The sequence below is a fragment of the Onychomys torridus genome, chromosome 19 (assembly GCF_903995425.1).
Source record: "Onychomys torridus chromosome 19, mOncTor1.1, whole genome shotgun sequence".
NCBI classification, from domain to species: domain Eukaryota; kingdom Metazoa; phylum Chordata; class Mammalia; order Rodentia; family Cricetidae; genus Onychomys; species Onychomys torridus.
The window spans coordinates 64,342,327-64,414,415 of NC_050461.1; the positions used below are offsets into that span (position 1 = coordinate 64,342,327).

A 72,089-nucleotide genomic window follows, 5' to 3' on the forward strand; every position below is an offset into this window, starting at 1 on the left:
TTTTTGTTTTTGCAACAACTCTTTTAAAGTGCGGTTGGCTCGTTCAGCAATGCCTTGACCTTGTGGATTGTATGGTAATCCAGTCTTATGATTTACTTGCATTTGAGAAGTAAATGCTTTAAAGCCTTTGGAAGTATAGGCAGGCCCATTGTCAGTTTTTAGCATTTCTGGCTTTCCTCATGCCGCCCACGCTTCAAAGCAGTGAACCTTTACGTGGGCGGTCTTTTCTCCCGCTAGGGGGGTGGCATGTATAATCCCTGAGTACGTATCTACAGACACATGTACATACTTTGTTTTTCCAAATTCAGAAATATGAGTCACATCCATCTGCCATAGGGCCAGAGATTTTAAGCCTTTAGGATTTACTCCGGTAGATGGAGGGTGATGAAAGATAACACATGCAGGGCACTCTTTAACAATTTGTCTAGCCTGTTCCCTAGAAATATGAAACTTTAACCGTAAAGTATTTGCTGAAAGATGATACAGGGAATGAAAATTCTTAGCTGCAAGCAATGGATCAAGGGCAATCAAAATTTTGGACCGCGTAGCCTTATCAACCAGATCATTCATAGCACTCATGGGTTCTGGAAGAAAAGTATGTGCCCTAATATGTCCAATATAAAAGGGAAGCTGCCTGGATAGAATTAACTGCTGTATTTGTTGTAATATGGGAGCTATCATGCTGCCCAAGTGAATATGAGAAGCAACCTCAAGGTTCTTAACAGCATTAACCACATACTGCGAATCAGAGAACAAATTAAAAGGTTGATCTGCAAATGCTTTAAACACTTCCAGGACAACGAGGCACTCTACCACCTGAGGTGCATTTGGCCTGAACTTCAAAACCACTGGCTTGGATCCCTGAATAGCATAAGCTCCTTGACCAGTCTTTGAGCCATTTGTAAAGATAGTTAAGGAATTATGTACAGGCTCAGGAGAAGTAACTTTTGGAAAATAGACAACATTTCTTTGTACAAAGGACAATAATTTGTCGGCCGGATAATGATTATCAATCATTCCTGAAAAGGCTGTTAAGAAAATAGGCCAAATATCTGTAGTTCCAGCCAAAACTTCTACCTGGGCTTAGGTATAAGGCACAATGACTTTATCTGGTTCCTTAGCAAAATGTGTCATACTAAAATTAATGCCCTGTATTGCTTGATATGCTACAAGATCAGGATAATAATGCAAGGTTTTCGTGCCCAAAGCATGCCCATGTTTCCACCACAGTGGGCTATCCTGCCATAACACCCCCATAGGTGTGGTTAAGGTTGGCAGAATACAGAAGATGAGGTCCTGGCTTGGCTCGAAGCGAGTCAGTTGTGCATCACCGATTGCTTTCTCCACTAACTTCAAAGCCTGGGCACCCTCAGGGGTAAGCTGCCGGGGTGAATTCACATCAGGATCCCCTTCTAGAATTGAGAAAAGTGGTTGTAGATCATGCCTTGTGAGTGGCAAATACCCACGCAGCCAATTAATGTCTCCCAACAATTTTTGGAAGTCATTTAATGTCTTTAGATGTGCAGTTCGAATGCACAATTTTTGAGGTCTTACAGTATTAGATGACATTTGTGCTCCCAAGAATTGTACTATTCCCCTTTTCTGTACTTTCTCTGGGGCAATAAACAGATCTTTAACGGCCAAACTGGAAGAGAGAGCACTAAAAGCATTCTCTAGCTCTTTTTCAGATGCCGGCGCCAGCAGGATGTCATCCATGTAGTGGATGATCCTCACTGAGGGAAAGCTACGGCCAACTGGCTCAAGGGCTTGCCCCACATAAAGCTGACACATAGTAGGGCTATTGGCCATCCCTTGTGGCAACACTTTCCATTGAAATCTAGCATCAGGTTCTTCATGATTGGTTGAGGGGACAGTGAATGCAAACCGCTCTCTATCTCTAGGATGCAGTGGTATGGAAAAGAAACAATCTTTGATGTCTACAATTATCACCTCCCAGTTCCGGGGTATGGCAGTTAACAGAGGCAAGCCCCTTTGTATAGGTCCCATAATTTGCATTTGGTTATTTATGGCTCTCAAGTCATGGAGCAACCTCCACTTTCCTGACTTCTTTTTAATAACAAATATGGGAGAATTCCAAGGTGAGACAGAGGGCTCAATATGTCCCAAGGATAGTTGTTCCTGAACTAGTTCTTTGGCTGCTTTGAGTTTCTCCGAAGAAAGGGGCCACTGAGGCACCCAAACAGCTGACTCAGTTTTCCAAGGAATCTGTATCTGCAGACCCTCAGCGGCCCCTATGAAAAACCCAGTCCTTTTCTGTCAAGTTTTGTTTCAGTGCTTACTGGCTCAGGGCAGCCCTGTAACCGGGCTCCTAAACCTCGTCCTGGCATAAATCCTTGTTGTCTCATAAGGTTTTGACTTGTTTGAGAATAATCATTCGTAAGAATGAGGCTCATTTGTTGCTGTATATCTCTGCCCCACAAGTTTATGGGTAACTCGACCACAAAGGGTTGAAATGTCCCCTTTTGGTCCTCTGCTTCCCATTGAAGTGTTTTTGCACTGATCTCAGGAGTTTGTTGATACCCCAGACCTTGTAATGATTGGGAAGCTTGTTGTAAAGGCCAGTTAGACGGCCAACTCTGCTTACTCATGACACTCCGGTCAGCACCGGTGTCTACCAGTCCTGAAAAAACTTTACCTTCTATTGTTAATTGAAGCATAGGTCGATTATTGAGATCTAAAGACAGGCAGGCAAAATCTACTCCAGTAGAACCAAATCCCTTCTCTCCCCTAATTTGACTTTTAGCAGGGAATCTATCATGATTAGACTTTAACACTAGCAACTGAGCAATGCGATCTCCGGGTGCTATGGAAATGATACCTAGCGGAGAGTGGCACATGGCTTTGATGACCCCTGTATAGTCAGGATCCACTACTCCTGGCAAAACCATCAGACCCCTAAGTGTGCTAGATGAGCGGCCAATTATCAATCCTACTGTTCCCTTATCCAAAGGTCCTTGCATGTCTGTTTCCACTGCCTGTATTCCCATTCTGGTAGTACCAATCCGGAGGTGGCACGGAGGTCCAACCCTGCGGAGCCTGCGGTTGCTCTCCTGATGTTGGGGGAGGCCGCATGTTGGGACCTTGGATTGCCCCATATGCTTTCGGGCCCTGGGGACGGGGGCCCCGCATCCCGTTTTTTGGACCTGCTGTTGCTGTATTTGTTCCAATTGGTTGGCCGTTAATATCTTTAACTGACCTGCATTCATTTGCCCAGTGTTTTCCCTTTTTACATCTGGGACATGTACCAGGCATCCTTGAGGCATTGGCAGCCGGCTTATTGCCTTGTCTACAGTCCTTTTTTAAATGTCCGGTCATGCCACATTTGAAACATGCACCAGGATTTCTTCCACCGCGAGTAGCTGCCAAGACGGCAGCTGCAAGGCCAGCGTTAGTCAACAGTCCACCAATCTCCCTGCATGCTTTCAGCCATGCTTCTAACCCTTTCCCTTTCCATGGGGTGATAGCTCTTCTGCATTCTTTTGTGGCCTGTTCATACACTAGCTGTTGTACAAGCGGCATAGCGGTCTCAGCGTCCCCAAAAATCTTTCCTGCTGCCTCCATCATGCGAGCCACAAAATCGGAAAAAGGCTCATTAGGTCCTTGTATAATCTTAGTTAAATTTCCAGACACCTCTCCTCTTTTAGGGAGCGTCCTCCAAGCTCTTAAATGTATCTGATTTATTTGCGTATAAACCTCCAGTGGAAATGCTGTTTGATTTGCTGTCCACTGTCCCTGTCCTAGTAGCATGTCTGTATTCCAATGAGGTTGTTGATTTTGAGCATTAAGTCTAGCTTGGACCTGGGCGGCATCAGTAACTATAGATTTAAAATCAAGATACTGCCCTGTGCTTAAACAGGCTCGCGCAATTTTTGTCCAATCGGAGGGGGTCATGGCTTGAGCGGTCAGCCGCTGCAATAGAGTCAGAGTGTATGCAGCGTTAGGTCCATAACTTCGAGCTGCTTCTACCAGATCTTTCAACTGCTTATACGGAATTGGCTCATGATATCTTCCCGTTTGTGGGTCTTCAAATACCGGAAATGCTGACGCTAACCGGGACCATGTTTTTCCTTGTATGAAATGGCAGCCATTAGCGGAAGCAACATAAGGAGGAGGAGTCTGTTTTGGAGCTCCTGAACTACTGTACCCTAGTGGGCCATATCTGTCTTGCTCGTATCGAGCTGCTTCCTCCTCTAGGTCTTCCTCATCTATCTCAGAGATCTCTTCCTCTGAAGTCTCTTCCTCTAAGAGCCGCATGGCGGCAAATTCATCCAGCAGCGGATATAGCGGTGCTGAAGGTTCTACATGCTTAGATTTTTCTTCCCCTTTTCTTTCTGGGGATTTCCTTTTATCTTCCTTTTTCCTTTTCATCCTCTGCTTATGACTGTCCTCCTGTTTTTCTTTTATTCCCCCTTCTCCACTTTCAGCCTCTGACATGCTATCTTGGTGATCTGTTAGTGCTCTACGCCCTTGTTTTATGGCTTCCATACCTTCTCCCCCTTGTAGACAAGAGTGGATTAGTCTCCGCCAGAAACAGCAGAGCAACACAATGATCACCAAAAACACAAAAATGACTGCAAGCAAAGGAGGGTTAATTCCACCAATTATATATGTCATACCTGAGGACACTTACCCGACGTCGGCCGCTTTCCGTGTGGAGTTCTGAATCCTTCTTCGGCCCCTCACCGGTGTCTGCTGAATGCGAGAGGTTCCCGGGTTTCGGCATCAGCTGCGGCGAGCCCCGGCCAGCGGGGAAGAAAGCCACGACACAAGGATTCTTCTCCAATCATGGTTTTATTGAAGCGCTGCTTGGTTGAGGGAGAGCTGGAGGTGAGGGGCCCCGACCACGGCGGTTGACGGGCTTATATACAAGATGTGGGCGTGCTCTGCTGGCCTGATACACTAGGCAGCCTTGGATTGGTGCATTGCTGTTGCTGGGTGGATTTGAGCGGGAGAGCCGATGTGGTAAACAACCCAGGGCTCCGCCCTGGGAGGAAGTCAGCGCCATCTTGTAATGGCGGACGGAGTTTCGGGAAACCGGCCGTCACACGCGTGCGCGCGCGCACACACACACACACATGTATATATGTATTTATATACACATATCTATGTAATTGTATATTGGAATAACTGCAAGGGAAAAGACTTGTATGATTAAAAGTTTAAAACATTAAAGGAAGGAATTCATACAGATATCAAAAGATGGAAAGACCTCCTATGTTCATGGCAGATGGGATTAATATAGTAAAAATTGCCATTGTATCCAAAGCAATCAACATATTCAGTGCATAGCCCATCAAAATTCTAACACAGTTCTTCAGAGAAATTGAAAACAAAGGCAATCTTTTTAAAAAAGATTTATTACTTTTATGTTCATTGGTGTTTTGCCTGTATATATTTCCGTGTAAGGATGTCAGATCCCCTAGAATTTTAGTTACAAATAGTTGAGAGCTGCCATGTAGGTGCAGGAACTGAATCCAGGTCCTCCAGAAGAGTAGTCAGTACCCTTAATCAATGAGCCATCCCTCCAGTCCTTCAAAAGCAATCTTAATCTTCATATGGAAATACAAACAAACAAATGCAACACAAATCTTAAAATGTTTTATTAATAAAGTACTCATGGGAGCCAGGTATTGGGGTGAACTCTGAAAGATCAGGGAAACAGAACAAGCCACATCCAACCTCACCTTGCCAACTTCTCAGCTGACCTTGTTTCTTCGGACTGAAAGCCTGAGTCCTCATCAGAATGGATCTCATCTGAACTGCTGCTAAAAAGCCTAAAAGTTTAAAAGACACTAGTTCCTGGTTTTCTCGACTTATATACTTTTCTGCTTCCTGTCATCATTTCCTGGGATTAAAGGTGTGTGTCACCATGTCTTGCTGTTTCCAGTGTAGCCTTGAACTCACAGAGATCTGGATGGATCTCTACCTCCAGAATGCTAGGATTAAAGGTATGTGAGCCACTGCCTAACCTCTGCTTGTAAAGGGGAATTCAGTTTTTTTGTTGTTGTTTGTCTTGTTTTTCCATTGGAGTGGCACTAGATATGTCAACCACTCTAGAGCAAGGCCCCATGCTCAGGAGTATTTGGCCAATAAAAAGCCTACTTTATATATATATATAAATTTTTTTTTGGTGTGTGTACTTTTCATTTGTTTTTCTTTTTTCTTTTTTTTTTTTTTAGGTTTTGTTAAGTCTTACCTGAGTGGGGGGATGCATTCTGCATGTAAGAGCATTATGACATTTGGCACACTAAGAATAGAGGGAAAATGTCCATAATAAAAACGTTCCCAATTTAAGGTGATATTGTTGTTATTTCTTAAGACATAAAGAGTTGCTAACCAACCCCCCCCCCCTTTTTTTGGTCATACTTGTCTTTGTTCTCTCTGATGATCTATTAAGCAAAACCTTCTAATTTCTGGTAAACAGGATTTATGGATAGTATAATATCTTTTGGTGCAATTGCCTTTAATAAACTCTCAGCACTGTGGATACTCTGCATCCTTAGAGCTTCTCAAATGCTATAAGAGTCCTCAGCCTTCTGATCTAAAAATTTGCATTCCAGAATTTGAGTTCTGTTTCATGGACTAAGCTCCCCTATCCACAGCATTTTTTGTTTTGTTTTGTTTTTGTTTTCTCTTTTTTCATGTCTATGGTTGATTTTGGTGTCATTCTGTTTGTGTTTGTGGGTTTTTTGAGAGAGAGAGAGAGAGACAGACAGACAGACAGACAGACATCAGGAAGTTGAGAATAGGACTTGAGGGAGAAAAATATATGAACAAAGTATATTGTGTGAGTAATTTAGAATTAAATAATAATAATAATAATAATAATAATAATAATAATGAAACAAATAAGTTTGAAACCTGTAATAATGGAAGCAGTGGACTGTGTCTTCTAAGAAGCAACTTGTCATCCTCTTAAGCTCTCAAGCAGGACAGATTAAAGGCTTGTTCCACTAGGCATGGTTCAAAAGAAATACATCTTGTTATCTTTTCTGGGAGAAAGTAATACTATACTTCAGACAAGAAATATTTATATAACATTTATATAACACAAAAATCACAACCAATATAAGCATAAAAAGTGGTAAGTTGGACTTCATAATTGACATATTTTCTTATAAAAAATAAGCCATATGCAGGGAAAAATATCTGCAAATCACTGTTCAATAACATGTCTATTCAGCATATGCAAAGTACACTGTAAATCCTATACTAATTGAGAAATGGACAGATTTGAGTAAAGCAATTTGTGGAAAGTAGTTAGGCAGCAAACAAGTACTATCACACACATAGTGTACTGATAGTAGTGAGTGAGCGCAAGATGGAATCGACTGGGATTTCATGCATTGCTGTGGGTAATGGAAATAGAACGCGTACTGGGGGAAAAGCTGCCAGTTTCACATCAAATTCAGCATACACTTACCACAGCTCACTAAACACACTCTTTGATAATTAGCTTTGAAAACTGAAACAGTGAGACAGCACAGAGGCTTTGATCAAGAAAATTCATAACCTTTTTATTTGTTGTAGAGAAAAACTTGAAACGCTAATGTCCTTCAGTGATTTACTTACAAATTGTGTAGTAATTTCCCTTTCCCATATCTGAAAATGAACTGTGATTACATATGCTCACTTTGTGAGTTTCTGAGAATTTGGGAATTTACTTTCATAAAACTCTGAATCTAAATACTTCTCAGAAAAGGAATTTATTTCACAATTATGTTTATTCTGACTGCCTAAACTTGATCTAGCCACACACTGATAAATAGGTCCCAGTATGTCATATTGTTTTAAATACTATAAGCATTTTGGAATAAATAAGAATCAAAGATATACAAGTTAGTAAAATGAAACATGCAAAGACCACACCTACACTACAAATTTTCAAACTTAAACCTCTGGTAGAAGGAACTGCTAACTTAAAATTTCACCAAATTAAAGACAAGGCAAACAAGGTATCCTGCTCCCAAATGCACATTAGGTATATATTTAATTTTTTTTGTTTCTGAGTGTGTGTGTGCCCCTGGAGGCCAGAAGAGCATATCAGATCTTCTGAATCTTGAGGTCCAGGTGGTTATGAGCCTCCTGATTGGGGTGTGGAGGGGGATGCTGGCACTAAACTTGGATTCACTGGAAGAGTAGCAAGTGCTCCATTATAGCCTAAAGATACACTACTTGTCATTTTTCCCAAGGCATCATCATTCCTTCATTAATTTCTCCAATATTTTTCTATGTCATCCACATTAAATACGTTCATAAATGATGTTTCTTGTTTTCAGCTACTAGGGATTAATCTACGATCTCTCCTACACACTGGCTAAATGCTTTACCACTATACTATATCTAAGCACTGATGGATTTTCTGAAAAATGATGAGGCAATATATTACTACAAGCCCTGCTACAGGAGAGGATTGCTTTAGTGTGAATTCTAAATCAATGGAGGCATTAATTTACAAGCTAATACTTTCTTACAATTATATTTTTGTCAATTGGTAGTTGCTCCAAATCTATGATTATTTGACAATGCCATTCTGACTACTGAAGGCTTTGCTAGTCTGTCACATTCATATGTTTTTCTCAACATATATTTTTTAAGATATATAATGTTTTGAAACTGCCCCTCAATACTAACTACATCAGTCATTGTATTATTCCTTTGACAGAAAAAAATAGATCATTTATCTGTAAATACACCATGTAAATTCTATACACATTAATGTTTTTTGTAGATACTAATACTTAAGGACAACAAGAGGTTTGTTGACTAACTATGAATTCTCTTGTGCTTAACAAGGGTTGATAAGTGGGCAAAGGCTTTCCCACAATCACTACATCCATAAGGCCTCTCTCCTGTATGTTTTCTTTGATGAACATTGAGCCAAGACTTTGTGGTGAAGGCTTTCCCACACTCTTTGCACTCATATGGTTTCTCTCCTGTGTGAATTCTCTGATGAGTAATGAGATCATTTTTGCGCAAGAAGCATTTTCCACATTCAGAACATGCAAAGGAAGTCTTTCCTGAGTGAAATCTCTGATGTACTATGAGTGGTGTCCTTTTCTCAAAGACTTTACCACATTCGTTACATTTGTATGGCTTCTCCCCAATATGAGTTTGCTGATGTATACCTAGGGTACTTTTCATTGTGAAGCCCTTCCCACATTCATTGCAAATGTATGGCTTTTCACCATTATGAGCTCGCTGATGTGCAATGAGCATTTTTTTTTCACTTAAGCCTTTACCACATTCACTACATACATAGGGTTTCTCTCCTGTGTGAGTACGTTGATGCACATTGAGTTGACTCTTCTCAGGAAAGCCCTTTTCACATTTGTTGCATTTATAAGGTTTTTCTCCTGTATGGGTCCGTTGATGTATTATCAGTCGTATCTTTGTTGGGAATCCTTTTCCACATTCGTTGCATACATAAGGTTTCTCTCCTGTGTGAGTTCGCTGATGGACAATGAGGCGGTTCTTTAAAGCAAAGCCTTTTCCACACTCACTGCATATATATGGTTTATCTCCGGTATGAGTTTGTTGATGTATCATAAGTTGTACCTTTGTTGGAAAGCCTTTTCCACATTCATTGCATACATAGGGTTTTTCTCCTGTATGAATTCGCTGATGGACAACTAGGTGGCTTTTCAAGGCAAAGCTTTTTCCACACTCATTGCATGGGTATGGTTTCTCCCCAGTGTGAGTTCGCTGATGGGCAATTAGATCACTCTTCATGACAAACTTTTTTTGACAATAAGTACATATAAATGGTTTCTCTTCAGAATGTATTCGCTGATGTGTAATAAGACTATTCTTTAATGTGAAGCCTTTCCCACACTTACTGCATATGAAGGGTTTCTCACCAGTATGAGTTCTATGATGTCCAAGAAGACGTCTCTTCTCAATAAAGCCTTTTCCACATTCACTGCATACATAAGGTTTCTCTATTCTGTGAGTTTTCTGATGTGCCACAAGACTAAACTTCGTAGAGAAGGCTTTTCCACATTCATTGCATATATGCAATTTCTCTCCTGTATGAGTCAGCTGGTGAGTATTAAGACTGTTCTTCAGTGTGAAACCTTTCCCACATTTACTGCATATAAAGGGTTTCTCCCCAGTATGAATTCGATGATGAGCAACAAGACGCCTCTTCTCAATAAAGCCTTTTCCACATTCACTACATATATAAGGTTTCTCTCCGGTATGAGTTTTCTGATGTGCAGTGAGACTGGACTTTGTAGAGAAGGCTTTTCCACATACATCACATCCGTGGGGTTTCTCTCCTGTGTGAGTTCGTTGATGATAAACGAGTAGATATTTTCTAGAGAAAACCTTTTCACATTGAGTACATGTATAATGTTTCTCTCCTATAAGATTTTTCTGATGTACATTAATGGATTGGTCATTTCCACTTAGCTCAGCAGAGTTCTTTATATCACAGTTTCTGCTCTGGTTTTCAAAACTTAAATTTGAGTTCAAAGGTTTTTCACAGAAGTCAAACCCACTGCAGTTTTGTTTTAATGGTGAATGATCTTTACTCTGATTTAAAATATTTCTGAATTTTCTATGTTTGCAGCATTGTTCAGTGCTTTTGTGAATGGTTCTATCTTTCAAGTGGTGTTGCAGAGGATCACCAACTTCTCTGATTTCTAGGAAAGAAGAGAGTACCATATAATTTCACCATCTCCCTTTAAAACAAGAAATGCTTTGGTAAGATCTGGAGAGATGGCTTAGAGGTGTGAAAGCACATATAGCTCTTCCAGAGAATCTGAGTTCAGTCCCAAGCACCCAGGTCAAGAGGCTCACAACCATCTTTAACTGCAGCTTCAGGGGAACAGATACTATTTTCTGGCCTATTTGAGGATCTGCACTCATGAGCATATACACACACAAATTTTAAAAAAAGAAATCTCAATAAGTGGTTTTTTAATGACAACTTTCTATCAATAAAAGAAACTGGATTTTAGTGGGTAGCCATCCCAGCATTGGCCTGGAAGTTCCAACCCCCATTGAGGCTTCAGTAATGATCACGCCCACAAGGCGGGGCAGAGGAAGGAGCGGAGGACCAAGGAGCAGGAGGAGGTGATCTCTTGGTTCCGGGACGCGGGACGCTAGAGGTGGACCGAGCAGAGTTCTCCAGAGAACACCGCCGGACTACCCTATACCTTTGCCTGCAACCTACCTCTTCATTTGTAAGTTACCCCACAAAATAAACCTCCCTTTTAACTACGTGGAGTGGCCTTAATAATTTCACCAATACTGGATTTGTTTGTGTGTGTGTGTGTGTGTGTGTGTGTGTGTGTGTGTGCATTTAGCTCTTGCACATTGGTAAAAGAATCATTTAAACATATAGAAAGAAAAAAGAATTGATGTACTTTTTAAGAACAACATATATAGATTCAGCTATTTTTTAATTTTTTAAAAAATAGACAGTCAAACACAAATATGATATGTGAGGCAGGAAATCTCAGAACTTTGCAGGACTTCAGGTAATAAAACTCAGGGGTTAGAAATGTGCTTCAGTGGTGAGATACCTGCTACTAAATGAATGATCCCAGATCCTAGTCTCCCCATAGAAAAAAAAAAAAAAAAAAAAAAGGAAACAAAGTACTACATAAGATTACATTCAGAAACAAACAGAAAAGGGGAAAGGCGGCAGCATAGGCACAAGAAAGACCTATGTCATTCCAACATGCTGCATTTAGAATATGTTATTCCAATTGAAATGAACCAGTGCTGTAGATGAATTTCTAAATGGTCTTATTAAATAAAACAAAAAACAAAAACATAAAAAAAAAAAACAAAAAACAAAAACAAAAACATGGAGCCAAATATAGGGGTGAAAGCCTTAGAGAGATCAAGGAAATAGGGAGAGCCACCAGCCAACCATACCTCACCAACTCTGCAGCTTCCAAATGCAAGTGCTTCCTGTCTACCCAAGCCTTTATATGCCTTGCTTTTCTGCCCTCTCATTGGCTCTTAGCCCAGATACCTCACTTCCTTGTCACTGCCTGTCTGTACAGACCTCCAGGTCTCCATGGTTGGTACTGGGCTTAAAGGCATGTGTCACCACACTTGGCTCTGTTCCCTAGTGTGGTCTTAAACACACAGAGACCTTGCCTGCTAAGTGACCAGATTAAGGGCGTGTGCTGCCTGACTTTGTTTACTTAAAATGGCTGGCCTTTTCCCCTTGATCTCCAGGCAAGCTTTATTTATCAAAGCACAAATCAAATATCACCACATTTCAGCACAAATAAATAGCACCACAAAGTGCTACTGTGATCAGGTGCATACCTGGAGACCCAGGCAGATGTAACAAATTACCATGACAAGTAAAAAAATGTGTGGCTGCAAAGAATTTAAATGTTTTCATGACAAAGAAAAAGAAAGTACAGATCTAAATGTGTGTGTGTGTGTGTGTGTGCGCGCGCGCACGCGCATGCTTGTTTCTGTGAGTTGCGGTTTTGGGAAGTGATAATGACGGTCCCCAGGGACATGAAAATGCTAAACAAGCGCTTTCACTATTGACCCCTCAGTCTCAAATTGAGATGACAAATGCTATTGTCAAATCTGAAACTAACAGCTGACATGGATCAATCTCTCCTTCATTATTATAAGAAGTGGGGAAGGTCCAAGGTACACAATCAAGTACTGACTCACTGTTATTCATCTTGGTCATTCTATTCCTACATATTCCAAATAAACAGTTACCTTTGACTGGCTATTGGAAGATAAATTCAAGAATCTCTAGAGTTATTTGCTTGATATGTCTTTTTCCATCAAAGGCCTTTGGACATACAAAATCTTTATTTGTAGTAGAGCAGTGTTTGTGTATGCCAGGTTTGTTCCACAGTGTGTCACTTTTATTATGAGGAATGTATCAGTTATTTTTCTATTGCTGTGATAAAATACCCTCACCAAAACCAACTCATAAAAAAAAATATTTAATTTTCCCTACAGTTCCAAAAGCCAAGGCAGGAAGGTATTGCAGGCGTAGGATAAGAAATCACATCTCAATGTCATACCATAAGCAGAGAGAGTAAAGTGGAAGTGGAGCAAGGATATAAACTTTCAAGGCCTGAACCCACTGACAGATTTTCCAACAAGGTTTGACCACCTGAAGGTTCCATAACCTTCCCACAAATTGCTACCAAATTCATGTGCCTACGGTGACAATTTTCATTCAATCCACTACAGGAGGATTAGTGACATCCTGTTTGGAAGAGCTTCCCATGCTGGCAACACTCCAGATGTGTTGTCAAAAATTATTGCAGGTTGAAGGGCAAAGTGTTGTACACCTCGGCACCTGGGAGGCAGAAGGAGGTTCATCCCTGTGAGTTTCAGGCTGTTCTGAACTACCAAACAAGTCCCAAGCCAATGAGGGCCATACAGTAAGACCTTTTTTCAAAGCAAATGGAAAGACTACTACTGGCCTTATTCTGCATTATTTGTGCAACTAGGTTAATAAAATATAACTGAGAGCTTTTACCAAAATTCTCTTAAATATTTAATATGAACCATCCCACATTAAGGTGATTTCAATTTGAGTTTTGTCATTGTTGCCACTATTACTTAAGTACTATACTGAGGACTCCACCCAGACAGGACTGTATACATCCTAAGCAAGTGCTCTGTGATTGACAGGACAACGTGGGTGGGCAGTAGTTTTATTCCTAATGATTTTGATTTGCACCAATTTACTGTCATAAATTGTAACCATGAATAAAAGAGCTTCCTTCCCCTACTCATTAATGTCTACCTTCTTCAGAAAATCATCTTATTATGTCATTTGTGTCTATGCAGGCACAAATGCACATGTACCATAATAAACAAATTTTAATTAAAAATATAAGGCTAAAGAAAAAGGAAAAATGAATGTTTAAAGTAATGATATACCATTCCTCTACTGAAAACTCCCCATCTCTTTCCAAATTTGCTTGGAGTAAAATCAGTGTTTGAATATGCAACCTATGAGTCAGGGTTTCTGTCTATTACCTCACACAACACATATCAGTAGTCACTTTTATTTTGCTTACTATAATCAAGCCAAAAATACTCCCTAGAGGTTTCTCAGACATCCTCCAAATGAATTTTGTGTCACACAGTTGAACTATCTATTTTAATTGTCAACCTGTTGAGAGGCAGCTTAACATTCCAGCCCTACATCTACCCCATCAACTCTCAAACCTATTGTTTCTGATGCTTTAATTTCATAGTACATTTTAGCATAAGACATTATTTGTACATTTACTTTGTAATTCTCACCACTGAAACTGAAAGTCAATGTAAAGAGTACACTAAGGAATATTTTTTTCTTTTGTGTATTATGTTGTTTAAATATATCATTATAAGACAAATTTTAAGGGAATATATTGAGGCAACAATGCTTATGGAACACAGTAACCTGTGTATGTGAGAAAAAACCAAGACTTTCATGAAAAAGATAATGCCATACTACAGATATCACTGATAAAAAGCCTACAATCTCATGACAGGGAATACAAGGACCTGGGAAAGGTACCACCAGAATACAATTGGAAAACACCTCCTCTATATTCTACCACTGAATAACCTGAAACTGCAACTAAAGAAACTTCCTTTAATCATAGAATCAAAAGGAAAAAAAGTGGGGAGTGGGGAGGACGGGAAAGGTTGCTCCATGGTTAAGAACACTTGTACCATTTACAGAGGACCTGGGTTCAGGTCTCAGAACCCACATGGCAGCTAACCACCACCTGTAAATTCATTCCCATCTGATATCTTCTTCCATGTCTTGCAGGCACCAGACAATTACATGGTGCACATATATACATGCAGGCAAAACATACACAGAAAATAAAAACAAATTTTAAAAAAGTTCATTGAAAACATGCATTTTTTGTGTACTGAAAATGTTTCACAATTATGTACAATTTAGGGGTAATTATACAAGTAGGTTATCATACTAGAAAGAGTCAAATGAACTGTACGTGTTAAATGAGTGACTCACATGTCATATAGACTGTACATAAAGAACATCGTGAAAAGAAAATTGATTTGCAAAAAAAAAGAAAGAAAAAAACTTTTAAGTGAGAAGAGAAGCAACATCTAAGATGAACCATAAAAATGCTGAAAATGGAGTAAAGCATGTAGTTAGTTAAGCATTTGTTTGGTTAAGCGTTCAGGCTTTGGAGCAACACAGTTCAGCTGAGATTCATGTGGAGGAGGACTCAGAAGCTTCCAGCCTGAGGAATCAGGATTACCTGAGGAACTAGCAAGAGTGCATACAAGTTAAAGAGACTGCAGCCGAGTTCAAACACTTTCAGAATTGTGGTGAGATAAAGTGTTGATGATGAGCAACTAGGAGTCAGACAAATCCCTGGTAAAACAGATAAGAAAAAGATGCTTGCCACCTGGGAACTCTGGACCAGAGACCCCAGCCACTTCCTGAGACTCAGAGACCAGCCCCCAGCTTCCATCCGCCCCAGAACTCCCATCTGGACCAGAGGTGAGAGCCTGAGTTATAGTCAGAGAGGCAACTGTGCCTGGATCCCACCCCTGGACACAAGCCACTCCAGGAGGACCTGACCAACTTGGCTCCAGTTGCCTGCCAATCAGTGGGCTTTGCAGGAAGGCTCCCCTTTTCCAAGGCTGCAGGCAGACACTGCAGTCTCCACACCCTGCCCCTACACCCATTTGCCGCCACTTCCTGAGACTCAGAGACCAACCCCCAGCTTCCATCCTGCCCTGGAACTCGCATCTGGACCAGAGACCAGAGGAACTCCCATCTGGACAAGAGGAGCTCCCATCTGGACAAAACAAGGAGACATCAGGGACTTCCCAAGACTTAGAGTCCAGCCCCCCAGCTCCTATACAGCCAGCACTCTCATCTGCACCAGCGCTCCCATCTGGCCCAGAGCTTCGATCTGGACCAGAGAGAGGCTCCCTAAATCTGTCAACTCCCTCTGGACCAAGTACACTGATAAGACCAAGAACGAACACAAGAGGAGATGGGCAGACATCAAGGCAGAAGTACATACAACAAAATAAAGAGCAATACACCATCACCAGAACCTAGACCTTCTCCAACAGTTAGACCTGAACATCGTGGAATGGAAGAAGAAGAAGAAAACAACCTTATAAGTTACATAGTGAAGAGGCTAGAGCCTTATATAGAAGAAATCAAAATTAAAGTAGAGGATGAGACAAACAAAAAATAGGAAGAACATTATAAAATCTAGAGGAAAGGACAATTAAAGCAGAAGAAAACAATAAATCCTTGAAAGAAAATCATGAAAAAGCAAGGGAGACAATCCAAGACCTGAAGAGGGAAATAGAAAAAATGAAGAAGACACTACCAGAAGGAATGTTGGAAATAGAAAATCTGAGTAAACAAACAGGAACTTCAGAGGCAAGTATAACCAACAGAATGCAAGAGATGGAAGAGAGGATCTCTGGTGTTGAAGATATGGTAGAATAAAGAGATTCATCAGTCAAAGAGAACACTAAAACCAACAAAGTCATGACCCAAAATGTTGAAGAAATTTGGGACACCATGAAAAGACCAAACCTACAAATAATATGGATAGAGGAAGGAGAAGAATACCAACTCAAAGGCACAGAAAATATATTTAACAAGATCATAGAAGAAAACTTTCCCAACTTAAAGAAGGAAATGCCTATGGAGATACAAGAAGCCTATGAACACCAAACAGACTAGACCCCCCCAAAAAAGTCCCCTCACCACATAATAATTAAACAACTAAACCTACAGAATAAAGAAAGAATATTAAGGGCAGTAAAAGAAAAAAGCCAAGTGACTTATAAAGGCAAACCCATCAGAATAACACCTGATTTCTCCATGGAGACTGTGAAAGCCAGAAGGACCTGGACAGATATAATGCAGACACTAAGAGACCATGGATGCCAGCCTAGACTAATATACCCAGCAAAACTTTCAATCATCATAGATGGAGTGAACTAGACCTTCCAAGACAAAACCAGATTTAAACAATACTTATCCACAAACCCAGCCCTACAGAAAGCACTAGAAGGAAAATTGCAACATAAGGAAGGCAGATACACCCATGAAAACACAGGCAATAGGTAACACCAGAGAAGTAAACCCCAAAGAAGAGAAGTACACACACACTACCACCAAAAAATAAAAATAACAACAGGAACAAACAATCAGTGGTCATTAATATCCCTTAGGATCAATGGACTTAATTCACCTATAAAAAGACACAGACTAACAGAATGGATACGAAAACAGGACCCATCTTTCTGCTGCATACAAGAAACACACATCAAATTCAAAGACAGACACCTCCTAACAATAAAAGGCTGGGAAAAGACTTTCCAATCAAATGGTCTTAAGAAGCAAGCTGGTGTAGCCATCCTAATATCCAGCAAAATAGACTTCAAACTAAAATCAATCAAAAGAGATGATGAAGGACATTACATACTCACTGCAGGAAAGATCCACCAAGATGAAGTTTCAATTCTGAACATTTATGCCCCAAATACAAGGGCACCCACATATGGAAAAGAAACATTACTAAAGCTTAAATCACATATAAAACCCCACACATTAATAGAGGGAGACTTCAACACCCCACTTTCACCTCTGGGCAGACCGGCCAGATTGAAACTTAACAGAGACATAATGGAATTAACTGATGTTATGGCACAAATGGACTTAATCGATATCTACAGAACATTCCACCCAAACAAAAAAGAATATACCTTCTTCTCAGCACCCTATGGAACCTTCTCTAAAATCGACCATATACTTGGCCACAAAGCAAATCTCAACAGATACAAAACAATTGGAATAACCCCCTGTGTTCTATCAGACCACCATGGTTTAAAGTTAGATTTCAACAACAAAAAGAAACTACAGGAATCCTACAATTTCATGGAAACTGAAAAATGCTCAACTGAATCATCAATGGGTTAAGGAAGAAATAAACAAAGAAATTAAAGACTTCCTAGAGGTCAATGAAAATGAATACACCACATACCTACACTTATGGGATACTATGAAAGCAGTGCTAAGAGGGAAATTCATAGCACTGAATGCCCACATAAAGAAGCTGGAGAAATCTCATGCTAGTGACTTGACAGCACACCTGAAAGCCCTTGAACATGAAGAAGCAAAGTCTCCCAGGAGGAGCAGATGCCAGGAAATTATCAAATTGAGAGCTGAAATCAATAAAATAGAAATAAAGAGAACAATACAAAGGATTAATGAAACAAAGAGTTGGTTCTTTGAGAAGATCAACAAGATAGACAAGCCCTTATCCAAACTAACCAAAAGACAGAGAGAGAGCATCCAAATGAACAAAATCAGAAATGAAAACGGGGACATAACAACAGACAATGAGGAAATCCAGAGAATCATCAGGTCATACTTCAAAAACCTCTACTCCACTAAACTGGAAAATCTAAAAGAAATGGATAATTTTCTGGATAGGTACCACATACCTAAGTTAAATCAAGACCAGATAAACCATTTAAATAATCCTATAACCACGAAGGAAATAGAATCAGTCATTAAAAGTCTCCCAACCAAAAAAAGCCATGGACCTGATGGTTTCACTGCAGAATTCTAACAGATCATCAAAGAAGACTTAATAACAATACTCTTTAAATTGTTCCACACAATAGAAGAAGAAGGCATATTACCAAACTCCTATGAGGCTACAATTACCCTGATTCCCAAACCAAACAAAGATGCAACAAAGAAAGAGAACTACAGACCGATCTCCCTCATGAACATTGATGCAAAAATACTCAATAAAATACTCCAAACAGACTCCAAGAACACATCAAAACAATTATCCACCATGATCAAGTAGGCTTCATCCCAGGGTTGCAAGGGTGGTTCAACACATGAAAGTCCATCAATGTAATACACCATATAAACAAACTCAAGGAAAAAAACCACACGATCATCTCACTAGATGCAGAAAAGGCATTTGACAAAATCCAACACCCCTTCATGATAAAGGTCTTGGAGTGATCAGGAATAAAGGGAACATACTTAAAAATAATAAAGGCAATCTACAGCAAGCCAATAGCCAACATCAAATTAAATGGAGAGAAACTCAAAGCAATACCACTAAAATCAGGAACAAGGCAAGGCTGTCCCCTCTCCCCCTACTTATTCAATATAGTACTTGAAGTTCTAGCCGGAACTATAAGACAACCTAAAGAGATCAACGGGATACAAATTGGAAAGGAAGAAGTCAAGCTCTCCCTATTTGCAGATGACATGTTAGTATACATGAGTGACCCCAAAAATTCAACCAAGGAACTGATACAGCTAATAAAATCCTTCAGCAACATAGCAGGATACAAGATCAACTCAAAAAAATCAGTAGCCCGCCTATATACAGTAGACAAACAGGCTGAAAAACAAATCAGAGCTACATCACCCTTTACAATAGCCACAAATGTTATAAAATACCTTGGGGTTACTCCAACTAAGCATGTGAAGGACCTATATGACAAGAACTTTAAGTCCCTTAAAAAAGAAATTGAAGATGTCAGAAGATGGAAAGATCTCCCATGCTCATGGATAGGCAGGATTAACATAGTAAAAATGGTGATCTTACCAAAAGCAATCTACAGATTCAACGCAATTCCCATCAAATTACAAACACAATTCTTCACAGATCTGGAAAGAATAATACTCAACTTCATATGGAAAAACAAAAAACCCAGGATAGCCAAAAGAATCCTGTACAAAAAAACAACGTCTGGAGGCATCACAATCCCCGACCTCAAGCTCTACTATAGAGCTACTGTAATAAAAACAGCTTGATACTGGTATAAAAACCAACATGTGGACCAATGGAATCAAATTGAAGACCCTGACATTAACCCGCACACCTATGAACATATAATTTTTGACAAAGAAGCCAAAAATGTACAATGGAAAAAAGAAAGCATCTTCAACAAATGGTGCTGGCATACCTGGATGTCAATGTGTAGAAGGCTGCAAATAGATCCATATCTGTCACCATGCACAAAACTTAAATCCAAGTGGATCAAAGACCTCAACATAAATCCAGCTACTCTGAACCTGATAGTAGAGAAAGTGGGAAGTACTCTTGAACCCATTGGCACCGGAGATCACTTTCTAAATATAACACCAGTAGCACAGACACTGAGAGAAACCATCAATCAATGGGACCTGTAGAAACTGAGAAGCTTTTATAGAGCAAAGGACATGGTCAACAAGACAAAGCGACAGCCTACAGAATAGGAAAAGGTCTTCACCAACCACACATCTGATATCCAGAATAAATAACTCAAAAAATTAGACATCAAAATGCCCAACAGTCCAATTAAGAAATGTGCTATAGAACTAAACAGAGACTTCTCCACAGAGTAAGTTCAAATGGCTGAAAAACATTTAAGGAATTGCTCAACATCCCTAATTATCCGGGAAATGCAAATCAAAATGACACTGAGATACTACCTTACACCTGTCAGAATGGCTAAGATCAAAAGCACAGAAGACAGCTTATGCTGGAGAGGATGTGTAGCAAGCGGAACTCTCCTCCACTGCTGGTGGGAATGCAAGCTTGTACAGCCACTTTGGAAATCAATATGGCGCTTCCTTAGAAAAGTGGGAATCCATCTCCCCCAAGACCCAGCTATAGCACTCTTGGGAATATACCCAAGGTATACTCAATCATACCACAAGGGCATTTGCTCAGCTATTTTTGTATCAGCTTTGTTTGTAATAGCCAGAACCTGGAAACAACCTAGATGCCCTTCAACTGAAGAATGGATAAAGAAAATATGGTACATATACACAATAGGGTACTACTCAACAGAGAAAAACAATGACATCATGAGGTTTGCAGGCAAATAGACGGATCTAGAAAAAAATCATCCTGAGTGAGGTAACCCAGACTCATAAGGACAAAAAAACGGTATGTTCTCACTCATAGGAGAATACTAGATGTAAAACAAAGATGATTAGAATGCTACACAGCTCCAGGGAGGCTACCTAGAAAATGGGACCCTAGGAAAGACCCAAGGATCACCCAATGACAGAGAAATGGATGAGATCTACATGAACAACCTGGATGACAGTGGGAGTAATGAAGGGCAAGATTTGAGGGAAAGAAAGCTTAGAGGAGCAGGAGATCACAGCTGGATCAAGAACAGAAAGGGAGAATGAGGAATAACAGACCATGATAAATGAAGACCACATGAGACCAGGAATAGGCAGAGTGCTCGAGAGGTCCCCAGAAATCCACAATGATATATCCTCTGTAGTCTGCTGGCAATGATCGAGAGAAAGCCTGATCTGACCTTGTCTGGTGATCAGATGACTAAACACCCTAATAGTCGTCTTGGAACTCTCATCCAATAACTGATGGACGTGGATGCAGAGATCCTCAGTCAGTCCCCAGGTGGAGCTCCAGGTGTCCCACTGTCAAGAAAGAGGAGGGTCTTCAAGAGCGTGAATTGTTGAATCCAAGATTGCAAAAAGCACAGGGACAAATAGCCAAACAAATGGAAGCACATGAATTATGAACCAAGTGCTGTGGAGCCCCCAGCTGGATCAGGCCCTCTGGATAAGTGAGACAATTGAATAGCTTGATCTGTTTGGCAGGCACCCAGTCTGTGGGTCCAGGATCTGTCCTTATTGTATGAGCTGGCTGTTTGAAACCTTGTGCTTACACAGGGACACTTTGCTCAGTCTGGAAGGAGGTGACAGGACCTGCCTGTACTGAATCCACCAGGTTTAAATGAATCCCCAGGGGTGCCTTGATCCTGGAGGACATGGGAATGGAGAGGAGGGGAGGGGGGGAAGGCGGGGTTGGCGGTGGGAGTGGGGAGGACAGGGGAACCCATGGCTGATGTATAAAATTTAAAACACATAATAATAAAGAAAAATTATTTATTAAAAAAAGAAAAAATGTTGAAAATGAGCAAAATTATGAAGAAAGTAAATTTTGGCAGAAGTGTAACTTCTGACCTGCTTTATAGCATAAATGCAAGAGATTATTAATCTTCTCTAATTAAAAGAAAAATGTAGAGAACTTTAAAAAGTGAATTCAGAACAGATTATGGTGGTGCACTCCCAGAATCCCTGCACTGCTGGCTGACTCAAGAAAGCTGAGGTTGACGCCAGGGCAGTGGTGGTGCAGGCCTTTAATCCCAGCACTCGGGAGGCAGAGGCAGGTGGATCTCTGAGTTCGAGGCCAGCCTGGTCTACAAAGCAAGTTCCAGGAAAAGCACAAAGCTACACAGAGAAATCCTGTCTCGAAAAATACAAAAAAAAAAAAAAAAAAAGAAAGAAAGAAAAGAAAACTGAGTTTGAGGCCAGCCTAAGCTACATAGGGACCTTGCCAAATAAACAATAATCAGACAAAAAACAAACAAACAAAAAGAGAAGAAGAAAGCTCAGCAAATAAGGCATATTCAAGGTACTTTCAGAACAGGTAAGTTTCAAGATGTACAGTACTAGAACATACATTTAAATAGGGATACTCAAGGCATGTGTGTGAAATGCCCAAGGTAATGCCACCCTGTACTGACTCCATCTGTGTTTGCTTAGATAGTTCTCAGCCTTCTAGACCCTCCTCGCAACAGTCACTTACATTGGCAACACATTTGAGATTTACATTGCTTTCATCCTGGTCCTGATGTATTAGCCAAAACAACTGGTATGCTCTGCCGGGAATGAACATTTCAAGATTACTATGACCCTCATCTAACTTTGATGTATCTTTGTTGTTTTTGCCTTTAAAACTTCCGACTCCCTCTGTTTGTGCATTAAGAGACTTTTTAGAGACTCAAGCCAGCTCTTGGTCTGGCCATCCAGGAAAAGGACTTAAAACTGTTAACTGATTTAAGCAGCATGGTTGTCCACAACTATCTCATTTGGATCATTACTGGGTGGCACATTAAGTCGTTCCAATTACTCTTGAGGCTGAGGTGGGAAGATTCCCTAAGTCCATGAGTTCAAGACCAGCCTGGCTACATAGTGAGATCTCCTCATGTCAAAAGACATATATAAAACAAGGCTAATCAAAAGTATTTTCCTTAGTGAAAAGATGATTCTCATTTCTTATGTACAAAATTAGAAGTTATGAGAGAGCTGCCAAAACAATGAATAAAATACATAGGAAAAAAGTATAAATTGGATTTTACGGAAGATGTTAACTTAGAAGTATTTTCCAGAGAACAGGAAGAGGCTAATTGGGAGAATGAAGAGAAAATGGAGGAGATTCTTAAGAGTTGATAAAAATGAGGGGGGGGGGGGAGGAGGATAAGAAGGAGGAAAAGTATAGATTCTCAGCTTAAAAAGAGGTAGCAAGTGGTTGTTTTTCTGTTGTGGTGGTAAAATACCATGGCCTGAAATGGTGTATAAGAAGGAAGTTTATTTGGGATTAAGGTAGAGAGGCATAGGAATCCATGATAACAGGAAAGCATGGTAGCAAGCAATAAGCATAATGGCCAGAGCAGGACTCTAAGAGTTCACATCCTCAAACAGAAGCTTTAAGTTCTCAAAGCCCAACCCCAGTGATATAGTTCCATCAGCAGTACTTTTCCCAACAGTGACTATGTTTGGGATATCTATGTTCTATGTCCTCAGATCGGCACAGAGGTTGGTTCTTTGTCTTCAGATCACACATAGTTATTGCCCCACAGTGTGTGCAGAAAATGATTCTGCTGGCTCTCACTCACCTGGACAGATTAGACTGTGGATTTCATCTTCTATTGTCCACGGTACTCCTGGGTCTAATTGGGAGCATATATCTGATTTTCTGGTTAGATACCCTGTTCATGGAAAATGACAGAAAACTATGATGAATCAAAATGGGTTTGTATTGTGGTTCGAATCTGAAATACCATTCATTGCCTCATGATTTGAATACTGGATCCTGGGCTGATTGTAGTGTTTGGGAAGGGTGAGGTAGAACTTCAGTGAAGAAAGAGGGCCACTGGAGGGTATCATTGAGGCTTTATAATCCGTCACTACTTCCTGTGTGGCCTCTGCATCCTGAGTGTGGATGTAAGGTGACCAGGTAGCTTCCAACTCCTATCCAATCCCTTCACTGTCTGCTGCCATGCCTCCCTCACTAAAATGGACTGCAACTCTCTGGAACTGAAAGCCAAAATAAACTCTTTCTCCCTTATGCTGTCTTTAATCACAGAAAGAGAAAAGGAAATAACACAGCGTGGGTATGTCAAAATACCTGTTATGTTTTAGAGATTAAACAGAATTCCTAACCTTAACTTCAGACTTCTCTTGCACCAGAGGAGAGTCGGTCCTCCTTCATGGGTATAACAAGATCTGAAAATCTACAACTTGAAAGTTTAAAAGCTGAGAATAGGAAAAGCTATTGACTGGGTGTCCTCCAACACCACAGCACAGCCACCCTCACCCATTGACACCAGGCTTTTGCAGGTCTCCAGCATCACATCCCAGTACAGGTCCTTCTGAGCATGGCTCAGGAGCTGCCACTCCTCCCAGGAGAATACCACAGCCACATCATCCAAGGCCAGGGATTCCTGTAACAACACCATCCTGCCAATGAAGGGCCTTTCCTTTGGTGATATGGGAAGAATTTAAAGGAAGACATGTGGTTGTTCTCCTAATAGAGAAGAAGAATCTTAATAATGTATTCTCAAATGATATGGACACTTACTCAACAAAGTTGAAACTTCATAAAAGTTTCTGTAAGAACTGCCATGACATCTTTACCAATGTAGGAACATCTGCTCTATGTGTGTACATGTACACACATGAACACCTATTTGCCATTACCAAAGTGTACAGTGCTTCTAAGTAAATGAATAATAAAGATTTTTGGTGTGTTTACTTTTTGTTTGGTTTCATTTGGTTTTTATAGTGCTAGGGTTTTTCAGTGAATCCCAAACAACTGAGATACTCTTTTGTTTTATTTTTGTTGGTTACTTTCTATTGTTGTTGGTTGGTTTGGTGATCTCATTATGTAGATCAGGCTGGCTTTGAACTCCCAATCCTTACAACTCAGTCTCCAGAGTATTGGGAGTATAGGTATATACCACAACTTAGCTGCTGAATAATACAGACTTTTAAAGTATACTATGATCTTCTCTGCCAATATTCAAGTAAGTAATTAAGACAGCACGGATGGTAGCAACACAGGACAGTGCATACTCCATCACTAATATATTACAACAAAAGGAACTAAAGGCATAAAGCAAAGAGTACTACATGATTAAGCAAAACTTATTCTTAAAAGTCCACGACACAAGTACATAATCAAAAACATATGTGTATATGTGCAAAATTAAGCAAGTTATAAAAAAGAAACAACTGTAGGGAAATTGTCTTTGCCTTTGTGAGAAGACTGACATCATAAACACCCAAAGCACTACCCCAAAGAGCCATGAAAGACCTATGTGAGCCTCAAAACCAGGTGCCATGAAATATTAACAGCCCTTGAGAAGGTGGCTGCTCTGTCACGGGTCATGTAACTACTCATGATTCTTTTTCATGACTGTCACAGACATCAGATTTAAACTGACAACTAGTGGAACCCAGAGACCTGAATAGTTAGACACTGTTGTGAAATGCTCTTCTCTGAGCACTACCTGTAATTGTTACTATCACAACATTGGAGCAGGATTGGTGATATGCAGGAGAACCTCACAAGAGAGTGAATGGTTAACAGAAGTGGCAGAGGGGTCTCCATATGTGTAGCTTGTGAGAGGTTGTTACCCATGCTTTGGATGGGGCTTTTTTGTGCTCTTAGGTGACCCACAATGCTCACAAATAACCCATACATAAGCCTGATAAGCTTATTGGTTCATCACATAGGACTGAATGGAATGTTATCTTTGGTTAGTCACTGGTGCCTATCTTGGATGAACTGATAACTGTCTACATTCTCCAGGAAAAGTAATCACGTCCAACAAGAACCATAGTCTGGAATCCTATCAACATTATATCCCTGATCCTACTTTGCTCAGATTTCTCTAAATAGGACGACTTACAATTTTTATTTTTATGTTTTCCTAAATGGATTTTGATATGCCTCTACAAATCTTTTGGAGAACAAAGAAAAGAATAAGCTAAGTCTCAAGTCACCTGGGCCTGCATCCTTTTTTTTAGACTTCAGAAGTTAGCCATTGACTAGAGTGCTCCGCCTTTGTCGCTTCTGGATTAGCATAATCTAGCCTAGTGTATCCGCAGAATCTCCTCCTCTGTGTTTCACTTGATTTCTCTTGTTTCTGGTCATATGGCACCTGTGGGATATAGAACAAATTTCCCTGAGTAGAACATTCTCATTATGTTTCTACACATTTACCTTAAATTAAGCATTAAAAATCTACTTAGTGCTCCAAAGGTTCTGACATATGGCTTAATAAACCATCAATCCTGAACAAGTCCCTTCTTCCTCTAAAATGTCAGTAGTGCGACTATCATATATTATAGATACTCACACACAAAAATGGATATGAGAAAGAAACAGTACATGCTTCCCCAGTTGAAGGGTGATGCTTAGGCTTATCAATTTTGAGAAAGAGAATATACCAAATGTACATTTTTTTTTAAAGTTTATTATTTTACTTCTTCAAGTCTTCCTAGAGTCTGGGAGATAGCTCAATGGGAAAACTGCTTGTCCTCCCAGTATGGGGACTCATGTTTGAATCCCATGAACTCATGTAGTGAGTGTCTGTAATCGCAGTATAGCAAGAAGGGAAGGGAAAAGAAGAGGAAAATCTGGGGAGAAGCCTGTAGTCCAGCTAACCCGTTCAATCAGCAGGACAACAAAGAGTCCCTGTCTCAAGCAGCACATGAGAATGAACACACATAAACAGGAACACACATACACAACCCAGTTTTGCTTTTTCTATTTTTACATTCTAAGACTCATGAGTAATTTCAGATCATAAGGAGCAAAGAAACACCATCATATTTAATTTCTCCTTACCATCTACACACTGATAAACTAAAGCATACATATATATGTATATATAAACATATATATATATATAAATTTATAAATAACATGCTGTAAAAATAACTTTAAGAAATCTAACATAATAAAGACATTTGTGGGTGGCTGGTGAGGGAGAACCAGAGAGAATTCTTTATCAATAAACCTCTATGAAAATGTTTTCCTTTAGCAACAGGAAAGGGCCTCAAGATGTAAGCAGAGAAGAAAGGAATAAAAAGGAACAAAATTGGCAAGGAGTTAAATCAAAAATAGTCATAATTGGGCACTATACTTTGCTTTTCTGTTGTATGATAAAACATTGGCCAAAAACAACTTGGGAAAGGAAAGGGTTCAGTTTACCTTCTATATAGCCCATTATCAAGGGAAGCCAGGGTAAGAACTCTTGGCAGGAGCTTGGATGAGAAACCTGAGGAATGCTGCTTACTGGCTTGCTCAGCTACCATTCTTATATTTATATGGCTCAGGCCCACCTGGCCAGGATGGCATCCCACAGTTAGTTGGGCCCTTCTACATCGATTAGGACTTTAGAAAATGTCCCACAGACATGACCACAGGTCCATTCAATGGAGGTGATTTTTCAATTGTGGTTCCATCTTCCCAAACAAGTCAATTTGAAGCTCACTGTGACACTTAAGTTACGATATCTCAGAGGTTTTATTATGCAAAGAGTAAAATATACTGGAATAGCATAAAAATGGAGGAGGATGGTGCATGAAATAGTATACTAATGGAGCTGTAGGGATGGCTCACTGTTTAAGAGGACAGATTGTTTTTCCAGAAGACATGGGTTCAGTTCCCAGCACCCACCTGGCAGCTAACAACAACCATCTGTAATTCCAGTTACAGGGCATCTGACACCTTCTTCTGGCCTGCACAGGCATCAAGCACTGTAGTATATAAACATATATGTAAGCAAAACATCTATACACATAAAAATGTATTAAGGCATCTACATAGTGACAGAAGAGTATAAAAACATGAATCATCACAACAAGGACAAATTTATCTATTATTTGTAATCTCTGGTATAAGCAATAACATGAACTTTTTTGAGAATTTCATACATTGATAATGATTAAAGTGTGTGTGTGTGTGTGTGTGTGTGTGTTCAAAAAGGTTCAGGGCTTCTGGGGCAGCTGGTCAATTCTACTATTGTAGTTCAAAAACAACTATATATATATATATATATATATATATATATATATATATATATCAGTATTTTAGTTCATATCCATAAACTGAGTAGCAGGAGGCTAAGAGGCAGGAGGATTACAGGTTTGAGGCCAGTTTAGACTATATTTAAAAAAAAAAAGAATCTATCTCAAGGAACATGGGACAGAAAGAAGGAAGGGAGAGAGGCAGAGAAATGAGGCATAGTGAGGAAGAGAGAAGAAAGAGAAAGTTACATACCTAACCACTGTAAAGTATATACAGGTAAAGAGTTAGTTAAAGAACAAAAGATTTGGGGGTAGTTAGATCAGTGGGATAAAGCCACTTGCCACCAAGCTTGATGACACAGGTCTCCCCCAAGACACACATATTGGAAGCAGAGAACTAATCGCAAAAGATGCCCTCTGACCTTTACAAGTGGTCCTGTGAACATATACACATTTTAAATAAAGATTATTTAACTTTATAAAAGAATAGAACATTTCTTGGGAATTAATTAACATTCTACTGAAAATAGCCAATATAGGTATCCAGCAATAGAGGGAGATGGGATAGGGGACAGTAGGGTAATTTGAAGAGGGGTGGCAGTGGATGGTCAGTATCTATTGTATAACAGTATGTAACTTTTAAAGAATAAAGGATGCTATTTTAAGAAACAGGTTTCCCTGCTGGCCGAGTGACACACAGTTTTAATGCCAGCACTTGGGAGGCAGAACCAAGCAAATTTCTGTAGGTTTGAGGCCAGCCTGGTCTACAGAGTGAGATCCAAGGCAGGCACCAAAACTACACAAAATATAAAATAAATAATAATAATAATAATAATAAGAATAAGAATAAGAATAAGAATAAGAATAAGAAGAAGAAGAAGAAGAAAGGAAGGAAGGAAGGAAGGAAGGAAGGAAGGAAGGAAGGAAGGAAGAAAGGAAGAAAGGAAGAAAGGAAGAAGGAAGGAAGGGAGGAAGGAAGGAAAGAAACAGGTTTCCCTAATAACTTAAAAGTGCATTTCTAAGAACTGCTCGAAGTGAAATATTGGCCACAGTGTGCTATCTGCTGGGATTGGAAAATAACGCATCAGGATAAAAGTAAATGTTTTGGGCTGAAGCTGAAAAGCAAACCTATTGCTGAGGCAGGTAAATACATGGCAAAATGTTTATAAACACTTATCTCTAAATACACATTCTAGATCTCTCCACGTGCATACAATACAAGGAGTATAAATTCACTCATGTCACCAGTTCAAACATTTAGAAAATTTTACACTTATTTCATGAAATAAACTGGCAAAGGAAATTAATTTCTTACAAAATTCATCTAAATTAGGACTGTTGGTAGTATAACACAAGTTTAATTGAAGTATTCTAAAACATGACAAGGTTACTAAGCAACAGAATATACCAGCACAGAGATTACTTGTATCTTTGTTTCAGAAAAGAAAGGAACAAGATGTGGTGGGGGGTAAACCCATAATCTCAGCACTCTGGTTTATAGGGCTAATTCCAAGACTTGGTACTCCACAGTTGCCACCAGCACGCCAGCACCAGACCCCAGCTCCACAGAAACGGATTCCAAAGCCTGCACCAGACACAGCTGTACAACCTTCAAAACAGTTCCTTTCAAGCTTAAGCAGAAGACAAAGCCCGAACCCCGTATCGCCTTAGCTGGCATTCACCAGCTCTCAATCTCTAGGTTCTACATAGGGAGAATCCTAGATGCCAAAACTGAGCTCAGCATTCAGTGCTTGGTCTCCAGAGACCTTAAACTACAGTCCCTATACGCCAAAGATACCTCATTCCGGATTCCTCAAAGCTCCCAACAAAGAGCATCACCTCAACTACCTTTGCACGGAATTGCACTCGCATAATAAAAGAGCATTCTGGCCACTCCGCCACTCCCGTGCGGTCGAAGAGTAGGTCACACAGACAGGTTTTACAGAATAAAACCGCAGGTTGCCAATACTTGCAGAACGACCCTCTCAGGCGGCCTCAAGGCCCACCCGCCCCTGTGAGATAAGGTGGCCGAGGAGGGCCATAAAGTTTCCAGCTTTTGCGAAGACGAAAGATGGCTGCGCCCGCTTTGTAGTGATCTTTGTGTATCTAACGTACGGGGGAGGGGGACGGGGGAGTCTTGTCGAGAGAGTGTCTCAGGACGAAATGACAGTCACGTCAATGTATGATAAAAATGTGTGTCAGCTCGGGCATCACCAAACACAAACGACTTAACGTAAACTCCTTTGAGAAAGTGGAGTCGGAAAGAAAGATGTCCGACAAGGACACGGCGGCGCCATAGTAGAGGAAGTTGAAGTGTCCGTACTGGACAGAAGGTGCATCCGGAGAAAGGTTCTCCTGAAAGATTCTGTGTAGTAAGTAGCTTGAAGCAACTTGTGAAAACAGAGCAGAACGCTACTTGCAGACGTTCTGAGGGTCCAGAGGACACACTTGGTTCAAACACGTAGATGGCTTTCACCTCTCACGGGCATCTGACGCCCTCTTCTGACCATTGCAAGTTCCTACACCAATGTGATGCAAATTCATGCTTTAAGGCGCGCACACACACTTCATTGTATATATTATATAAATTGTATAAATATAATTCAAGCTATATATGAATTATATAAATATAATTCAAGTCCTTTTCTGCTGTTTTCACAAGTTTCTTCAAACTACTGACCACACAGTTTCCTTTTTGCAAGAGCGTGTGTGTGTGTGTGTGTGTATGTGTGTGTGTGTGTGTACATATATGTAATATATATTCATATACAATAATGAAGATAAGGAAAATTTATATGATGCTAAACTTAAAAAAAAGGGCCGTTGTTTCTGGGTAACTTTGGCCTCATGAGAATTCCTAAGTCTATTCATGGGCAAAGCACAATCTCACTTCCACTATCAGGGATAGTTATATTGCAGTGGAAATCAGGGGGCCCTGGGAAATTTCTTTACAACATTTGAGCAGATGTCTAATAACGCATTTTTCAGCAATGACTGAACTCATGTAATTTGGGTTTTACTTCACCAGTCAATGAAGAGACCCAAGGTCCAGTTGAACATGTGTCAGACTATGTGCTTCACCCATTATTTTACTTGATTGCTGAAAGTGACTGTATTAGGGTTCCCTAGAGCAACAAAAAGACAAGATAAATATATGTTAAAAGGTCATGTTTTGCATGATATGGGTTGAGTAGTCTAGAAATGTCTATTTTCACACTGAAAGGGATAAGAATCTAGTACTTGCTCAGTCCATGAGACTGGATATAGCAATCTGTCATTTAAGAAAGAGGATTTCTGGAGAGTTTCTGGTCTCCAGTCTTTTTAAACCAAGGAGAAAATAGTTACTGAAATCAGTCAGTGCAACAGATGAACTTGCCAGCAAAAGTAAAGGCAGGCTGGCCAAAATCCAAATATGTTTTCTTAGGAAAAGCTGTTTCTTTTATTTGGGCTACCACTGGAAGGTGCCGTCTACATTTAGGATAAGTCTTTCATTCCAAGTAACCAGATCAAGAAAGTCCCTTATGGGTGTTCCAAGCAGATTGTATTTTAGTTGATTCCAAACCCATCTAACTTTTCAAACCACAATAAATTGTCACAAGTCCACTCCTTGTCCAACTTCAAAGGTCCACACTGAATTAAATACATATTCTCCAAAATAGTGTCACCAGGTGTGGATAAAATATTCAACATGTGGCCCTATGTGGGACATTTCAGATTCAAATTATAACTGTTACTTTATTGTTAGGAATTTAACTCTACCCATCCTCTATCCATTTACTATTGACCAACACTATATAAAACCATAATCATTATTGTAGATAGAACCTTTTAAGGGGCAACAAGTTAAAATTAGACATGCCCACACTAACTCATGTGTTGAATGCTTGTTTTATAGTTGGCAGTGCTATGGAAAGTTCTGGGATGTAGGCTTTGTTGGGAAACATTAAGTCACTAAAGGTATACCTTGGAAGATTATACTGGTTATCACTCCCATCTTGTTTCCTGACCTTGATGTAGTAAAGATGTTTCTCTAGTACCACCATCCTATTGGCCAAGCATGTGGGAAAGGAAACCATGTGTGAAGGGATACTAGCCCACTTTAGCTCTGGTAGGCTGTGCCCTTCTCCCTCCTTCTCTCTTCCTTGCTAAAAGTGATTATATTATACTTCTACAGCTAGCTACCAAGGTCTATTCCCTGTATTGGCCACTTCCTCCTCCTGAGGCTAACTACAAAGGTCCAGCTATGGACATATTGAAGACTAGCAATCAGAAGTCCCTTTGGTTCACCTAATTAATTTGAACAAATAAAAATTAAACACCTTATCCTAACACAGGATTTCCCCCTTTACATTTATAAATCACCGTTTACCTATGGGTCTCATCTGACTCCTCTCTATCCTTTTTTTCTTCGTAAAAAATCACAACTGCGAGGTCATTTGCTGCTGCTTTCTGACTGAGTCATAAAGTAACCACTTTAACTTTTCTTTCCCATTTAATAAGGGTCTTTGTGTGAAAACAGGTGTTTGAGTATGATTGTGCCTTATCTGGCGTCCTGGAGAGAGCCCCTGCTGTTTGGAACTCTCCTTCCATCTGTTCATATCACTTCATCATATGAAACGATGAGCCAAAATATGTTTTTCTTCTCCAATTCTGTCACAGTTAAGAGAAAACTAATAAATAACCTTGGAAATACTAATGTCAAATAGATTCATTCATGTACAGTGTACAGGCTCTGGTTCTTGATACATGGTTGCAGAACCCTTATCATAGTCAATTCTAGAACATTCTCATCACCTCAGAAAGAAACCCTACATCCATTATTACTGTCTCCCTATTTCCTGCATTGTGTCTTTCTTCCCAGGCTTTTAAGCAATCACTAATCTTCTTCCAAATACTTTGTCTTTCTGTACATTTTATATTAATAAAAATTCAATCTTTGCTGAGTTTCATTTAGCATACTATATTTAAGGTTCATTTATAATGAATATCAGTTTGCAACCTATTTATTTTTAATTATTCATGTAATAATCCTTGATTACATGAATATGCTACATTGACTCATCTATCAGATATTTGTTTCTAGTCTACCTACTATGAAATAATGTTGTGGACAAACCCGTGCATATATATCCTCTTTTCTCTTGAGTGTATGCCTGGAATTTGAAGCCATATGGCAATCCTATGCTGAGTCTTGAGAAATTGCCCAGGTATTTTCCCTAGGTCCCACAACACCTAAAATTCCCATTCTCTAGACCAAATGGATGTTCTTCAATTCAATTCCAGTTTTCTCTCAGTGCAGCGACCACAACTTAACATGCTCCTTCCCATGCGAATGCTTCATTTTGGCTGGGAGCCACAGTTTTCATATACATATAGCTTAACAGTTATAAATTGGGAGTTCTAATCACTCTTCTTCACATTCAGTAATTTGTGAGCATGAAGGCTTAAAAACTGAAGAAAAGATATTTATTTATAAAGTTTTAAATGAATAGCCAGAACAATGTCAAAATATGAGGGGGAAAATTGAATGCATCAGGAGCTCAGAAGCTCCTTTGTGATTTTAGTGGTATGGGATTCTCACATAACAAAGATATTTTCAGGTTGGGGATTTAGCTCAGTGGTAGAGCACTTGCAAGGCCCTGGGTTTGATCCTCAGCTCAAAAAAAAAAAAAAAAAAAAAGATATTTTCACCATCTGGTAGCTCCAGTCTGAATGCCAGTCAGATGTCCACTGAAAATTCTACCCTAAAATGATTTGAGGACCTTGAGGCAGTGATGGAGCTAGCTCCTTAGGAGGTGTGCTGGCTTTAGAAGAAAGACATGAATGCTTGTATCTCTGTACACCAAGCTCATCTTCTGCATCCTGCTGCAGACCATTGTTAAGAAATCTAAAATTTTTATAGGTATATATGTACATACATATGTATATATAAACTCTCTTTTGGAAGGAAGTCCTTATCAAAATGTATTTATGAAATATTTGATATAAAGGTTTATAAAATATTTAATATTTCCAAAGATATTTTAATGCATTTTAAAATGCTTAGAGAACTCAAATTTAGGCATAAAACACACACACACACACACACACACACACACACACACACACACACACACATGTAAAAGACCTTACCATATGATCAAAATATTGAAATTTGAATCTGCATATTCATTTTAATTGGGCATGTCAAAGAATATAATTTTATCATACGAGAAAAATGAATTTAAAAAGAGAACTGAAGTGGCCACAGTAGGTTAAAACCTTTGACACAAGGAACACACAAAAATAGACTAAAATAATTATCATAGACACATGACACAATTACCTGAAACTAGGTGTACCCAGTTTCAAAAAAAAGGAACAAATATTTTCTGTTTCTTTAAGATGCATGTGAGAAAGGCTTAGTAACATAAAAGATCAAAAGATGAATATTATCATAGAGACTTAAGTTTTTTTCTCTCTCTCTTTCTCTGTCTCCAGTAGCTGAAGGGGAATTTTATGTTTTATTTTGTTGTATTGTGTTGTTGTTGTTGTTCCTGCTGCTGCTGTTTTTTTTTTTTTTTTCTTTGAAATTGTGTCAAGCCTCCTTTCTAGCAGATTACTTTGAGGTCACAACTTCTTCCAAATCAGGTCAGGCCATCTTTCCATAACAAACCACTTAAAAGAGCCAAATTTAATGTTGAAAGCAGAAAAAAATGTATTTAATGTGTTACATTGGGAAGAGTAGGCAATGCAATCCAGAAAACCCCTCAAGTCTATCATTAAGGTCCTGACATAAGATAAAAGTTTAAATAGTGTCAAGGGTACTCACATCTAAGCAGTCTTGGTCAAAGTAGAGTTATGCTCACCATTGACTCCTCATTATCTGTGTTTTAGTCTTTCATATCCTGTAGGGTGGTTTGACAAGTTGCTACGACTGTGTAAGATTTCTTTCAGAAAGACAGGTTCCCACTATGGCCTGTGCCTTTTCCTTTTCCATGCATGAAATTCCTTAGAAAACTACATTGTTCTTGGAGTCTATATTTCAACAGTCTGATAGTCAGATTCAGAGATGTGTGACTATTTGGAAATTTTACATCTGCCAAACCCATTACAGGAAAGGGAAAATTGGGTTTAATGAAGCTGTTCCCCAGAAAATCCATGTGTTCCCACATATGACCCAGGGGCAGAATATGAGTGGGTATAGGAAATGTCATTAGTGGAACTCTAATATTTAGTAGGTCTCTTATAAGAAAAGAAGAATCAAAGGAACACAGAATCCATGTTTAACAGGATGAAATGGTCAAAAAGCAGACAAGGAAACCCACCAGCTTGCTTGAAGATGGCTCTCAGTATAACTCTACAGGACAGTTTTTGAGAAGGTGCAGACATAGATTTCTATGGTTATCTTTAACAGCCTGAGAAATTCACCTAAGCTGGAGGAACCACAATGTAAGCCAAACTGAAATTTTTGACTTACAGGCTGAAAGACATTTTAGGACTGGTTTGTGTAATATAGGCACTTTACTATAAGCATCAAAGGCAAAAGAAAAAATGCTATTCAAGGAAAACTAAGTCTGAGATAAAGAAGAAAGGTCAGAGAGAGAAAAGAGTAGGGGGTTACTTTTGGGTTTACCTTTAGTTGATATAAACTCTAAATTTTCTTTAATTCCTGAATAGCATTTAATTTTCTCACATGTAGTTTTTTTGAAAAGCACATTTTTATTATCCATTACCAGTCTTTATCAGGTTTTGGTGGTGGTGGTGGTGGTGATGATATTTTACAATTTTGTAGCTGAAGTTTTCCTGGTCCTGCCTGGCTCCCATGGCCCTTCAGCCGCTTGGACCCAAGTAAACACACAGAGGCTTATATTAATTAAGACTGCTTGGCCATTAGCTCAGAGTAGCTATTGACAAGCTCTTGCACTTAAATTAACCCATAATTCTTACTTATGTTTAGCCACGTGACTTGGTACATTTTCTCAGTTCTGCCATCACATCCTGCTTCCGCTGTGTCTGGTTGGTGATTCCCTGCTCTTCCCAGAATTCTCTTCTCTGCTTGTCCCACCTATACTTCTTTCCTGGCTACTGACCAATCAGCATTTTATTTATTAACCAATCAGAGCAACACATTCACAGCATACAGAGCAATATCCACAGCACATTTCAGCTAAAGCTGGCTGCCTGTTGTGACTTTAAAAAAATCCCTGATTTACCAAGACTTCATTAAGTGTACATATAAATCAGATTAGTGATCTGTAGATCTCTCCATTTTTCTTAATACTTGCAAGTTAATAATTATCACACCACACCTAAACCCACATAGAGTATCTGATACAATTTATCTCTCAATATTTCCCCCCTTTTGGAAGGAAATATTTTCTATGTATACCTTTTATATAGAAAAGATCACATTAATATATTATATATACATTATTATATATTATATATAAATTTCATTTGTGTGTGTGTGTGTGTGTGTGTGTGTGTGTATGTGTGTGTGTGTGTGATTTTGTTTTCCCTTGAAAATTTGAAGGACTACTCTAGCTGGAGAATATGTATTTCAGGTCAGTTTTATCTGTTGCTTTGGGGATTGAATTTCAAAGCATTTTTTTGAGATTGTCTTCTCCCAGTAGGTCTCAGAATTATCCTGCACATTTACAAAACCATGAGGAGAATCAAGATACTGAGTAACCAATCACTCATATGTGCCTTTCTGACAAGCCAATTAAATTCCTTCTGACCCAGAAATGGATATCTTTGTTGGGTTTTCCTGTGAAGCTGTTGCACATCATTCAATGTTCCCTCTGACACCATCACACCTTTGGTTGGGAGGAAACAAGTGCCTCTTGTCCTCAGTGGTATATTTATCATCAAGGGCTTATAAAATTACTAAACTACATGCTTGGCAACTTCACAGCACTATCAGATAAAAACCAAATTATGTATTTAAGGAGGAGTGTCAGGACAAAAATTAATGATAATAAAAGCATTTCAAGACAATAAAAATGAAGACCAACAAAACAAAAGGCAATGCCTTCAAATTTCCAAAAGCAAATAAAATATTGAGCAAAATGCTGAGCAAAATGCCTCTGGATATCACAAAGCAAACAATCAAACAAACTAACCAGATCAAATGCCTAGAGCAAAATGCTTTCAAAGTAATCAAAGAAATAAGATACTTTATATCAAAATGCTTTGAAAGCACAACACAAAGGTATCTATGAAATTAGGATTCTTATTAAACTGTTCAGAGTAAACATAATGGACCATTGACCAAACAAGTGAGGTCAGGAGTTCTGCAAAGCACCCATACACATGAGGTAATTACACCAGGTCTCCTGGACTTGATGAGTCCATTCAGGTATCTGAATTTGTTTCAGTTGATTCCTCTAGTGAAAAGTGAATCTTTCTTGGAAACCCATGTTGTGGCACCATAATTTTTGAACCATGAACCACAGATGTCATTTAAAGAGAGTAAAAGATAATTTATTCTGGAAACAATTTGAATAACCATGGCCTAGGCACACATATTTCAGTTACCCCCAATTCTGTATTCCAATACGGAAGCAGTTTCATGTTGTAGAATATTATTTTATGGTATGTTGCTTTTGCTTATGTTGTATTTGTTTAGCTCTGTGAAGCTGTCTTACTTTGCCTGTCTAAAACACCTAATGATATAGTAAAGAGCTGAACAGATAATCGCAATGTAGCAGAGGAAAATAGATGGAGCTTACAGGCAGAGAGAATAAATAGCAGGAAAATCATGGTGGAAAAGAAGAAAGAAGGAGAAGATGCTAGGGATTAGCCACCAAGCTACACAGCCAGCCACGGAGCAATAGTGAAAGTAAGCTACACCGAAAAAAAAGAAAAAAGACCAGAGGTAAAAGGTAGAGGGGACAATTTAAGTTAAGAAAAGCTGGCAAGAAACAAGCCAAGCTAAGGCTGGGCATTCATAAGTAAGAAAAAGTCACCATGTATGATTATTTGGGAGCTGGCTGTCGCCCCCCCCACCTCCCCCCCACACACACACAAAAGCAAAAACAACAAAAAACACAACAGTTCATGAAGTTTCTGTAGTTTTACAGAGCAAAGAAAATAAACATCACTTAAATAAAACATCAAGGTAAGATTATAATAAATTATGAGTACATCTGAGAGGTGAATACAGGGAGATGGGAAAGTTTTTCTATAAGCCAAGGATGCTATCTGATGACATTCTCAGCCTTGGGAGTGGTAGAATTTTTTGTGGTCTACTGTTAATACATTCTAAAAAGGATTTTTATCTATTATTACAAGGTGTTATTCCTGACAACAAGAGGGCCAAAGAATTTCTGTCTTGAGGGCCAGAATTGGTGCAAGATAAGATAAGCCCCTGGATCTGAAACAACAAATTTTTCCACAGTACTAAATTTCTCATCAGCCAAGCAGTCTCTCCAGACAAGCTTCTGTTCAGTTTTCATTCACAGAGAAGAATATAAGAGATTTTTTCTTTAACTCAAAAGGATCCCAATATACAAACATCCAAAAGGAAAACCATAGTCATATTAGAGGCAAGACAAATAAAAGTTACACATTCTATAATAAGCATATTACTCTGAATATACTAAATTTTATGGAGCCATTGACTTCAAGGATTTGAGGAGATACCTGTTGCCAGCGGCCTTGTCTGAGAAATAAACACATTCAGTGTCTCAGAACATTCTGACACAAATCTCAGTGGTAGAGCGCTTGCCTAACAAGCACAAGGCCCTGGGTTCGATCCTCAGCTCAAAAAAAAAAAAAAAAAAAAAGAACAGAGGGTAAATATGACAGATGTTTTAAAGGTACTTGCACATAATGGTGTGCACACCTCTGGACTCCATTTAGGCACAGACTGTTATTAAGTATTATGCTGTGGGAGGGGTAACACAAGGTTATCCCATGCGAACAAATAAACATGCTGGGCAGATGTAGCAGTGGGCTGTCAGATGCACACTAGTGGCAGTGGCTGCCCCAGTAATTCACATCCCAGATGCTGAATCCACATGGAGAGTTTATGATAATAGAGAGATGAAGAGAAAGATAGGAAAGAGAGAAACAGAGAGAAAGAGAGGGGAGAGAGAGGGGGGGAGAGAGATAGATATGAAGGGTGCACACCTCATGGGAGTAAAAGTGGAAGAGAGAGAGAGAAAGTGCAGGAGTGTTTCCTTAGAATGAAGCTTTTATGTCAGGATGCAGGGCAGCACCAATGGGTGGGATTTTAAGGGTCGGATCAGAATATTAACGTAGACCACACCTTAAACACTGATTTTCAACACAAAGAGATCCCTTATTAAGCAAGACAAGGAGATATGGTGAGTGAATCTGAATCAGGCAGAAAGAACAGAAGATAAATTTGTAGGTTTAATTGTGAGAGGATGAATGAGGAGGTGTGGGTTAGAATGACCTAGGATACATTGGTAAATTTTTATTGGGCATGTTAATCTGGGTAGCCAAATAGGGATTTTTGATGGTTGGACATTAATATTTTGATAGTTAGACCTTGTTGATCAGCCTCATGATTGAGTAAGGCATAAGAAAGTGGCCAAATAATGGACTAGGCTTTGGTGACTAGCTTTAGGAATGTGAAAGTGCCTCAATAAGGAAATCTAACAGCTTAGCAAGGAAGAGGGAAAGGGGAGGACCTGCCAGTGGCATATTTGCCATGCTCCATAAAGGCTTTTTTGGTTACCATATATTTTTCTATCTTTACTTCCTTATCATGTTAACCCTGGTGATCTATTAAGTGAAGCATTCTATTCCTTCTAACCATGGTTTAAAAACTGTGTTGTATCTGCTAGCTATTGATTGAGAATATATAGAAAAAAAGGAAAGAAGATGGCTATTACCAGAAGCAGAATTCTTCAGATCTAACAAGTGAAGGTCTGTAGTCACTTCCTGAAAGTGAGCCTGTGCATAGTGGTTTGAGGGTCTTGGGGTTTTATCTGAAGCAAAAGGGAGAACAGTGGTGGTGGGGGTGGACAGCCTGGCCACACTGCCACCATGACAGGCTTAGAGGTCCAGACACATCTTCTGTGACATTCATGGTTTTTTTTTTAACTATTTTTATTTCATAATTAACTTAATTTTACATATCAACCATGGATTCCCCATCCTACCTCCTCCCAACCCCCAGCCATCCCCAGCAATCCATGCCTGCATTCCCACCTCCTCCAGGGCAAGGTCTCCCCTGGGGAGTCAGCCCCGGCCTGGTAGATTCAGTTGAGGCAGGTCCAGTCCACTCCTCCCTGCACCAAGGCTGAGCAAAGTGTCTCAGCATAGGCAGTAGGTTACAAAAAGCCAGCTCATACACCGAGGACAGGTCCCAGTCCCACTGTCTGGGGTCCTTGTAAACAGTTCAAGCTAATCAACTATCTCACTTATCCAGAGGGCCTGGTCCAGTTCCATAGGGGCTCCTCAGCTATTGGTTCACAGTTCATGCCTTTCCGCTAGTTTTTCCCTGTGGTTTTTCCAATCATGGTCTCAATATCTCTTACTCATATAATCCCTCCTCTCTCTCATCGATTGGACTCCTGGAGCTCCACCTGGGGCTTGGTTGTGGATCTCTGCATCTGCTTCCATCAGTCACTGGAAGACAGAGTTCTATCATGACATTTAGGGTGTTTGGCCATCTGATCTCCAGAGTAGGTCAGCTCAGGCACTCTCTTGACCATTGCCAGTAGCCTATAGTGGAGTTATCTTTGGCGATTTCTGGGGACCTCTCTAGAACTCTGATTCTTCCTATTCTCATGGGATCTTCATTTATCATGGTGTCTCTTTCCTTGTTCACCCACTCTGTCCCTGAATCAGATGGGACCTCCTGTTCCCATAATCTCTCTTTCCCCCAACACTTGCCCTCCATTACCTCCCTCACCCCCAGGCTGTTCATGTAGATATCATCCATTTCTCTGTCATTGGGTGATCCCTGTGCCTTTCTTAGGGTCCTCTTTACTAGGTAGCCCCCCTGGAGTTGTCAGTTGCAGTCTGGTTATTCTTTGCTTTACATCTAGTATTCACTTATGAGTGAGGACAAACCAAGTTTGTCCTTCTGATACTAGGTTACCTTAGTCGGGATAATATTTTTTAGTTCCATCTATTTGCCTGAAAACCTCATGATGCCACTGTTTTTCTCTGCTGAGTAGTAATCCACTGTGTATATGTGCCACATTGTATTTATCCATTCTTCAGTTGAGGGGAATGCAGGTGGTTTCCAAGTTCTGGCTATTACAAATTATGCTGCTATGAACATTGTTGAGTATGTGTCCTTCTGGTATGATTGAACAATCCTTGGGTATATGCCCAAGGGTGGTATAGCTGGGTCTTGAGGGAGGATGATTCCCAATTTTCTAAGAAAGCACCATATTGATTTCCAAAATGGCCGTACAAGTTTGCATTCCCACCAACAGTGTAAGAGAGTTCCCCTTGCTCCACATCCTCTCCAACATAAGCTGTCTTCAGTATTTTTCATCTTAGCCATTCTGATAGGTATAAGATTGTAGAGAGCTGCGTACAGCCACACCCATAAGATGGCACTGGCTTCCGCCCCCACCTTCCCGATGGTGAGTGCTCTCAGGAGTAAACAACTCCATATTTGGCTTAGTCCTAGGATCTGGCTTGCTTCCATGAACCTGGACCTATCCACAGTGCCCATGTGGCAGGCTGGGGTTGGCCACCCAGGGACTATTTAGGTCGTGGGCGGCCCCCCCCCCCCCCCCCCCCCCCCCCCCCCCCGGGGTCAGAAGATTGTTCAAGGTTCCTGAGTAAACTGCTGGAAGAAGAGCTAGGTGTTGCGTCTTCCTTGCTGGTCGAGGCGGTCGTGACAAGTGGTGGCCCATACGGGGAACTTCACTACTTTCAAGGAAGGCTCAGAACTTTCTGCAGTCAGGGCAGTGCACTGGTAAGTTCCCAGGAAATTGGGAACCTGTGACAAAAGCAGGGTTAAAGGAATTCCCGGGTGAATTGGGAACCCCCGACAAAAGCGGGGAGGTTTTTGCTCTTCTCTGTAGACAAAGAGAGAGTGAAAGTGAAACATTGTCTAAAAGGTTGCCAAAAGTGAAAGTGAAACATTGTTTAAAAGGGTGAAAGTTTTAGACATGGGCGCTTCTACTTCACACCCAATTTTTTTGGCTCTTAATGAGCTGCTTAGATCTAGAGACCTAAAGGTTAAGAAAAGCACCTTGGAGAGATGTTTGGAGGAGTGTGATGTTGTTGCTCCCTGGTTTGCTGTTTCAGGCAGTCTTACCATTGCCTCTTGGGATAAGTTGGGTCGAGATCTAGATTTCGCCTATGAGCAAGGGAGGCTTAAGGCAGGCATACGTCCTGTATGGAAGTTAGTACTCAGGTGCCTAAAAGACCAGAGATACAATGAAGCTGTGGAGAATGGACAGGATGCATTAGAAATGTTACAGGAGAAGAGATCAGAAAAGGTGGGCAGTGAGAAGGGACAGGGTGAAAAAGAAAAATTGTACCCCGACCTTTCTGATATAGAGAGTCTGGAGTCTACAGACTCGGAGGAACAGATGAAAGAGACGAGGATAAAAGGGAGAGAGAAGAAGAAGAAAAGAGAAGAGCCAGACAGAAAAGGATGCTGCGCGCCCTCCACATGTCAAGATGCACTCTCGGCTCCCCCTCCCTATGTGGAGGGTGGGGGTGGCGGTTCAGGGTGCACTTTCAGTCCAGGGGTTTGGAAGACAGTCAGAACAGAATTACATCTGGCTTACCCAGTGTTCCAAGATCCACAAGGAAACCGACACGAGGAGCCCTTAGATTTCAAGGTGATAAAATCTCCGGCTGAGTCCATGCGGACCTACAGGATCACGGCCTCTTTCACTGTAGCCCAGGTGGAGGCTTTGAACAGGCACTGCATGACACCCAGTGATTGCAGTGGGCTTGCACGAGCATGCTTGAGCCCAGGACAGTACCTAGACTGGAAGGCCTTTTTGATTGAGTTTGCCAGCGAAGAGGCTGCAGCCAATCAGGCTGCCGGAAATCCCGTTTGGGACAGAGATATGCTGCTTGGTCAGGGCCGATTTGCTAATCAACAGACAGGGTACCCAGTTCAAGTCTATGAACAGATCAATAAGATAGGCATTAAGGCATGGAAGGCCTTGCCCAATAAGGGCGAGGTGAGCGGCAACCTTACTAAGATTTTGCAGGGTCCCATGGAGCTGTTCTCAGACTTTGTCGCTCGCATGGTTGAGGCCGCCGGCAGAATTTTGGGGGACCCAGATGCAGCTATGCCTCTTATTAAACAACTTGTCTATGAGCAATGTACTAAGGAATATAGGGCTGCCATAACCCTGTATAAGACCAGAGGGCTAGAAGCATGGATGAAGGTTTGCAGAGAACTGGGAGGGCCCCTGACCAATGCTGGTCTGGCAGCGGCTGTAGTCCAGCTGACTCAGAATAGAAAAAGTGTGCTTGTTTTAAATGCGGCAGAATGGGACATCTAAAGCGACAGTGCCCTGAGAGAGGAAGTACCGCTGAAGCAGAAAAAGGACAACGCCCTACACAACCCGGGGTGTGTCCTAGATGTAAAAAGGGGAAGCACTGGGCAAATAAATATTGGTCAATGAAGGACATAAACGGTCAACTGTTGGTTCAAGGCCAATCAGGAGCACGTCCAAAAAATGGACAGCAGGGCCCCCGCCCTCAGGGCTCACAAATATATGGGGCAGTCGAGAACCAGGACAGAGAATGGAGCCAGAAGCAATGGCCAACCCTTCAACACCCCAAGGACCATGGAGAGCCACTGCAGGCTCAGCAGGATTGGACCTCCGTGCCACCACCAGACTCGTACTGACTCCACAAATGGGGGTCCAGCTGGTGGACACCGATATTAAAGGACCTCTTGAGCCTGGCACAGTGGGCATATTAATAGGGAGGTCCTCCACAACCCTACGAGGCCTCAGAGTTCACCCCAGGGTGATTGATCCAGATTATACCAGAATTGTAAAAATCATGGTTGAGTCTCTGAGAGGAATCTCGGCCATTTCCCCAGGTGATTGAATTGCCCAGTTACTGATCTTCCCTAGCCTACATGGCCGCTTTGCAGCACAATCAAAAGAAAGAGGAGAAGGTGGTTTCAGATCCACAGGGACAGACTTAACCTTTCTGTCCTTGGATATGGATCAGAGGCCCGTGTTAGAACTCACTGTTGATAACAAAAAGATTCTAGGTTTATTGGACACAGGGGCAGACAAGAGCATCATTGCCAAGAAAGATTGGCCGTCAGGATGGCCCATACAAATCTCCTCCCAGACATTACAAGGCCTGGGATATGCCAAAGCCCCAGACATAAGTGCAAGACAATTACAATGGAAAGATGGGGAAGGGCATTCTGGGACTATGCAGCCCTATGTGCTGGAACTCCCGATTTCCCTGTGGGGCAGAGACCTTTTAAAAGATATGGGTTTCAGGTTAAGTAATGATTACTCCCCAGCATTATTTAGGATGATGAATAACATGGGTTATCACCCAGGTTATGGATTAGGGAAATTTCTGCAGGGAAGAAAAGCCCTCATTAGGGTACAACAAAGGAGCCATAGACAAGGCCTGGGTTTTTCCTAGGGGCCACTGAGGGAGGTATCCCCATATCTTGGAGGACAGAGGAGCCCATATGGGTTCCTCAGTGGCCGCTTTCCTCTGAAAAGCTGACTGCTGCTAGGGCACTAGTGGAGGAGCAACTCTCTTTGGAACACATTAAGCCTTCAGTGTCCCCGTGGAAAACACCTATTTTTGTAATAAAGAAAGGTCTGGCAAATGGTGCCTGTTACATGACTTGCAGGCCATTAACAAGCAGATGCAAGTTCTGGGCCCTGTACAGCGCGGCTTACCATTACTTTCCTCCTTGCCAGCCTCATGGCCTGTCATCGTCATTGATATTAAAGATTGCTTCTTTTCTATTCCGCTATGGGCTCAAGATAGTGAGAGATTTGCCTTCACTGTTCCTTCCTGTAATCATGAGGAACCTGATAAAAGATATGAGTGGGTGGTCTTGCCTCAAGGCATGGCCAATAGTCCCACCATGTGTCAACTTTATGTAGATGAGACTATTGCTCCACTTTGGCAGAATTATCCTGCCCTGAGATGCACACATTATATGGATGATATTTTACTAGCAGCAAAAGAAACACAAATGCTGGAACAAGCCTACGTAGATCTGGTAAAAATGCTTGAAGGGAGGGGGCTGTTTATAGCCCCTGAAAAGGTACAAAAGGACAAAATTATTAATCATTTAGGAGCAAAGGTTAATGAGAGATGTATCATCCCACAGAAAGTGGAATTGAGAAAAGATAATTTATGAACCCTAAATGATTTTCAAAAATTGTTAGGAGATATAAATTGGATTAGATGTTATTTAAAGTGACCAAATTATGACTTAAAGCCTCTTTACAAAATCATAAATGGAGATTCTGCATTAGATTCTCCAAGACAATTAACTGAGAAGGCACGGAAGGCTTTACAAAAGGTGGAAGAGAGGTTACAGGGTGCCTTCTTACAGAGGTTACAAGAAGGTAAAGACATTATCCTGTGCATCCATCCTACCTATTACCAGCCCACCAGGTTGTTATGGCAGGATGGGCCATTATTCTGGATTTATTCCAAGATTCGCCAACTAAATCCATTGAACATTACCCTACTGCCGTGGCAAACCTTGCCATGATTGGAATCCAACAATGCCTACAGTATTTTGGGGTCACTCTGGTTACCATTATAGTGCCTTATACCAGTCGTCAAGTTCAAACATTGTGTGCTACAATAGATGATTGGACCATTTTGCAATGTAGCTTTACTGGATGCATGGATAACCATTACCCCAAACACCCACTATTAGGGTTCTTTAAGGAACACCCAGTGATATTCCCTAGGATAACGTCATCGCAGCCCATCCCTAATGCCCTAAATGTGTTTACAGATGGATCTAAGACTGGATGTGGTGTGGCATATACATGATAGATACACAAGAGCCTGTACAACACCAATTTCAACCTGGCTCCCCTCAGATTGTAGAATTGAAGATAGTGATTGAAGCCTTTAAGGCTTGTCCTTTTCCTTTTAATTTGATATCAGACTCTGCCTATATTATTAATGCCCTCAAAATTTTGGAAGTAGCTGGACCTGTTAAAAGCTCCAGTCCAGTCTGCATTTTGTTTCAACAACTGCAACAATTGATTTGGCATAGGAAGTCCTGCTTTTATCTCCAACATATTAGAGCTCATACAGGCCTGCCAGGGCCCCTGAGCAAAAGTAATGATATAGTAGATCAATGGACTCGAAAGGAATGGATATTCATTAGCTCTGCCTTAGACAGAGCCAGAACCTTTCATGAAACATTTCACGTCAATGCAAAAACATTACAACAAATGTTTCAACTTTCTCAAGCTGATGTTCCACAAGTGATTCTAGATTGCCCTCAATGTGTAGTTTATCAACATCCGCCCAGTATTGGGGTAAATCCCCGGGGTCTACTCCCGCTAAAGGTCTGGCAAATGGATGTGACACACATCTCTGAATTTGGACACATAAAACATGTGCACATGTCTATGGACACCTGCTCAGGCTTCATGCACGCCACACCTTTGACTGGAGAAAAGGCACGCAATGTTATTGCCCATTGTTTGGAGGCCTGGGCGGCCTGGGGAAAACCTCATCAACTTAAGACTGACAATGGACCTGCTTACACAGGACAACAGTTTGCCTCCTTTTGTCATCAGATGGAGGTGCAACTTGTACATGGCTTGCCCTACAATCCCCAAGGTCAAGGCATTGTAGAACGTGCTCACCTCACATTAAAAGAATGCCTGCAAAAACAAAAAGGGGGAATAGGCTGCAGTCATACCCCAAAGGAAAGACTTTCTCTTGCTTTATTTACCATCAGTTTTTAAAATTTGGATGCTCAGGGCTATTCTGCAGCAGATAGGCATCATGAGTCTCATGGTACAGCTAAAGGAATGGTAAAATGGAAAGATGTGTTGACAGGGCTCTGGCATGGGCCTGATCCCGTGCTGACATGGGCACGAGGTTCTGTTTGTGTTTTCCTTCAGGATCAACAAGATCCGGTGTGGGTGCCTGACCACCTCACTAGAAGAGTCCAGTATGGGGAAATCCACAATGTTCGAAATGACTATCCTCCTGCTCTTCCTCGTGACAATGCAGCAGGGAATGCTGGAGAAAAGATGGGGGATACTGTCCATGTTCCCGAGACCGATGCCAGTACGCCATGATGCCAAGTTGTTTCCACGGTTATTTAGCATTGTAATTGGACCAGAGAGTTTGACAACCTGATGGAACAGCTAAGGGTGGCTATTGTCACAGTGAACTCGACCCGGGTGGATACTCGATTGGCAGAGGGATTGTCTTCATGGATCTCTAATGCCATGAATCATCTCAAGGAGTGGGCAGGTCTGGGAGCCTCCACAGGCCTTCTGGTGTTGGTCGGTCTCCATAGTTTGTCTGTGGTGTATTTGTCGGATTAAGGTTTCCCAGCATCGCAATGCAGCCATGATCATTCAGGCCTTTACAGCTGTTGAGGCAGGACGGTCCCCCCAGGCATGGCTAGCCACCATGAAGTACTAAGTTCCTTAGCACAGGATGCAAGGCTTGAGCACTGCACTTGGGGTCCATTGCACATTGGATCCCAAGGACAGCACACCTGATTGTATGTGGGTAGATACCTCAAATCCCACCTCTGTGAAAAGGGTATCGGATGAGTCTAATGCTCCTCGGGTGGCTGATGCCAAAGTGAGAGTCAGTACATTGTCCCTGATTTGTTCTTAGAGATCAGGCCTCTACTCTTACCTGTTTCTATAATAAAAAAGGGGGAACTGTAGAGAGCTGCACACAACCGCACCCATAAGATGGCACCGGCTTCCGCCCCCACCTTCCCAATGGTGAGTGCTCTCGGGAGTAAACAATTCCATATTTGGCTTAGTCCTAGGATCTGGCTTGCTTCCATGAACCTGGACCTATCTGCAGTGCCCACATGGCAGGCTGGGGTTGGCCACCCAGGGACTATTTAGGTCGTGGGTGGGCTTTCCCCAGGGTCAGAAGATTGTTCAAGGTTCCTGAGTAAACTGCTAGAAGAGCTAGGTGTTGCGTCTTCCTTGCTGGTCGAGGCGGTCGTGACATAAGATGGTATCTCAGAGTTGTATTGATTTGCCTTTCCCTGATGACTAAGGATTTCGAGCAATTTCTTAAATGCCATTCAGCCATTTGAGCTTCTGTTGAGAATTCTCTGTTAAGTTCTATAACCCATTTTTTAATTGGATTGTTCAGTATTTTGATGTCTAGGCTTTTGAGTTCTTTATATATTTTGGATATCAGCCCACTGTCAGATGTGGGGTTGGTCAAGATCTTTTTCCATTCTGTAGGCTGTTGTTTGGTCTTATTGACCATGTCCTTTGCTCTACAAAAGCTTCTCAGTTTTAGGATGTACCATTTATTAATTGTCACTCTCAGTGTCTGTGCTACTGGTGTTATATGTAGGAAGTGGTCTCCTGTGCCAATTCATTCCAGATTACTTCCTACTTTCTCTTCTATCAAGTTCAGTGTAACTGAATTTATGTTGAGGTCTTTGATCTACTTGGACTTGAGTTTTGTGCATGGTGACACATATGGATCTATTTGCAATCTTTTGCATGTTGACATCCAGTTATGCCAGCACCATTTGTTGAAGATGCTTTCTTTTTTCCATGGTACAGTTTTGCCGTCTTTGTCGAAAATCATACGTGCATAGATGTGTGGATTAATGTCAGGGTCTTCAATTTGATTCCATTGGTCCACATGTCAGTTTCTTTGCCAGTACCAAGCTGTTTTTATTACTATAGCTCTATAGTAGAGTTTGAGGTCAGGGATCATGATGCCCCCAGTTGCATTATTATATAGGATTCTTTTAGCTATCCTAGGTTTTTTGTTTTTCCATATAAAGTTAAGTATTGTACTTTCCAAGTCTGTGAAGAATTGTGTTGGTATTTTGAAGGTGATTACATTCAATCTGTAGATTGCTTTTGGTAAGATTGCCATTGGTTATACCTATCCATGAGCATGGGAGATGTTTCCATTTTCTGATATCTTCTTCAATTTCTTTCTTCAGAGACTTAAAGTTCTTATCATACAGGTCTTTCACTTGCTTAGTTAGAGTTACCTCAAGGTATTTTATATTATTTGTGGCTATTATAAAGGGTGATTTCTCTGATTTCTTTCTCAGCCCCCTTTTCATTTGTATATAGGAGGGCTACTGATTTATTTGAGTTAATCCACCTTACTGAAGGAGTTTATCAGCTGTAGGCGTTTCCTGGTATAATTTTAGTGGTCACTTATGTGTACTGTCATATCATCTGCAAATAACAAAAGCTAGAATTCTTCTTTTCCAATTTGTATCTCCTTGATCTCCTTTTGTTGTCTTATTGCTCTAGCTAGAACTTCAATTACTACATTGAATAAGTATCAGGAGTGTAGACAGCCTTGTCTTGTTCCTGATTTTAGTGGAATCACTTTGACATTCTCTCCATTTAATTTGATGTTGGCTGTTGGCTTGCTGTAAATTGCTTTTATTATGTTTAGGTATGTTCCTTATATTCCTGATCTCTCTAGAACCTTTATCATGAAGTGGTTTTGGATTTTGTCAAATGCTTTTTCACCATTCAATGAGATGATCATGTGGCTTTTTTCTTTCAATTTGTTTATATCGTGTATTACATTGACAGATTTTGTATGTTGAACCATCCTTGTATCACTGGGATGAAGCCTACTTGGTCATGGTGGATAATTTTTTTGATGTGTTCCTGGATTCGGTTAGCCAGTATTTTACTGAGTATTTCTGCATCAATGTTCATGAGGGAGATTGGTCTGTAATTTTCTTTCTTTGTTTCATCATTGTGTGGTTTGGGTATCAGGGTAACTCTAGCCCCATAAAAAGAATTTGATAATGTGCCTTTTGTTTCTATGGTGTGGAACAATTTGAAGAATATTGGTATTAGCTCTTCTTTGAAAATTTTATAGAATTCTGTGCTGAAACCATCACGTCCTGGTCTTTTTTTGGTTGGGAGACTTTTAATGACCATTTCTATTTCCTTAGGGGTTATGGGTCTATTTCAATAGTTTATATGGTCTTAATTTAACTTTGGTATGGGGTACCTATTCAGAAATTTGTCCAATTCTTTTGGGTTTTCCAATTTTTTGGAGTACAGGTTTTTAAAGTATGACCTAATGATTCTCTGGATATCCTCATTGTCTGTTGTCATGTCCCCCTTTTTATTTCTGATTTTGTTAATTTGGATGCTCTTTATTTGCTTTTTGGTTAATTTGGATAAGGGCTTATCTATCTTGTTGATTTTCTCAAAGAACCAACTCTTTGTTTCATTGATTCTTTGTATTGTTCTCTTTGTTTCTATTTTATTGATTTTAGCCCTCAATTTGATTAATTTCTGGCATCTGTTTCTCCTGGGTGAGTTTGCTTCTTCTTATTCTAGAGCTTTCAGATGTGCTGTTAAGTTACTAGTATGAGATTTCTCCAACTTCTTTATGTGGACATTGAGAGCTCTAAATTTTCCTCTTAGCACTGCTTTCATGATGTCCCATAAGTTTGGGTATGTTGTACATTTGTTTTCATTGAATTCTAGGAAATCTTTAATTTCTTTCTTTATTTCTTCCTTGACCCATTGGTGATTTAATTGGGCATTAATCATTTTCCATGAGAGTGTAGGCTTTCTGTAATTTTTTGGTTGTTGAAGTCTAACTTTAAGCCATGGTGGTTTGATAAGACACAGGAGATTATTTCAATTATTTTGTATCCGTTGAGATTTGCTTTGTGACCAAGCATGTGGCCTATTTTGGATAAGGTTCCATGGGATGATAAAAAGAAGGTATATTCTTTTGTGTTAGGGTAGAATATTCTAGAGATATCTATTAAGTCTATTTGAGTCATAATGTCTGCTAGTTCCCTTATTTCTCTGTTAAGTTTCTGTCTGACAGACCTGTCCGTTGGTGAGAGTGGGGTATTGAAGTCTCCCACTACTAGTGTATGGGGTTTGATGTGCTATTTATGCTTTAGTAATGTTTCTTTTACAAATGTTGGTGCCCTTGTATTTGGGGCTTAAATATTCAGAATTGAGACTTCATCTTGTAGGATTTTCCCTATGATAAACATGTAGTGTCCTTCCCAGTATCTTTCAATTGATTAGTTTGAAGTCTATTTTATTAGATATTAGGATAGCTACACCAGCTTGCTTCTTAAATCCACTTGATTGGAAAGTCTTTTCACATCCTTTTATTCTGAGGTGGTGTCTGTATTTGAAGTTGAGGTGTGTTTCTTTTATACAGTAAATGGATGGATCTTGTTTTTGTATCCATTCTGTTAGCCTGTGTCTTTTTATAGGTGAAATGAGACCATTGATATTGATGGATATTAATGACCAGTTATTGTTAATTCCTGTTATTTTTTGTGGTAGTGTTATATGTTTTCTTTCACTGATGAATCTATTTTTTCTATCCTGTCTTCAGCACCAGAGATCTGCTCTTCCATCTCTTGCATTCTGTTGGTTATACTTGCATCTGTAGTTCCTGTTTGTTTACTCAGATTTTCCACTTCCAGCATTACCTCAGTTTTTGTTTTCTTTATTGACTCCATTTCAGTTTTGAAATCTTGAACTGTTTCCCTCATTTGTTTAATTATTTTCTCTTGGCTTTCAAGGGATTTGTAGCTGGAGACCTTCTCTCCAGCCCCTGCCAAGCCCAGTTAGTCCAACAACCCACTTATAAAATAAACACACAGACACATATTATTTAAACTGCTTGGCCATTAACTCAGGCCTACCATTGTCTCCCTCTTACTCTTATATTTAGCCCATTTTTATTAATCTATACTTTGCCATGTGACTTGTGGCTTACCAGTACCTTACATCTTGCTTTTCATGGTGGCGACTGACAGCTTCTTTCTCTCAGCCTTCCATTTCCCACAATTCTCCTCCTCCTTTTCCACCTACCCTATCCTTCCTGCCTGGCTACTGGCCAATCAGCACTTTATTTACTTTAACCAATCAGAGCAACACATTTGACATACAAGCAGGCAGTAGAAAGATAAACTATGCCCAAATTCCCAAATATATCAAGCTAAGTGCTATGGATATCGCTCTGTGTAAATAAAATTCTGATTGGCCAGTAGCCAGGCAGGAAGTATAAGCAGGAAAAGCAGAGAAGAGAATTCTGGGAAGTGAAGGCTGCAACAGAGAGACATGGCCAGTGGCCTCCAGGACAAGGAACATGTAAGGTACCAGTAAGCCACAAGCCACATGGCAAAGTACAGATTAATGGAAATCGGCTAAATATAAGAATAAGAGCTAGACAATGGTAGGCCTGAGCTAATGGCCAAACATTTTAAATAATATAAGTGTCTGTGTGTTTATTTTATAAATGGGTTGTTGGACTAACAGGGCTTGGCAGGGGCTGGAGAGAAGGTCTCCAGCTACAGGGATTTATTCATTTCTTTCTATTTTTTGTTTGATTTTTCCTCAATTTCTTTAAGGGAATCTTTCATTTCCTCTTTTAAGATCTCTAATATTTTCTTAAAGTCATTTTTATGGTAGATGTCTTCTGTTTCTTCTGTGTTGGGATGTTCAGGTCTTGCTGATTTAGGTTCTGATGGAGTTATATTGGTTTTTATGTTGTTGACTATATTTTTGCACTGGCATCTATCCATCTCTTTCTCCACTTGGTTCAAGCAGTGTATGTGTCTGAGGGAGCCTCTCTTGGTCTGATTGATACTGTTGATCCAGTGGGAGCTCTTGGTCTAATTGATGCTGATGGACATTTTGTCTTAGAGAGCAGCTCTTAGTCCAACTGGTGCTAGTGGGCTCTGTCTCAGGGAGTAACTGCAGTCTTAGCATGTGGTAGATGATGGTAGTCTGACCTGTCTGCAGGAGGTCTGCCTGCCAACTGGCCTCTTAGTCCAGTTGGGTGCTGGCAGTCTCCGTCTCAGGGCACAGTTACAGTCTTGGAGGGTGGGTGGGATTTGGAGGAGGTGGGGCTTGGGTTACAGGGTCTCATGGGGGACAGTGGTAGTCTGTCCTATTTGTAGGAGGTCTGCCTGCCTACTGGCCTGAAACTGCAACTGTAATGGACACTGGTGCAGAGGCACAAGGTTGTGCCCCTGGGCCCAAAGCCTAGGGCCTGTGGTGTTCAGGTATGAGGATAAAGACTCACCTCTTAGTCCAGTCGGGTGCTGGCAGGCTTTGTCTCAGGGAACAGTTGCAGTCTCCTATAGTTGGTATTTTTAAAGGAAAATATTTATGTGTTGAATCTTGAAAACCCTATGCTGTTTTACAAACAGTAGATTTTTAAACAACGAATATTTTCTATGATGATAACATAGATATGAAAAGGAGTTAATCTTTCATGAGTAAAGTAATCAAAGTGGTACATAGGGATAAAATTTCTCTTATTGCACAGTGGGAAGGAATTCAGCATACTCTTCTCATCAGTTTAGAATATGAACACAGTACATGCAAGAAACTGAGGGTGCAGAGTGATTATGCATGTACTATGTTTATACATGTGCACAATAAGTAGCTGTTAGAAAGTTTATAAGTTAGCCATGTAAGAGATTAATACAGGGAACTGGTGACAGTACAGAAGGATGATGACACATAGAAACAAAGGTTATGGAAGTATAAACTACATCTAGAATTTTGTGTTCAGCAGAAGATATCCACAGGCAGCAGACCCCATCCCTGATATGGCTCTGATGTGGTCTCAGGTCTACATGGCTGTACACTGACTTCCTATTTCTGGACCAATTGTTAGAATCTGGCCAGAGACCAAAGACATCTTTCACCTGAGCAATCAATGGAAGCTACATTCACAAGCAAGCTGTGACATTTTATATTAATCCAATCCCACCCCAAGTCCTCTGCTATAAGATATCAGGAGAAGCAAGCGTTTCAAACAGAAACTGCAGAAAATCAACTAAAAGACTCAAAATTCTTGACAATAGTACCAAAGCCATCCTCTGGTAATTTTCTCTTATCAGTCTGATAAGCAGGTGAGAATAATTTCATGTTCTCTCTTCTTCCCATAACTTGGTTTGTGGAAATGATGATATTAGCATATCTAAAGACAATCACTGACTATCATACAGTTCCATGTTTAGAGCCATGACACAGGGTGGCTGGGAGAGGTCAGAATGAGGATGCCTCTCAGGGAGTCAAGGAAGAGGAGGCTTGAAGTGGTGTGCAGTGTCTGAACCTTTAGTTAGAAGAGAAATGATCAAATGAGAAGAGAAAATGATATAAAGGGGTAAAGTATTTTACATGTTTTCAAGGTGTGCAGTGTCTGAACCTTTAGTTAGAAGTGGTCAAATGAGAAGAGAAAATTATATAAAGGGGGAAAGTATTCTGCATGTTTTCAAAGAGTTCAACATGACATACGTTTAAGCGGTGAACATAGTGAAGAACTGCAAAGATGGTAAATGAAAAGAGTCACAGACACAAGGGTGAAAACCCCTCAGTTGAGTTTTCAAAGTGAGTGAAGTGTTAGAGTGAGGGATAAATTTAATGGTTTAGTGAAAAGGAATCCAGAAATGCAGAAAGAAATCAAGTGAGTCAATTCACTCTCAGGATTTAATGAAAGTTTCTATAAAGCTAAATGAGGTTAATGTTATTAAGAGACCTTTATGGTAAGCAAATGTTTGTCTTTAGCCTTCTTTCACTAACCTACACTTCTGAGAAATAAGACCCTTGGACTGACAGCTGTCAAGCAATTGTCTTATTCCACACAGTCCTGAGGCGCTGTCATCAACAGGATCCCTGGCTATAGGAGAGACTGTCACTGCAGATACTGTGTACATCAGTAATTTCACAGATACCTTGAGCAAGTTCCCTCCAGCTTGAAATGGCAATGATGCTATGACTGCTAGTGAGTCTACTGGATTGCACCTCCAGAGGGGCCTTGGGTCATCTCAAATCCCTAGCCTAGAGCTTGTGAGAAATACCCCTTCAGCCAAACATGATCCTGCCAGCTGTGTTTGCTTGCTTACCTGAGTTTCACTGAACCTTGTCATAGGTGTCCTAAGCATGGTCCGTGAAGCAGGAGTGAAACTTTCCAGTAACACACACACACACACACACACACACACACACACACACACACACACACACAAAAGCTTCTGACCCAAACAAAGGCACATCATCCTATACTACCCTTGTGTTTGAGTCCTATGTATATCTGGTTGTAAGAATTGTTATTAGCCAGGAGGTGAGGCATATGCCTTTAATCCCAACCCTAGGGAGGCAGAGACACTTGGATATCTACAAATTCAAGGCCTGCTTGATCTGCAGAGCTAGTTCCAGGCCAGCCAGGGCCACACACACACACACACACACACACACACACACACACACACACACACACACACACACAAAACCTTTCACATAAAATACGTTGTTAGATGAACTGTGAGTCACACATTCACTAATCATTAGAGGTCATTGCCTTTCCAGCTGTATAATCACACAGTTTGTCTTGATTTGCCTAATAAGCTTTTTTTTTTTTCTTGAAGTTGTTATCCTTGGTTGTCCTGTTTACCACAGGTGTACAGAATGTTTCCTGAAGAACAAAAAAGAACCTGGAGCTCTTGCATGCAGGGAAATAAACAAGGCCAGTGGCATCAAGGACTGAAAAGTTCCTAATGTCAAACAAAATAGATGTTGCTGAGGAAGATGAAACATGGCGAAGAGCAACATTTTGAACTCAGATTATTATGGAAGATTTAAAGAACTCAAGTGTTTATGACTAATATTCTCTCAGCAATGACCCTATGTGTCATGATATGTTCCTTACATCAGGTCCACATTCTAACGATTCCACATCTTTCCTCTCTCTTATCATCAGGGAAACAATGGTTGAAAATATGAGATGCTTTGGTAGATATTTCCTATCTACATTTTTTGTTTGTTTGTTTTTAGAGACAAGGTTTCTCTGTGTTTTTCTTCCTGTCCTGGCCAGCTGGATCTCGAAACCAGGCAGGCCTGGAACTCACAGAGGTCCACCTGGCTCTGCCTCTTGAGTGCTGGATTAAAGGCATGTACTACCACTGCCTGGCTCCCTATCTACATTTTTATGAGTAAAGAATTGGGGCTTGTTTGGAAATGAAAAACACAGAACTTGGGAGAGCAAACAAATTAAAGTGAAATGAACTAGGTGGATAATGAGCATCAAATGGTTTAAGGGACCATTGCAAAATGGCAGTGACTATATTAAGTAGTCCCGATTTCTGGGATTAAGGAAGAGGGTCATTCATTATTTTTATAAGGATTTCAGGTACCTGAACGTTGGCCATCAAGTATTCCAATGTTTTTGTCATAGAGAACACAGGGGATTTTATGGGTTGAGATATTTGAACAGGTAGCAGATACAGGACAGGAGCAGAAATGGTGTTTGTTCTAATTTTTGAGAATTCCTGAAGATAAAGAGGTTCAAGACTGTTGTTCTAGGAAGAGAGATACTTCAGAAGCACCTCAGAGAGATAAGAGGATGGAGGGTTCACACAGACTAAATCAGAGAGGAGCAAGTCATAAATTGTGGCAGAATTTGGAATTCTGAAAGTCTCATGGGTAATGGGACAGAGGATAGTGTGGGTTGAACCACTTATCCCACAGGAAACTGAATCTATTGGACAGGACATCTGCTAAGTGGGAGCTGTTAAGTTGCCTGCTCCTCTGACTCCAGCCCTGTCTCTGCTCTGGCACAGAGGATCTGGGGCCTGGCATTAACTGTTCTGGTATTTAATCACAGATTGGGTTGTCATTGATGGTGACCTAAACTTTTAATCTTGCTAGAAAAAGGTCATTTTAAATCAGTTTCACACAATGACACATTCTATTTCATATAGTTTCTGCACTGTATTAAATTTTTTTCACATGATTCTATTTTGTGTATAACCTAATCAAAACTCCTTTGTAGCAAACACTTCATTTTCATACCCCGTGTTTCAGCCTGTGGGACAAAATGATCACAGAAGGAATGTCTGGTAAGCATCAATGCTTAGAAATTGAAATCTGGAGTGTAAATAGAAGCAGTAAAAATTTATTTAAAAAGATGTCCTGTTCTGTGAGATGTTACTGAAGGAAATGCTGCTCAGAACTTTTTTATTTAATTTCTTTTTTAATAATCCGTTATGCAGATACAAAATGTGATGTTATCTTCTTTATGTATGGAGAATTGTCAACTATTTCTATAATTTTTCCATTCAGCAGATTACCACAGGTAAATGACAACATTTTCTATTTGACTTTAATATAGTATCAGTACTGTGCACTGGTTTCTTCTACCTGGACCCACATTAATTACCTGGGTAGAGACTTAGTTATTCCTCCATAGATCACCCAATGGATCTTAAAGGTACTAATGTGTTCTACCATTTACCTCATTCTAATGCTACATTAACATTAATGCTCTGAGGGGTCACTGAAAGCAACATCTTTACAATTAGAGAAACTGTACAAAATCAAACTCTAGAAGGCACTATTGGGCCAGCAATGACTTCAAAAACCTTCAGAACACATTTTCTGAACAATTATTTTTAACTAGTCTGATACATTAAAGAAATCAACTCTCATTTTTGCTATTTGTTCACTTCATGTCTTGGTTAGTATAAATATTCCTATTCATGGAGAATCATTGATAATTGCTGAACACTGAGAAGTTTAGGGCAGTGATACAGGGTAGCTGAGAGAGATCAGAATGAGAAGGTGGTGTAAGGAAACAGGGAAGAGCAGGCTTGGGATCAAGTAGAGTCTTACCCATTAAGTTGAAGTGTGCAAGGAAAAAGAAAAGGAAACAAGCTGCATAATCAAATTAGAGATGGGAGAAATGCTCCTGACTTAAATACAATGCCAGATTCAAGCTGAAAAGATGACCAGGAGAACAAGAGAGTTAACTTGGGGCTACAGAGGTTGGAAAGGTAGTAAACTGGCGGAGAATTGTGCCACAAAGAAAGGATGCCTCACTCTCACAGTTAACTGAACGAAGTAGGTAAGATGTCATTCAAAGTCCAGGATAAAGTCCACTCAAAGCATGGAATGTCTATGGTGTATAGAAAAGAGACCCATGAGTCTAGAGGAGGATGTCATCTCTTCCTAGGGTTTAGATCATGAGTGGAACACCAATAAGGTTTATGTTATTGAGGGATCTTTAAGCTATGCAAATTTGAGCATTTCTTCAACTAAATTAAGGTGCTGGAAGATTTTGAACTCTTGACTGAGACTTCACAAAAAATTGCCCTGGTCAACACAGTACATTGAGGAAGTGAAATTTTAGGGAATTTTTAAGGCAAATTTTTTAGTTGTCATTCAAACTGGCACAATGCCTATAGAAGAGGGACTTTCATTTTGGTATCCTGGATTCTTTGAACATTTAAAAAAAACTTGAGAAACTTACTCCAGTTTCAAAGGACACTGTGAATATGTCTGCAGGGGAAGTCATAGAGCTTCCTTTCATGAGTCTGCAGCAGTGGGATAAATGTCTTTCCATCCATAACCTCCTAATAACCTTTCCTGGAGCTAATCATGAAAACTGTGCTCAACTTATATGAACTCTGTCACAGTTTTCCTTTATATGGTTAGCAGGCAGAAAAGTTCCTCCACCATGACTCACTCAATAATTTTTGATCAACAAAAATAAAGATCAACCTATGGCAGGGTTTAGATTAATTCTTATATAAAACTTGAAATAAAGTTTGGAGTTGGTAGCATGAGGGCCATCCATATGCAAGACTGTGATTGGTGGAATAGCAATCTGTGTATGAAAAATAATTGCTTCTTATAGACGCTATCTAGCTTCTTTTGCCTAAAAATATTTTCCTAAAAGTTTGCTTTATTTATTCTGTTGACCATGAGTACACAAGCTGAGTATTTGCTCCTAAGCACACAAGGACTTCAAGCTTCTGGCCACAGTGGCAAGAGCAGTGCCAGTAGCAGCAAAGATTGAAGAGTTTCTGGTGAATAAGCACCTATCTGAGCATGGAAGGAAGGACACATCAAAGAGCCAATTCTGTGACACAAGATGATTGGAGAAATAGGAAAGAGGTGAAACAGATTAAGAATCAGGTTATTCTTGCAAGGGCATGTTCCTCATATTTAATCTTTCCTGTTTTATCTCACTACCAAATTTCTATAGACTCCCTACATAATGCCACCAACTGGGAACAAATGGTAAAAAATAAAATGAATCAGTCTGTGATTCTTTCATCTCTAAACTGTATCAGGAAACAAATGAGACTCATTGAGAAATGATACATATGGAAAAGGATGGAAAGTACTCACAGAAAGATAAAGTGAACAGAGAGGCTAGTGAACTTAGGTGGGCTAAAGGGATCAGTGAAACATCAGGGACTACAGTGTCATGCAATGTGGGTCAGGGTTCATAGGCTAATGGGCAGGGACACTCATTATTTCCACAAAGGTTTTTAAAATGACTGAAAATTCAGCATCATGGTTTCTGAGGTTGTTGGTCATTTGAAAACTAAAAGACAATTAAGAGCTGTGATAATTTATTTTGGGGATAGTTTCAAAGCAAGGAGAAGGGAGACAGTTGATGGCCAGTAGCATTCATAGAAATAACTGAAGATAAGGAGGGTGCAGACTGTAGCCCTTGAGATAAAGAAAATGAATTTACACCCCAAAGTATGATAGGTAGGTGAGTACAACACAAAATAGAAAGGTTGGATTTCAGTCAAGAATAATGGGTTCATTTTAAACATAGTAATCATATGATTCAGGAGACATAAGATGTGTTCAATTGAATGCTTCTCTACTAAACCTGGATTCCATTGTACAAGACATACCCCAAGGATCCTGGTGTGGATTTGGATGGTATAGAACCTAATGGGACTCTATTTGGGGTGATGATCTGACATATATATTCTTGGGGTTAGGCATTACTGGCCCTGAAAACTGTGCTTTTAATCTTGTCACAGATATCATTTATATCATTCTGTAGGCAGAAGAGACCCTCTGTGACATACCAAAATATTTGATAAACAAAACTACAACAGAGGAAAACCACAGCTATGAAGTGTGTATTATTCCCTCATATTTAAAGGCAATCAAAGCACTACTAAAAGCATGGGATAAAATCTACAATGTGATGAGAAGACAACCAAATGAAATAACAGAAGATCAGAGAAAGGCAAATGGCTCTACGGTATTGGAAGGGGAGTTGAAACCTTTTAATAAGATGAGAAACATTCGTGTTATTTTGATAACTTCATGGTGATCAACCTTTAGTGCTTATTTTTTTCTTCAACTAAGCTAATAGGGAATTTAACTGTTTAATTGTATTCTGTCAGATTGTTTCCTTCTGACTCTTAGCACTGACAAGCTGTCAAAATAAAAAGAAAGAAAGAAAGAAAGAAAGAAAGAAAGAAAGAAAGAAAGAAAGAAAGAAAGAAAGAAAAATGAGGAAAACAGATCATTGTTTACTATAGGGACAGTTATTGTGGTATCATTGACACCTTAAGGATTTCACAAAAATATTGAAAAACTTCAGTCCAGCTTCAAAGCATATGGTCATTATGACTGCTGGTGAAGCCTCATAAATTCCCTTCAGGAGGCCTTTATCTGGGCATAACTGTCTTGTCCAGAGGAACTGTGAGAAACTTCTCTTCAGCCATACCTTCTAATAACCCATCCTGCTACTGCATTTGCATACTGCAACAGCTTCTATGCATCTTGTCATAGCTGTCCTGTATATTGTCTACATGAAAAAAGTTTTGATCAACAAGACTGACCTTAATTAGCATTGTGATGGGTTTTTATGAAAAGCTTATAATTGGCTATGAATAAGACTTGGAGGCCACAAGTATGGATTGGAAGCCATGTGTATGCAGGCATATGATTGGAGAAATATAATTTGTTTGTACCAGTTTTTGTCTTAATGCAAGATCAACAAGCTGTTCCTCATGGTTTTGGGTTAATCTGAAACTCTTCTCTAATAGGTCTTATGAGTCTCATTTCACCATGTTTTAAGAGAGTTTTCATGTGTTAAAAGCCAGGATCAACCTTCAAGAACACACCCCTGATTCATACCTCATTACCTCAAGTTAGCTCCCACCTCTGAAGTCACTAAGATCTCTACATGAGGTGGCATCAACTTAGTAACAAGAGACAAAAACTTGAGCCTATTGAGAGGATAAGTGATATTTAAACTGTATTAGTACAGATATGATGCCTGTTGGAATGTTCAGAAATAGAGAGAATTAAAAAAGGACAGGAAAATGAAGGACAGTAGGGAGAACAAGAGGTAGTAGAGGATTAAAAGATGTGAGAGGAAATGTCAGTAACTCTAGAGCTATGCATCACGAGTCAAGGGCTTAGTCAGGCATTAAAGTCATGAGCAATTGAAAATGCCTGAAAGTTGAGCAAAATTATATCCAGGGCTTTCAAATCAAGAGGACACATTGAGTGGGATAAGATATCTAGGCTAAGGGCAGATACAGAGTACAGAGAGGCCAACTAAAATTTCCATTAATGTAATTGACTAGAAGGATTGAACTAAAATGTATCCTAGAAGGACAACATGATAGAGGGTACATCATAGACTAGGAAGTCTGTGTGGAAGTCAGGGATGCTGCGGTATCTGAATTTCTAAAGATAACAGGAGTTGGATGACAGAAGATAAGGAAGGTTACTCTGATCACAGTGTTTGCATCCGATCTATGAAACTGCATGCTCACTTGTCTGCCTAACTGTACTGGACACAGTCATCAGCAAGAACCTGTTACCCTAGGTTGTCCAGCATTTCCTGAGATTCTAGCCCTGCATCTGCTTTCTACAGATGGAGTACTGAGTGGTGAAAGATCGGGTTTTTATTATACTGGATACCTGTTGGTTGAGGTTGTGCCAAGAAAGGCTCAGCTTGCTGCTAAAAACAGTCCATTCAGTATATCACCAAATAAACCCATTTTTTATCATCACTGTAATGTAATAAAAATGCTCAAAACAATTTATCATAATTTGGTCAAAATCCTTATTTGTAATAGTGTTGCAAGACATCCTGGGAAGAATGGAGAGATGAATATAGACAAGATTGTATGCATGTAGGAAATTTTCAAAGAATAAATAAAAATATTATTTTTAAAAGTTCAACACTAAAGTTGACAATTAATCATAAATATAGGACACAGAATATTTCAAATGGCTAAGTTAGGCAGCAAGTAGACGTAATTGACATGTAGGGTACTAGACTGATCCTTGGGGATTTCAAAAGCACCACTACAGTTTACCAAGGTAGATAATTCAGAAGCCAGTCTGGAAAGAAATAGAGATTCAAATTACCATAGTCTGTGGCATCTTATATTATTTAAAGTTGGAGCTCACAATATGGCCTATTATTCACATAAACTACAGCTAGGCCATAAAAAGAAGTACTTTAAAAATGGTTAATCTTACCAAAGTGACCTATGGATTTGTGGATCTCTTCTAATATTTCTCAGTATATCTGAAGGAAACCATACTTCTGGGTACCCTTAGCCCTGTACATCCAGTCTAGAGGCTACATCCCACATACCTGCCTGAACCCTATGCTTTATCAATGGTATTGGATGCTCTTAATGGAAGCCAGTAAACACAGTTTGCCATCTTCTCTTTCAAACCAGAAAGACCCACACTATAGGGAAGATGTTGTAGCTCTTGGTAGCAAATAGTTGTACCTGAGGTCTAACATACTCATATAAGGTTACAGATCTATTGGGAAAGGGACCCCAGTACCAACTTCAGAAGGTGTTGTCAAGGTTTAGCCACAGGGTTGAACTAGGACAATGACAGCCAGTCTGATTAATTGTTTTTCAAATTCCCAGCTAAGCAATTGGCTGAATGTTTCTAAAGCTGTGCCTCAAAAGGCTTTGGGAGACTTATGTGATAATCAGGTCTCTTTGAAGCAATCTATTTTTATTTGTTTGTTATAGCTTGAAGTTATGACAGTATTTAAGTTATCCTCCTGTGTCATTCTAGTACATGGGGTGTGATGTTTTAAGTCTGAGACAGAAATGACAGTTAAGGCTCAAAAGCAGTCTGCCAATGTATCTTGTGTCCGTATGATTTATTCTAAATAGGCAGTGGTGATGATTAGTGGAAAATGGGATGCTTATCCATTGCTGTTGGCCATGCAAACTGCTACAACCACTGTAGATATCAATAAAAAATTTCAGGCATATGAATGGAGCTGGAAACAATAACAATAAAAGACAAGCATCACATGTTTTCTATTATATGTGGGTGTTAGCTTTTTAGCTTTAGATAAGAGTGTTGCATTTAGACTACCTACAGGGCTTAGATACCAGGTAATAGTCCAAGGAGCAGAAATGGGTCTTCCAAAGGAGTAAAAATAGAATATAGTCTTATAAGGAAATTATAGTAGGAAAACTGGATGGGGAAGGACATAGGAGGGCATAATAGTGTGGGGAATAGAGGGAGGGATAACTTTTTAAAAGCCTCATAAAGGACACTTTTTTAGAAACTTGGTATATATATATATTCAATATGATGAGAGAGACACTGGCTAACAGAACTCTTATTTTTTTGTTTTTTGATTTTTTTAAATGTTTGTGAAGTATTTTATTTTTTAATTATATTTGTGTTTTAATTTTACATATCAGTCATGGGTTCCCCTGTCCTCCCCCTCCTGCCCCCACCCCCGCCTTCCCCCAGCCCCTCCCCTCCATTCCCATCTCCTCCAGGACCAAGACTCCCCTGGGGATTCAGCTCAACCTGGTGGATTCAGTACAGGCAGGTCCAGTCCCCTCCTTCCAGGCTGAGCAAAGTGTCCATGCATAAGCCCAAGGTTCCAAACAGCCAGCTCAACAATTGCACAAGCACTAGCTACTATTGTACAATCTTTGCTTACCTCTGAAACTTCACAATCCTGACCTACATTGTCTGAAATTTATTTGCAATTCTTATTTTACAAGCTCCCACAGAACAGCCCATAAGCTCTAACCACTCAAAGGCTTTTTAACTCTTTAAAAAATTAAAAGTTTGTAACTTTAGGCTATAAAATACTCCACAAAACAACATGAGTAAGTCTATCAAATTTATAACTCATGAAAAAAATATGTATTAGATAGGTTGCTATGATAAAGATCATAACCAAAAGTACCTTGGGAAGGAAATGCCTATTTCATCCTATATTTCAAGATTGCTGTCCATCACTGAGGAACATGAAAGTAGGAACTCAAGGCAAGAACTTTCATAGGAACTGAAGCAGAAGAAACTGAAGAAATGCTGCTTAGTGCTTGCTACCAATGGCTTCCTCAGTCTGCCTTGTCCAAGCCCAGGACCACCTGCCCAGAGATAGCACCACACCAACTTTGTTGAGTCCTCTCCCACAGCAATCATTAATCATGAAAATGTCCATTTCCCTACACGTCAGTTTGAGGACAAACCTTTCCCCAGATGACCCTGGATTTTGTGAGTTTGAAAAACAAGAAAGAAACAAATAAATCAATCCAGCAAAATACACATAGGGAGATTCAAAGCTAACACCCAAATATGGGGGAAAAGCATGCTATGTTCTTACTTCTGAATCCTAGTTACTCCAATCACAGTGATGGCTTCCAACTCCATTCAGTTTTAGCAAATTTCATACTTTTTTCTTAGTGGGAAAATAATATTCCATTTTGCAAATGTGTGACATTTTAGTTTTCTGTTCATCAGCTATGAAATACTAGGTTGCCCACAATTCTGCAATATGGTCAGTAAAGTAGCAATGAACATTAATGTAGTAAGACTCTGTGTCTTTTGGATTTATGGCCAAAAGAGGCATGCCTAGATCATATGATGGATGTATTTCTAGCCTTTTGAGGAATATCCACGTGTGGTGATATATTGTGTACCCTAATAAAGTTGTCTGAGGATCAGAGAACAGAGCCAGCATAGACATCAGGCAATAGTGGCACATACCCTTAGCCCTATAACTCAAGAGAAAGAGATCCGTCTGCATCTCTGTGAGTTCAATGCCACACTGGAAACAGAGCCAGACAGTAGTGGCACACACATTTAATCCTAGTATTGGGAAGCACACATGCCTTTAATCCCAGGAAGTTATATCTAGGCAGAAAAATTTATATAGGGCATGAGGAAACAGGAACTCTCTCTTTAGGATCTAGTGGCTAGCTATTCTGCTTCTCTGATCTTTCAGCTTTCACACTGATATCTGGCTCTGGGTTTTTTATTGAAAGATCATCAAGACTCAAACAACATCCACACTGTTTTCTATAATGTCTGAAATAGTTTGCACACTACACACAGTGAAGAAGGATCTCCCTTTTGGAGATCCTCCCCAGCATTTGTGGTCACTTGTTTCAATGATATAGGTCATTAAGACAGGGTTAAGATGAAATCTCAAAGTAATGTTAAGGATATGAAATAATTTCTTTATATTTCTATGCCATTGGTTTTTCTTTGTTTGAAAACTCTATGTTTAGTTCTATGCCCACTGACTTTATGATTCTCCTGCCACCCATCATCACTTACCTCATAGCAGACATTATTGCTTAATTTGCATACACATTCATCTTATGATACATCCGATATAACTGCTTTATTCATTCCAAGAACCTTAGACCTGTTACTTGTCATCTTCAGACATTACTAGAACATCCATTGTCTCTCATTCATATATCCCATTTCCCTTGTCTGCATCAACAAGCAATGAAGTATTTTAGGACAAGTCCTGTTTTATCTACTCAAAACAAACCTAAAGGAAAAAGCACTCATTTTCCAGACATTTTTAAATATTCTATGAAATCCCTTATAAACACCTACTTACGAACAGAACATCTATTAATTTTAGGGGATCTTTAACTCACAAAGGCCCTATATCTTACCCTGCTTCACTCTGTTGTTGTTCATTTATCTTCCTTTGAATGTCCATCTCATCCTCCTAGGACCCATTTCTGAAACTGGTATAGAATGAGATTTCACCAACAAACAAATTTCTCAATTGCTGGGGTGCCACTGTTTTAGGATGCAATGGAAACATCAAAAATAGGACATAGTTAGAAGAGGTAGATCATGACTGAGTCTCTGCGGGTTAGACTCTTGGCTCCTAACACTTTTCAGAACTGTGAAAATTTCACTGTGACTCATGAACAGTCTCATATTTTTGCAATGTCTTCCTCCAATGTCTCAAGTACCTTCTGCTTGTGGTAATTCTCTTCTTAGCATCAGCCAACTTTAGGCAATTACTGATGTTGTCACTACATTGCTGAGAGCCTAGTATGCTGCTAGAAACTTTAAGAACTTGTCTGCTCTTTATCCAACCAGATCAACCTTTTCTAGCCATAATGAATATCAAAATGAGGCAGCATCTTTCACTGAATGGAATGTCACATAATTGTGGGTGGAGGAACATAAGAGGAAAAGTTCCTGATAAAGCTATAAAGAGTTCTGAATAGATTGTGGCATGCATAGAAGAGTGGCATTGATTGCTTGCAGTATTATTATAAATCTTCAATCACAGCCTTGTGAAGATTCTATTACTCTTTCTCAAATACATGTTTTTATTTAGACCAATGAGAGGTACTATTCTGAATTGAATAAGTGGTGTAGTACAGGTATGACCTGGCTCATAGCAGACTGTGGCTGGTACCTCTGGAGCAGCTTCAGGCAAGGTGATCAGGAGCTTTTCCATAACAAGAGACAGGGGCACTGATGTGCTGAAACAGATGTCAACTGAGTGAGGTTTTCTGTGTTGAAAGTTTATAGTTTGAATAGTAGCTGTGGTTGCAGAGTCTTGTGCCAGTAGAGTTTTTTTTTCCATCAAACAAATAATATATCTACAGAGCATCCAGGATGTTATGTATCTGTCCATTTGATGTCAAAAGTGGTGATAATTTGTTGAAAATAGATTGAGCACTTATCCTTCAAAGCAGCCTGGACCAAAAAAAGGCTATGAAACGTGTCACATGAAGGCTATAAAACCCAGGATACCAGGGGATTTGTTAGGTTTGAATGAAAGGTCCACCAGTGGAAGACACTTGAAAGATCCTTATAGTTTACCTTATACAGACAAATGTTTCCCCCATAGAATTTTTGTATTGTTTCCTTTTTCAAAAATTGGATACTGAAAAAGTATGCAATTTATACTGTTACAAAAATATTAGAGGATTCTGTATCCTTTATCCAAAGAAAGCAAAGTCTGGAGAGAGGGGAGGATTGACTCATAAGTAAAAAGGGGCTGAAAGTGGGAAAACACAAAGTTATAATGTTTATGATGGTCATCGGCCACCAATTTTGATGAGACAATAGAGCATTGCAACCATGTGCAATGGTAGAGAGGGTATAAAAAGCCAGAAAGGTGAACACTAGAGCAAGGATGTTCTTGGTAGCTCTGGACTCGTGAGAGTTACTGTGGAAAGCTGCAGTGCTGCGGATGTGTTGAACTCGCTGTTTGTGTCTATACAAAAAGATAATCATTGAGCTGCTCGACCAGATGATGAGGACAGAAAATACAAGTTCAGGAAAAATAAATAGCACTATATATAAATAGACTGTGAATTTGTCATGACCTACAACAGTATAGTATTTAAAATCTGTCTCTTTTGTTATGTTTTTCCTTCTTAATTTTATGGACATATACAAAGGGAAAAGAACATTTAGTATGATGTACAAGAACCAGCAGAGAGAAAAGTAGGCACCAATGTCCTTGGGAGATTTGACTCTAAGATTCTTCCAAAAGGAGTTCCTAGGGCTGATTGTGATGGTCTGGAAGACACTCAAGAGACACACAGTGGTAATGGACATGCTCCTGAAAACCCTTAGAACATACATAAAAAGTTGATAGCTCCAATCATTGAAGAAAAGTTTCAACACAAAAATGAACATTGTGTTGCCTATTCCTTTAGAGAGAATGATCAAAATGTTAACCATGACCAGATGCATGAGAATTAAATCCAAAGGCTTTACTTTGTGTTTCTTGTAATAAGTAACTTGGTAGTAGGCAAGAAGAGAGACATTTCCCAGAATTCCAATTGTATTCTGAATCAAGAATATCATTGCTATTACCAAATTTTGGGGGTCCATTTTATTACTGAGCAAGATTTACTTCAAAAATGTGCCAACTGTCACTTCTCAGAGAAAAAAAAATTGTGTTTTTATTGCTAAGATGGTCTTGTTTACCTGATGTCACAAATGCACAAGAATCACATTAGCTGAAGACTGAAAACCCAAGGTGATCAGCACAACATGATCTTGGCCAAATTGCTTCTCATAGTTATTTTAACACCAAAGACAACAATCAGTAAGAACTGCTGAAGTCTTCAAATGCATGTATTTATGGACCAAATTCCCATTTTATTTCTCACAAAAGTCAACACTGAGAATAGGGCAAAGTTATCCTGGTAGAAGCAATGACCATTGAGTTCAAAATGAAAGTACGTTCAACATTACAAGTCCATCCATACTGGAGAAATTATTTTCTTTTTTCTTCTTCTCCAAGGAAGAAATCCATTGTGAATGCCTTTCCCTTATCAATATTAAAATTAAAATTGAAATATTACAACAGGAATGAGAATTTTTCTTTTCTTTGATAATCAGGTTTGTTATTTAGCAGTAACCATTAGGTGAAAATTATAAATTAGATAATGTTACATTAAGAGATAACATTTAAATTCTACCCCCAACATAGTCACATGGAACAATATTGGGGCAGAGTTAAGATGAGGAGATTAGACACATTCTGCCTAAAGAATTGTTATCATACACAATGGAGAGAAAACAGGTGAATGATTCAAACAAATGAGTTAGAAGGATGTATAAATAATACATATGGGAAGAATGTCCAGTATTCCTATCTGATCTATTATCTGATTCATCACTCATCAGTAGAAATGTGAAGCAGAAGTCATAGGAAACACTAGCTCTTGATAATCATGTTGATAAAACAAGAATCCTGGCTGTGATGTTCACGTTACTTCACACAATTTCCCAAATGAGAGGCTGAGAGTTTGTATAACAGATGTACACCTTCCTGTAGAAAATCTAGCTTTTTCAGACTAGATGAGCATTCATAGATAATGCTCAGGACCTACATCCAATGGTTGACATGAAGGCAAATAAATACAAACCTGTACTTTAGCAGTACAGTGATTGACTGATGTTTTTGCAATGCCATCCTGTACAACAATGTAAATGCAATCAGAAGTGCATTGACAGCACTCACATGCACTGAAATCCAACTTGAAAATGTAAGAGATTGTGCTCTAATATTCAAATTATGCAAACAGAAATTCATGGGAACCTTGGTTCTAGTCTTCCAAAGCTTAACAGAGATATGAACCTACCTCTAATAATTTCCATTCCTGCCAATAATTCAATAGAGATCTAGTATTGATGTTATGACTGAAACTGAAAGGAAGCTAAAGTAATCTTTTTCTACTGGTTGTGTGTGTTTTCAGATAGGGTCTTCTTCAGTAATAGAGGTTGTCCTGGAAGGTACAATAATCTTCCTTCCTCAGTCTATGGATTCCTGGGATTAAAACCAGGCCAATGTTCAGTTTCTTGATCTATGTGTGACATAGTGAGGTGACTGTCATTTATGATCTGTGAAGAAATAAACAAATACAAAAATTCAAGGAATTATCTGCTTTAACACAAGAGATGCCAAGATCATGAAGATACCTGGAAGGTAATGTGAATCATTGGAATGCAAGCAGTGTTTGAGAATCTTCCATAAGGACAAGAACCCCCAGCCACTTAAGAGAAACGTGGAATGATATACATAAAAGAGCAAACATCCAGGATTTCATACCATTTTATCAGGAGTGGCCAATGGAGATATTTAAGCTGTTACAATTCTTGCATTAAGAGAATGAGCACCTGAGTTTAATCTCCAAACTTCACATGAAAATCTGAAGTTGGATGCTCATAGTTATAATTCAAACAGTAGGTAATGGGCAGAGTCAGTTAGATTTCTGAGTCAGGCCGCAAAGAAAGCATAATACTCCCTGAGAATTTCAGATGAGTGAAAGGGTCTGACTCAAAAAGTACAAGATAAAAAATGTCAGAGGAACTACAATGGAAGTTTTGATCTGCCTCCACACTCTCATATATGTTCAAGCTCTCCTGAACACAAGAGAACTTAGAACATAGAAATAGGAACATATGTACACAGCAAAATATTAGGTTATAATTAATTTCCATTTGAAGCCCTTATTTGCTAATGCCTTATTCAAGTCAAATTATTAGTAATAAATCAAGATTTATGAACAACTTCTAAATAAAAATATATACACATAGAATTTGTAAACTACAGAATATTATGTATTACATAAATGGAAGGCCAAGGGGTAAAAGTAGCATGGGCTGTGCTTTTAACCTAAGTTTAAGCTCTTGCTTGATATGTATGGGGCTCTAAATTCTGTAAACTTCCACAATGAAATGAGGAAAAGCCATCCTGAGAGTCAGTGACCTCAGAATATTATCAAACAAGGGAAAATGACAAAAATTGCATGACTGCTAGAACAGAATTTTGCAAGATGCAGAATGACATTGCTGCCTTTACCTTAACATAGTGTTCCCAAATTCAAGATGGGAAACAGGGACTATTAGGAAGACAATGTCCTGCCCAGTCAGATGTAGTATTGGCTAGAAACATTTCCTCCAAGCAGGGTTAGATCCTAGCTCATCCTAGGATTAGATGTTCTTCTTAATTTCATTTCTAAGGCCTATTTGTAAACACAAAAACATTTTCCAAAATTTGTGATTTTCATACTGCAGAATTATTCTGTGATTCATGTGTAAAATGAATGGAAATCTGAATGATATAATTAACAGAATCCTGAAGCAGCTTGGAAATCAGATTTTATTAGGTTTCACAGTTTTCAATAGTCAGCCTGAAAGAGAATTTAGTTACACTTTTACTACATCAAGAATTAGAATAAGTTCAGGGATAATGTCTTCTCCTTACTAACTTGGCCTATATCCCAGAAAGTCTCCTTTTCTCTTGACTAAATCTCTAATGTTCTGTCTCTACCAAGAATCAATTTTAAGAGGTGTGCACTTACCATACCTCTCTTCCTGGCATTCTTTGTCTTTGAGGATGAGAACAATATGCTCCCCTGACTTTTCCCTCTGCAGAATCTTCAGCTCAGTGTATAGCTCCTGAAATGACAACCAATACTAAGGATGAGAGAGGGAGTCCAACCCTAAGATAATGGTTCATATATCTGTGACCTCAACTCCCCTAAATGCATTTTTTTCTCATCTGCAGTCAAGATGACAGAGCTAGCTTGGGGAGTCAAGAACTTTTCTAAAAATTTCCAGTTGATAATTACCAAAACACTGGTGAATTCCTTGTAAGGGTATCCAAACAATATGTTTGGAAAGGTTCATACATTATCCTGATGGATGAAAAGTTCAATGAATATCAAAGTCTCATGTGAGAAAGTCCTCTAAGGAACTTTGTTTGTTTCTTTCAATGTGTCAGATCTTCTCTGGGATCCCCTAAATGAAATCAAGTTAATTATTAACTTTTGGATCTCAGGTGTTGCTCAACCTCAGATCACCCACCTGTACAGTCATTCATGTTTTCTGGGACTGTGGTAAAGTACAAGTCAAAGGGACAGAGTGACATCATAATCCATGCTAGAAATCTTTCCTTTCAATGGAACTTAATGCAAATAAATAGGAATTAATTATATGAAAATATGATTGCCTAGTTAGAATTATGTACCAAGCAACAACTTCAAGTTGAAATAGATCCATATCCTAGAAGAATTAACATATGCAATCATTCCTCTCAAATGACATCAAATGTATCCAATTAATTTCACATAATGAATTGCCACTTTCTCTTTTTTAAAACACTGAATAGAAAACAGTATTATATATATATATATATATATATATATATATATATATATATATATACTAATCAGATAACGAGAATATAATCTTAG

General features: G+C 39.7%; 2 protein-coding genes across 5 annotated transcripts; both read right to left on the reverse strand.

The window, feature by feature from the left end:
• Nucleotides 1–6,716: 6,716 nt before the first annotated feature.
• On the reverse strand, nucleotides 6,717–30,174 carry Znf615 (zinc finger protein 615). Of its 4 annotated transcripts, none has more exons than XM_036169001.1 (5): nucleotides 29,990–30,174; nucleotides 26,111–26,268; nucleotides 24,420–24,546; nucleotides 23,719–23,811; nucleotides 6,717–10,667 (listed from the first exon to the last, which is right to left on the reverse strand). In XM_036169001.1, the coding sequence occupies exons 2-5, from the start codon at nucleotides 26,120–26,122 to the stop codon at nucleotides 8,788–8,790; spliced, it is 2,112 nt and encodes a 703-aa protein (XP_036024894.1). In that variant the 5' UTR covers nucleotides 26,123–26,268; nucleotides 29,990–30,174; the 3' UTR covers nucleotides 6,717–8,787. The 4 variants fall into 4 exon arrangements, with proteins under 4 accessions (XP_036024894.1, XP_036024891.1, XP_036024892.1 ...); XM_036168998.1 differs by having other exon boundaries at nucleotides 24,420–24,629; XM_036168999.1 differs by having other exon boundaries at nucleotides 24,420–24,629; nucleotides 29,940–29,999.
• A 37,098-nt stretch (nucleotides 30,175–67,272) lies between these two features.
• LOC118570335 (vomeronasal type-1 receptor 2-like) lies at nucleotides 67,273–68,260 on the reverse strand. Its single transcript, XM_036168718.1, has one exon. The coding sequence runs from the start codon at nucleotides 68,212–68,214 to the stop codon at nucleotides 67,273–67,275; it is 942 nt and encodes a 313-aa protein (XP_036024611.1). The 5' UTR covers nucleotides 68,215–68,260.
• Nucleotides 68,261–72,089: the final 3,829 nt, after the last annotated feature.

Bases quoted from the DNA above. Each gene is read 5' to 3' on its own strand.
- Znf615 (XM_036168998.1), bottom strand. From the start codon at position 24,561: ATGGTGTTGTTACAGGAATCCCTGGCCTTGGATGATGTGGCTGTGGTA. The intron at 23,812-24,419 runs GTGAGGGTGGCT...TTCCATGAACAG, and splicing joins CAAAAGCCTGGTGTCAATGG to GGTATCTAACCAGAAAATCA. The intron at 10,668-23,718 runs GTGAGTGAGAGC...CTTCTTTCCTAG, and splicing joins CCACAGTCTAATCTGTCCAG to AAATCAGAGAAGTTGGTGAT.
- LOC118570335 (XM_036168718.1), bottom strand. From the start codon at position 68,214: ATGGACCCCCAAAATTTGGTAATAGCAATGATATTCTTGATTCAGAAT.